At 45.1% G+C, this 64043-nt stretch overlaps 1 protein-coding gene across 1 annotated transcript; it reads left to right on the top strand.

Moving 5' to 3' along the window:
- Positions 1-7867: 7867 nt before the first annotated feature.
- Pdlim1 (PDZ and LIM domain 1) lies at positions 7868-48543 on the top strand. Its single transcript, XM_075974000.1, has 7 exons — positions 7868-8067; positions 23492-23643; positions 26008-26092; positions 30819-31018; positions 41253-41404; positions 47633-47750; positions 48018-48543. Exons 1-7 carry the CDS (start codon positions 7972-7974, stop codon positions 48202-48204), a joined length of 990 nt encoding a protein of 329 aa, XP_075830115.1. The 5' UTR covers positions 7868-7971; the 3' UTR covers positions 48205-48543.
- Positions 48544-64043: the final 15500 nt, after the last annotated feature.

The raw sequence follows: 64043 nt of genomic DNA, 5'->3' as shown, positions 1-64043 counted from the left end.
ATCTTCCCCCTTCTTCCTTGCCTCCCCCGCCTTTTTTTCAAGCTCTTCTAGCCCAGGCTGGCCTTTAAATCTTTTTGTTTCCACATTCCACGTGTTGGAATCACAAGCCTATGCCACGTGCATGGCCACGGCACAATTGTCTTTATTCTGTGTTCTCAGGGAGCTGATGTTTAGCCGGGACTATCTTCACAGTCCTTATCCCTTTTTTTTCTGTCCTCTTTACCTCCAGACCTCTGTCTGAGTCCTCTCTCCTTACCTGTGGTCTTCATAAATGCACTGGGTTAGCCAGTGGGTAAGTGTTAAAGGTTAAGTGGCTAGGACTGCGGGTGAGAGTAGACAACCTTAAGGGCACATTGCTCAGTAACAACGGTGAGCTTCTCTCCTTCCTGGATGTGGTTCACACGAGGGAAATAGGCCTCAGTACCTGGGATCAATATTGTCACTGCCAGCTGGCCTCTGGCTCTGATCTCCCTGAACGTGGCCAGGCACAAAGGAACCGAGTTTGGAAGGAACAGAAAAAAGGTAGACCCACAGAGTAGGTAGGTCACAGCAGACTGGAAACCACTCCCAGGAGCCCTGACCTCATGGAAACTGCCCCAGTGTCCTCTGTCTGTCCTCAAACTCTATAAATAGGTAGCTTCAGTATCAGCTACGGCCAGACCAGGCCAGCGGCAGAGGCCAACACTGAAAGGAAGTGGACTTGGCTGGGAAAAATGGATTCACAGAGAAGAGAATAAAGGAAAGCCATTGCGTGTTCCCACTGCATGGCCCATTGGCTCACTGGCGTTTGGAGCCCTCCTGCTGAAATATCTAGCCTGCTCCAGCAGTGCCATTTGAGAAGACCCTTCCGACCCCTCTTGTTTATGACCTCGCTTATTCTGTCTGTTCCCTAGAATGGCTTGTTTGCTTTTGCTTATACTTTAAGAGATTCAAATTTTTTAAATTTTAGATTTATTTTTATTTTATGTGTAAGTATGTTTGGCTTGCATGTATGTCTATGTGTGTTTAGTGTTGACAGAGTCCAGAAGAGGGTGCTGGATCTCCTGGATCTGGAGTTACAGATGGTTGTGAGCTGCCATGTGGGTGTTGGAAATCAAGCCATCTGGAAGAACAACAGGTGATCTTAACCACTGAGCCATCTCTCCCATTCCATACTTTTGCTCATACATATGTACATATGTATGTGTGTATGTATGTATGTGTGCATGTATGTATGTGTGTATGTGTGTTTGATATGGGTTTCTTTGTGTATCCCTGGCTGTCCTAGAATCAGGATGCTGGCTTTGAACTCACAGAGATATGCCTGCTTCTCCTTACCGAGTACCAGGACTAAAGGCATGCATCATCATTACCTGGTGCTTTTGCTTATATTTAAAACAAAATTATTATTTGGGGACTTCATCCATATACACAGTGTATTTTTGTCAAATCAGCCCAACACTCCAGCTCCTCCCACACACACCACATGCCACATCCCCTCCATCGCATGTCCTTTTTCTGCACCCATGGATTCAATCAGTGGGGCCCCAAAATGTAGGGTTGTTCACTGGAACACAGACAAGCTATCAGGGGACATGTCCCTGCCCTAGCAGCCTTCAAAAGCCAAAGTTCCTTAACAGCCGCTCCTGTGTTTCTGCCAGTGGCACAGGGAGATCTGGTCATTTCCCCCTCTGTTACAAGAGGGCTTGAGGGGTTATCTGGGACCCTGGGTGCTCTGAGTAACCTTTCGCCTCCTCTGGACTCTGTAGCTCCTCTGCCCCTCCATTCCTGGGTCCTAACCTTGGTGAAGTGTATTGGCATATGCCGAGCACCCAGCATCTGCTCCAGCTCAGGACACTGCTTTACAGCAGGAGGGCTGTTATTACCTGAGCATTAGACTAGAGCCTGAAGGGAAACCCGGACCCCAAGCATCTTCCCTTCCTTGGAGAGGCTGTCAGCATGTGGCTCCGTGTTTGATAAAGTCCCATGTTTAGAGTTCTGGAATTTCTCTAGATACAAAGAGATGCGAAGGATGTATGTATGTGTAGTTGGTTGTTTTATTTTGTTTTTTTTCTTTGATCTTTACTCTTTTGGTGGGGGGGATCACCCAGCTCCCAAATAAATACACTGGGGCTTATTCTTTCTTAAGAATGCCTGGCCTTAGCCTGGCTTGTTTCTAGACAGCTTTTCTTAACTTAAATTATTCTATCCACCTTTTGCCTCTGGGCTTTTGTCTCTCTCTATTCTATATTTCTTTCTTTACTTCTTCATGGTTTGCTATGTAACTGGGTCCTCCTCTCCTTTTTTTCTTGTTCTTCCTCCTAGATCTTTCTTCCCAGATTTCCCCTTCTGTTTATTCTTTCTGCCTGACAGCCCTGCCTATCTTTTCTCCTGCCTTGCCATTGGCTATTCAACTCTTTATTAGATCAATCTAAAAAATCTAAATAAAGATAGGCAAAGTAACACAGCTTCACAAAGTTAAACAAATGCAACACATCTTTGCATTATTAAACAAATATTCTACAGCATAAATGAATGTAACATGTCTTCAACTAATATTTCACAATAAATGTATGTGTGTATATTTGTCTGTGGCCACAGAAATACTTACACAAGATATGAAAAATGTGCTTTTGTTGTTTACTGTGGGATTTCTTTTTGCTTAATTTTTTGAGACAGGGTCTTATGTAGCGTAGGCTAGCCTAGAATTATGTATCGGAGACTGGTTTTGAACTTCTAATCCTCCTGCCTTCATCTCTCACCAGCTGGGATTACAGGCTTGTACCACCACATACTTGACTGAACAATAGTAATGTGATCTTTTCTTAAATTCCTTCCATTCTTTTCTTCCTTTTTTTCCTTCCTGCTTTCTTTTTGGCTCACGCCTTTCTCTCCCTCATGAAACAACTCTCTGGGTGTGATGATGGCCAAAAGACGGGCGGACAGCACACTCAGAGCCCTTGGGGCTGGCTGCTTAATTCTTCCTCTCCTAGGTATAAATGGCCACTGTCCTCTGACCTTCCAATTCACAGGCTCACACCCTCACCAGCCCGGAAGATGTGGCAGTCAGGTTTGGTTCGCAGGTATCCTTATGGTTAGAAGTGCCAGGAGCATGCTCTATGCAATTGAAATCTGAGAGGTGCCCAATCCTGAACGGCCACTTCAAGATTCCGTCCTAAGGAGAACAGGAAGCAAGTGAAAAGACAAATCTGGAGCTCGGTCTCCCGCGGAATCCGCACCCTTTTGTCTGTCAACTAAGCCTGTCAGCAGCGGGGCTGAAGGACAAGCGGCTGGTGGGGTACCAGCAAAAGCCACGTAAACCAAGGAGCAGTGTTGACTCGCGCGGGTTAGGACCAGTGGGCAAAGTTGTGTTGGTTTTGCAAGACTCGGAATTTATGTTTCAGTCCCTCAGATGTTATTTGACTGAGTCCCGTGACAGGTAGTGGCACTTGTATTGGGTCAGGGAGATATGGGCACCCGGCACCGTGCGTAGCCAAGTCCAGACTTTCCACGAGTTCTGTCGCTGCCCAGGTTGCTCTGGCCTCGCTAGTATCCGAGTTGACTCGCAGGTCCAGCCCGGACCATACGTTTCTCCCGCCTCTGGGCTGGAAGTGCTCATCCCGGCTGGAGGGGATCAAGCAACAGTCGCGGAGCTCCGGGGTCAATCCTGGTTTAGTCACAAAGCCTGACCTTAGCCAAGTTCCCTGGGCCAGTCCAGAACTTGTGGAGAGAAAGAGACTATGCGTAGACTGTAGCCAAGCACAGCCCTACACAACCTCTGTCTGTCTACCCGGAGACTTTTGACTCAGTGTTGTCCCACGCCCGAGTGTGGGCGTGGCCAGTTCGGCAGAGGCCAGGGCTGCAGAATGGACAACCTCTGCTAGCCGCCCAATCTGCTTGGGTGGGGAGATCCACTGTGCTCCCTTCCTCACTCGGGTTCCTGGGGCACAGTGTTTTGGCCCTCCTCTTCCCCCTCATTCCATTCCTCCCGCAGTCTCCTCTTGTCCCAATACCCAGATGCTTGTTGAAGGGTGTTTAGGACAACAAACTCTATGGAATGCTTTATATTAACAAGGCGGTTAAAGTTCGGAGGTTGTTTGAGGCCGTGTTGGGGGCAGGAGACAACGGTCTGAGGCAACTGTTTTTTTTTTAATTTATTTATTTATTAAGGATTTCTGCCTCCTCCCCGCAACCGCCTCCCATTTCCCTCCCCCTCCCCTGATCAAGTCACCCTCCCTCATCTGCTCGAAGAGCAATCAGGGTTCCCTGACCTGTGGGAAGTCCAAGGACCGCCCACCTCTATCCAGGTCTCCTAAGGTGAGCATCCAAACTGCCTAGGCTCCCCCAAAGCCAGTATGTGCAGTAGGATCAAAAACCCACTGCAATTGTTCTTGAGTTCTCAGTATTCCTCATTGTCCTCTATGTTCAGCTAGTCCGGATTTATCCCATGCTTTTTCAGACCCAGGCCAGCTGGCTTTGGTGGGTTCCCGATAGAACATCCCCATTGTCTCAGTGTGTGGGTGCACCCCTCGCGGTCCTGAGTTCCTTGCTCGTGCTCCGTCTCCTTCTGCTCCTGATTTGGACCTTGAGATTTCTGTCCCGTGCTCCTCTGTCTCTGTCTCCTTTCATCACCTGATGAAGGTTAATATTCATGAGGATGTGAGGCAACTGTTAATTGTGGATAAATAAGTAATGGCTTCCCAGGTAAGGCTCAAGTTTAGAGCTAGCCATGTTTTCTGATGTGTGCCTCTTGCTCAGCGGTGGATGCTTAGGGAGGGAAGGGGAGATCAAATTGTAAGTCCTCATCCTGAGGAAGACTAGCATTTGTCCTACATCCTGGGAGCTGGAGCCATTTGGTTGATCCTGAAAACTGCATCACCACTCCAGGGAACCAGCTTTGAAAATTCTCCCTAATGCAAAGTTTTCTTCTGGGTTTTCTCATAGTTTTTTTTTTTCCCAGCTAGATACAGGTTTGGTTTTTTTTTTTAACTCAGGGTATACAAATAATTTTATTCCATTCATTTCACATACTTTAAACTTTTTTTGAGGCGTGACTATGAGATCTCCTGTGCGCTGGGTAAGTGCTCTAGAACCACCACTCCCTAGAGTTTGAGGACACTTTCTTGGTAGTCTTCAGGGCTAGCATTTTCATGTTGCATACTATTTTATCATGTGGTCATAATACACAGTCTCATTTTTGTTATTCGCCGGCCCGAGCATTTTGCCATAAGTAGCTGTATGCATAGAACTTTTCTTCTTTTAAATCATGCCTTTGGAATCAGTGCCCCGAGAGGTTGAAAGCATTGGCGTTGTGTAGGCATTGTTCTGTAGACCTAGCCAACAACTGGGGACATACAATAACAAAGCAAACGGGGACAGCCCTCACAGATATCTCGCTAGTGCACCCACTCTATCTGCATACAAACAAAGCTGTGTGGAGTGAAAACATATCCTCGACACCTACTGTGCAGCAGATCCATGCTGGCAGGAAACCTGGGGTGAGTAAGAGGCTTGCCCTGCCCTTGGGGAGCACAGGAGCTGTGGCTTTTCAGCCTCCTCTCACTAGGTCACGGTATATTCAAGACTGCTAAATTGGTGACATTTGCTGATGCTACCACATTCTGCATAGAAATAAAGCACTAGCGCCTTACTGTTTGCTTGTTTTTTCAATATTGGGCATTGAATGCAGTTACTCTTACATAGAAACATGGTTATGCAGAGCCAGGTATGGTGACTTCTGCCTGTAATCTCAGTTCTTGAGGGGCAGAGGCAGGCAAATGTCTGCAAATTCAAGGCTAGCCATGATATACAGTGAGACCCTCTCTCCAAAAACGAAAACCAAGGGCCAGGAAGATGGATCCATTGGGTGGATTTAGGCTTTTGTCACCACACCTGACTACTGAGTTTGAACCCCAAAATCTACAAGGGGAAGGAGAGAACGGACTCCCATAAATTGTCTTATGATCTCCACAGACAGGCTGTGATATGTACATGATTACACACACACACACACACACACACACACACACACACAATATAAAATCATAATAAATTGCTGTTTGAGTGGTTGACTTGAGTTTCATAAAAAAATGTGCAATTAATGTTAGATTGGGATTAGGACAGAATCCTCAACAATTGCTTAAGTGTCCCAAGACACACATTCCTGTCATTTTGTCCAATGCCATGATGCAATGTGGCATTCTTGGCCCTGACAATTATAAAATCAAAATATCAATCAACTCTGGAAAATGATGAAGCTACCCTACATCCTATCATATCAGATGTTCGGCAGGGGTTTAATTCTTTATGTAAAAGTCAACAAGCACATCTGTCTCATAGGTAGCAGTTAAATTTGTTTTTGTCATTAATAAGTAGTAAAATTATGTGTATACCAAAGAATAGCTTTAAAAGATTTGTGTGTGTCTGTTCCTGTGTGGGGATATATATGCGTGGGTGCAGGATGTATGAGCATGCTCTTCCCGAACATAGGCGGTTGTGCTGGGTGAGAGACCAGATGATCCTTTCCTGTGTAAGTTTGTGGGCAGAGCTCCACGGAAGGATGGCCTGAGTGACAAGAACACGGGGAGCCGTTTATTTTACAAATTCATTCAGCCTGGGTCCAGCTTTCAGAAAGAATGGGAACCAGGAAAACTGTGGTGTCCAGAGGGACTCAGTGGTTCTGAGGTTGGCCGATCCATCAAGTGGTGGTTCTAGCCGGGGAACACAGCAGTTTGCACGCAGTTTCCGCGATAAAAACCCTTCCGGTCTTGAAACTAGTGCTTAGGAATGTGAGTGGAACAAACAAACAAGCAGATTAGACAGTGACAGGAAGAAAACTAAGGCAGGGAAGATAGAGGATGCCTAAATGGATCTCAGAAATGGCCTTATTAAGAAGATATCTGTACAAGAAAAGGGGGGGGGATCTCTGGGGGAAGGGTAGCCCTGCTGAAGGCCTGGTGGCAAGGCTTTGAGTCGGAGGCCTGTGTGACCAAGGTTGGAGGAAACAGATCACAACAGATTGACGTCATTCTGGAAGTTTGGGTTTTTACTTAGGGTGAACAAGCGCTCGGTGGACAACAGGAACTGTGGCTTAGTCTGAGAGTGTGCTTCTGGGATAGTTCACAGGAGAAATGGTTAGGAAGCCAAGAACCCAGGAGTGTTTACTCACCTCTTTCCAGGCATTGGCCCACCCAGGACTTCAGAATTAAACGGTTGGGAAGATCAGAACCTGCCTCCAATTCCACCCCCCCCCCTCAGGGGGAAAGGTTTCTGAGAAAGTTGTTGAGACTGATTATAACCCCCCTCTCCTGTTATAGTCTTATTAGCATTGGAAAACTTCCAGCGTGGCCTAAGGAGCCTGGAAGTGAGTCAGTAGCAACCCCAAACTGTTGTGTAGCCTTAGGGGTGTCTTTTTAACCTCAGCCAGCCTCAATTACTCTATCTCTAAAAAGACTAGAGAGCCTTCTTTATAACGTCACGTGAGGTCACCTGAAAACGCCTCTTAAACCTATCTACCGGTTCCCACCCCTCTACCTTTTCCCAAAAGCAAAAGTGAAAACGACTCTTGACTTAGCTCAGCACTTTTCGGATTTTGCAAAACACGCTGCGTGGTTTTGTAGGGTCCCCTGTGGGTAGGGACACGGTTCCCGTCTCACCATTGCGCCCTCTGGGCTGGGAGTGGCAGGGCGGTTGTGGGTAGGGCGGAGGAGGTGCGGGAGGAGACGCGGAGCTGCTGGGTGGAGCCGCAGAACCCGACCCACCGACCTGAGTCTGGCGAGGTACTGGGAGTGGAGGCGCAGGCCGGGCGGGGCTGCAGGCAGCGACAGCGACACGGCCAGGGGCGGATCTGTCCCCGCCCTCGCTCGCGTCCCGCCCGCCCCAGGATCTCCCAACCCGCGCCGCGCGCTCTTTCTCAGACAGCTGCTCTGGGAGCTCTGCGCGCCGTGCTGTTCCGTGCCTTGCCCGTCTGTCCCCCTTTGACTGTGCCTAGCCATGACCACCCAGCAGATTGTTCTCCAGGGCTCGGGACCCTGGGGTTTCCGCCTCGTGGGCGGCAAGGACTTCGAGCAACCTCTCGCCATTTCCCGGGTAAGAGTGTCTTGGGACGCGCGTGGGAACGAGGCGCTTCCGTAGGGTGGCGGCGCGCTGCGTACGGAGGGGAGTCGGGGTGGTTGGAGCCCCGCGGCGATCGCGGCGGTGCGTACAAGATGTGCTGTGCGCTGAGCGCTCGATGCCATCCACCGCCCCTTCCCCGCCACTTCGCTCAGGGACAAGCGGGTTCCGTGCGTGCCGTGCCAAGGCCAACGACAGTTTTCTTCCTGCGCCCCGGAAGCGTGGCGCTGCCGGCACGCAGACGCTCTTTGTGCCCGTGGAGACTTAGAGCTCGGCAGACCCCGCGCGCTGGGAGGTAGCACGCCCTGCTCTTCACCGTGGAAGAGTCAGGGAGAACTGATTGGAAACAGCAGAGAATCCTAGAAGGTGAATGGGAGTACAGAGGAGTTCTCAGGAAGGCGAGTGGGATTCTTGTAACTAAGAACTGAAACTATTTTACACTCTTAAGGTTTGATCCGTAGCTGGTTTTCAGCTCAGTAAAGCCTTCCATAGGAAACTGGAGTTTGGAAAGTAACCCCCGATAAATCTTCATAGACTCACCTTTCTGCCCTCCAGGTTATCTGTGATAAACCCATTTCCTTCTGCGATGAGTAATTCCAACCTTGTGCACGGTGGTCATGTTCAAAAACCTCTTAGCTCAGCCTCATCTCTGGGAGGGCCTGAGACCATCGCAGGCTGCTAGACCTGTGGCCCACAAATGAAATGAACCCCCTGTGAGACTGAGCTCCATATTTGAAGGTCCACACTTTGGACGTGTGATCTGGAACAAACAAGGACTATTTCCCACTACTAGTCAACATTTTTAGCCCCTTCAGATAGAAGGGGTGTGTGTGTGTGTGTGTGTGTGTGTGTGTGTGTGTGTGTGTGTGTGTGTTACTAAATATCTTCTGACTAAGGAGAGGGGGGAAAACTGCAGCTATAGCCTAGAGGGACCACATTCTGTTCTTTGGTACATTTGCTAGCTAAGACTGACCTTAAACTTGTTTTCTCAGTCTTGTAAATATCCCCCCTTTTCTTAGAGGGGTTCTGGGATGAAGACAGAAGAGAAAGATCCCGATGGCCCTGCTTCCAGCGGCCGAAGGAGTTAGATGGGGGTTGTGGAAGCATTCCTGCCTCCTCTTGGTTTTTCTGCCAGTGGCAGTGCGGCTCAGGCTTTCTCACAGGTGGCCTGGCCGAGCAACTGACTCTTTTGACTACCCTACTCCAAATGAGCAGGCAGCCTAGATTAAGGCTTTAAGGCTGAGTTTCCCACTTGACCATCTTGTCTTCCAGAGATTTCTTTGTTTTTGGAGATGTGAACTCTTTTTCCAGCCTCCAGCCAAAGTTCTCAAGTATGGGAACTGTGCCTTACCCAGTCTGGTGCTCCTACACCAAGCCTGGCCCAGGACTGCTCTTGACTGTGCCTAGTGTATCCTTGCAGACAGATTACAAATGCTTGCCCACCAAGGGCACTACCTCTGCGCATTCGGAGTTGGTTACCTCATAGTCCAGTTGTTCCCGCTCTTTGTGGCTATAATTAACCTGTCAGGCCTCTCCACTTCCAAGAAACTTTCTTTTTAAGTAGGGGAGACTATATGGGCAGTCTGTTGGAAGGGTAGTCTTGGCTTGGCAATTTGGCAGCTTCTAAAAGCCTTAACACCAGCTGGGAATATAGTACAGTGAAGCATTTGGCACATCGTAGAAATGAAGATGGCGTGGGGTGGGAAACACTCCGAATCCATTGCTTTGGACCTTCCCGCATTTATTAATCTTACTCCTTGTTTGAGATTGACTCTCATGTATCTCAGGGTGGTTTTGAACTCTGTGTAGCCAAGGATGACTTTGAACTTCTGATCCTGCTGCCTCCCACTTTCTGAGTGCCGGGATATGTGGCACGTGGTAGGTTTATGTAATTCAGGAATTGAGCCCAGACATCATGCATGCTAGGCAAGCCCTCTACCAACTGAGCTACATCCCTCACACCCGATTCATGTATTTTTTCACACTTCACACTCATGTTGATTGAGCACATGTCATATGCATATGCAAACTTCTCAGACCTGAAGGGAAGCTAATCTTTATTATGCCTTTGGCAAGTGCTTTCATTGAAAAGTGAAAATGACTCAGAGGCATTGTCATTGTGACAATGGCTATAAGTTACTTGTTTCTTCATCCTGTCATTGCCCCTGTTCAGCTCTTGGGAATGAGAAAGTGATTGTTATGACTTGAACGTGGCCTGGGTGGCCTGGGATCTGGCGCTGGTCTGGCGTCTAGTTCTTATCCAAGCGCTGCCTAAGGTGAGCACCCAGAGTTTATATTTATCACTGCAGTAGGGTAACAGCAGCCCTTGGCCACCAGTTGAAGAACGTAGAGTGCTCTGTAAACAGTGAATAATGGTGAGGTGTGAGCATTGGTAAGCTCTGCCCACCTTCTGGCTGGTGTGTGCTACATTTAGTATCCTGGGCAGATACAGTTTGCTAGCATGTTTTTGTGTAAGTAGACTTGAAGTCTCCACACCAAAGCAAACCATAAAATTAGGCAGGGAGAGGAGTGCCTCTTACTTAAATAACCATGTTTGCTTTCTCTTGCATGAATTATTCTGGTATTGGCTCCCGTCTTTTGCTAAAGCGATGAAGCCGGATAGAGCTCATACTTGTGTGCACTGGAGATACTTCTTTTTTCTAGCTGCATTCCCCTGACTATAGAATGAGCACCTGTACAGCCCCACCCTGATCAGGATCTCCAGTGTTGGTGGCACATAGGTTCTTGGTGATGTAGCCCTGCCTGACATCCGGTAATTCCTCTGTGCTCTTCTTCATATTTACTGACTAGGCATCCTAAACCCTAGATGCTGAATTTTGCCTATTTTTAAACAGACTTATATAGAGTATTTTATATTTTATATAAGTGTTTGTGTGTGTGTCTTCTATTATACCTTTATGCCTTCATCGATGTTTCTGTGAGGAATTTAATTATCACAGCCCAAATTTCTCACCATAAATGGCTATAAACTAGTTTTTTTTCTATCTAGTATCTCATTTAAGGCTCGCCTTCGACTCCCTGCTACTGAAGCCACATAGTATTTAACTGCTCTCTGAAATCTTTTTCTGTTGGTTCCTGTTCCAACCCTGTGGCTCCCTCACACCGTGCGTGTGTGCGTGTGTGTTCCCTCCTCTGTGTTATTTCATATTTCCTCCGGTAGCTTTCAAGGGAAACCTTCAGAGAATCCACACCCATGCTGAAATTACTTGCCACTGTGCTGACAACTGAAAAAACACAGGAAGGGGCGGGGCCAGTGATAAGGGGATGCTCTTAGTTGGAGTTGCCACTTATTTCCCCCTTGAGTACTGGGGAACCCTTTGCTGAGAGTCTGTGGTTTTATAGTACGTGCTTGTGTCCTTTGCCCAAGGACCCCAAGGGGGTGCTTAATAATGGTTACTCTGTAGCCAGAAGGTCTTTTCTGATTTTCAAGAGGGTTATTTCTAGATTCAAGTAGGGTTTTACGTTGTGTCATAAAGGTTGGAAGAGCAGGGCTCGTCAGTTAGGTGATAAAAAGGAAGACCAGCCTAACACTGTTCTGTGTGCTTAAAGGACCTTTGCTGCATGCCTGCATGCGTCGTATGCCCTAAATCACCCCAGAAGCATTGGCCGTTCCAGCTGATCGAGGTTGACCTGGGAAGAAGGGAGGCAGAGGAATCCGAGAAAATGACCTGAGGTGGAAACATGAGCCTCCCTTCCCAAACCTCTAGGATACTGACCACGGAGGCTAATTTTCTTTTCAAAATTAGGTTCTGTTTGCTCTTTAAATTTTAATGAATTAATTTTAATTTATTTTATGGTATAGTGTTTTGCCTATATGTGAACTATGTGTGTGCCTTGTACTTGTGAATGTCAGAAGAGGGTTTGGATCCCCTGGAACTGGAGTGACAGGTGGTTATGAGCGGCCATGTGGGTACTGGGAATCCAACCCAGGTCCTCTGCAAGAGCAATAGATGAGCCAATTCCCCAGCTCCACCCTGGTTAATTTGGATGAGGAATGAAGCAGGGAGAATAGCTTTCAGATACTGCATCTTGGGTGGTGCCTGCCTGGGCTGATCAGGACTGGGAAAGGCACTCAGTGGTTGCTGTGTCAGGGCCCAGCTAAGGCTGCCTCCCAAGCTGCCTTCTTTCCTCCAGGCCGTGACTTGCTGATGTTCTGTGGAGGACAGCAAGGTAGACATCTCTCATTGCCTACTAATTGAGTTACATGACCCAAAACCCCACAACAGGGCTGGCCAGATGGCTCAACAAGTAAGGGTTCAAAATTGACCTAGAGTCTTAGATGTCAGAATTAGGGCTAATCTCTGTCAAAAGGTTTGTGACAAATGTGGTTTGAAAATTCACGTTCAGTTTCTTTATGAGGTGCTGCGTCCGTCAGTACATTTTTTTGGGGGAGGGGAGAATTCACCAGGCATTAGGTGACAGTTTGTGTTCTTGTCCGTGTGTATATTACACTTAGTAGGTTTACATGTGGTTGTCATAAATGATGAAGAAGCCAGGCATGGAGGCTCAGGAAGCTGAGGCAAGATTGCTGCATGTCCAAAACCTTGAGCTACACAGTAAGCTCTAGTCCAGCCCAAGCTATAAGTGTGAAGTCCTGTCTAAAGAAAAACAAAGAAACACCCCAAATCCCTCACAACAGAAGGTCGAAGGGAAAAGTAAGGGAAGGCAAAGGAAAAAGCCCTTCCCAGCTGTACTCCACGGAGCAATCGCTGTTAAAGTCTGGTTCTAAGACTTTCCGGCCTGTTTTCTTCTAAGTTACATTTTCAGAGTCAGTTGCTGTATCATGGTGGATCATGTAGACGTCATTGTTCTGTATTTTCTGTCATAATTTTGTTACAACACATGAAGAATCAAAGGTAGCTCGGTATCCTGGGGAAATGCCTTTTTTGGCTTCAGCTGACTGTAGGTTTCAACCCTGTCTTGCCCAATTCTTACCTCTATGTCCAGGGGTGGTGGTGGCGGGCAGGTCAGTTCCTGAAAGCTCAGCAGCTGTTTGAGCAGTGGGAATAACAGTATTTACCTCCAAAGGTAATTGTGAAGGTGGGTGGTGCCTGCTGGGTGCCCAGTGCTCTGGGTAAGCCATAGCAGGCATTGAGATGCAGCTTACTGTTAAAGAAATGTTAATGGTAGCTACTTTTTTTTGTAATTAAAAGTTTTTTCTTTCAAAAATTATTTTTTTAATTTATGTGAATGGTGCTTTGCCTGCATGTGTATCTGTGCATTTTGTGTGTGTGTGTGTGTGTGTGTGGTGCCTCTGAATCCCCTGCAACTGGAGTTACAGATGCTTGTGAACTGCCATGTGGTTGCTGGGAATTGAACTCTGGTCCTCTGGAAGAGTACCCAGTGCTGTTAACCGCTGAACTATCTCTTCAGCCACAAAGATGTATTCTATTTTTAATTATGTGTACGTATGTGTGTATGGGGGGTGTAAGTATGGTGGGTGCAAGTAGCCACAGAGTCCAGAAGAGCGTGTGGGATCCCCATATTGCTGGAGCCAGAAGCAGTTGTGAGCTGTGTAACACGGGTGCTGGGAACCATATTCTGGTCCTCTGTAAGACCAATATCCGCTCTTAATCCATGAGTCATCTCTCCAGCCCTGATACTGTTTTGAACCCTTTAAGAACGCTTTTCCAACAAGCTAATGAGATTGATACCGTTGCCAATTTCATTTGATCAGTGAAGAAACAGAAACGGGCAGAATAGCCTGCAAAAGTGAATGTCAGATTTTGGTCATGGGTGGTGGTGGTTAGGGCGGCTTTAAAGCATGCACAGTCATTGTAGGCTTTTGGACGCTCTCAAATTGACGTCTCACTCTGAGAAGTTAGGGTATTCTCTCTATTGGCAGCGCCTTTTACTTCCTGTCTTCAGAGCGGTGATTGCTCAGACCAAGAAAGCAGCGAATCTCTCTGAACTCCCGCCTCTGCGGACTGACAACTCTATTTTGCATGGAGGAAGCTGGGTTAGGGCACAGCTCATCTACAAGTGCCCAGCCTACTTAATTGCCTCATTTCCTGGAGAAAGTGGTTATAGACTAACCAAGAACATTCTGAAGCTGCATTGTTTCAGGCCAACCTCTGTATCCTCGTGCAGCGTTTGAGACTTTGATGTGGCTTCAGGGTCTGGGTGGCAGCCTGGACCCACAACCTGCAAGCCAAGAGAGCCCCAGGGAGGAGTTCACATTCACCACTTAATGTGGCTGGCAGGCAGGCAGGCTGCTTCCGTGTTGTCCCACCCCCTGTTTAGACTGTCAAATTTATGCCTAAAACCCCTGATATGGCCCTTAGACCAAGAGTCTGTGCTTCAAGGTCTACACGCCATTGCAATGGAACTTGAATTTCATGTTTTGTTGGTACTACCAAGACATGTGTCATTATTTATGCTTCCGTTCTCACTTCGTTCTGCATGGACTTAAGGGAATTTACAACTCCAAAAGCACACAAAAATGATATTTAAAACACAAGGACATACTTAAGAGTTAACGAAATATTTGGAACACGGAAGCAGAAGCAGCAGAGTTTCAGGAATGTTAAATCAGTTGGTTTCTGTAATTGCACACTTAGTTTAGCTGTGAGTTTTCTGGCCAGGGCAAAATGGGAACCATGTTGAGTGTGTTGGACTTCTGGGCTGACATGCCTTTTATATACTCGACTTTAGTTCCTTCTCAGAGGTTAATCGGCATGGATAGGGCTGTTTTCTCTCTCCTTCCTGCCCTCTCTTCTTCTGTCCCTCCCTCCTTCCTTTCCTCCCTTCTGTTTTAATGAGAGAGAGAGAGAGAGAGAGAGAGAGAGAGAGAGAGGAAGAGGAGAGAGAGAGAGAGGAAGAGGAGAGAGAGAGAGAGAGGAAGAGGAGAGAGAGAGAGAAGAGAGAAAGTGAGTCTATTCTAACTGAAGTGTCTTCAGAGGGCCATTTATGTACAGGAGTGTAAGTCCTTCAGGATGTTTCTTAAGAAGCTGGACTTTTAGGTTTAAATGTTTATTGTTCAGTAATTTAACTTCATTCAAGAAGAAAGTATTGGGGAAAGAAATAGTCAACATCCCCCTTGAAGTTTCCAAACCCAGTGAATGTCAATTAGGCTTTGCTAGGAAGTGGAAAAAGCAGAGATTAGGGGCTGAGGGTGTAACGTAGTAGTAAGAATGTATGCTTAACATGCCCGAGGCCCTGGGTTTGGCCCCCAGGACAAAATAAAATAAAATGAATGAATGCATGAATCTTTCTGGATCATTCTGTATTAATTTGAGATGGAGTAGGGCTCTTTGTATAATTTACTCCCCCCCACCCCACCCCCCCACCACCAAGGGTATCTGGTAGCTAAGAAGTTGGAAATCAGTATCACATCCTTGCAAATACAGTTCTGAGCTGGGTTGATTTCTGGCCCCAGGTTTAGTAGCCAGCTCCAAGCAGCAAGGTGAGTGGTGTTCTGTAACACTGAGGAAAATGACTTGTAGTAACCAAAGGAAAAGTTAGAAAATCGTTTGAATAGAGAGGATTTTTTTTTTCTTCAAAGGGAAGAGGGGGAAAAAATCAACTTCTCAGAATATATAAAACAGCTGACAAATGCTTGCTTGGGACTCTGACACCTATCCCAGGGCAGCAGTTAGTTCATCATCCAGTAGGGAGCTCTCATTTTTCTTCCTTTCTTGTTACAAGGTCTTCCTTGGTGGCCTAGACTGGCCTTGAATTCCTGATGGAGCCCAGAATGGCTTTCAATTTTAATATGGTGTCATGAGTGTTGGAATTGTAGGTGTGCCCCGTCACTCCAGGGTGACTGGAACACTTGAGAACAGGATGGGGGCTGCTTTCCATGCTTAAGAGGAAATAGGTTACTGACCTGGGTAAACAAAGGTGTCTGCTAATCCTATATAGGAAGTATTTCTTTTCTTTGGTGCTGGGCATTGAACCCGGGGCTTCATCAGCATGGAGTCCCACCTCAAACTATTATAAAAAGGGCTTTGATGGGTAATTGTGCTTTGCACATCTTTCAGTCCCAAACTCATTTGTAGCAACCAGAGGCTGGCTGGAGCGTGAAGTGGTAAGATAAACCTCTGCAGGACTGATTACAACTGGTCCTGATAACTGGGTTTCTGTGCTGGGGCAGTTAGAGCACAATGGGGCTTGTGGCTGAGTGGGTGGTGTGTTTCACATTTAGAGGGACCAAGTTTCCTCAGTTGGTGCTGGTTGTGGCCTTAAGGAAATCTAAGCCCAGAATTGCCAGATTTTCCTCAAGCTTAGTTAGAATCTCTGGGCTTAGGTACATTTATCAGTATGTGATTTAAATTTTAAAACTAATATAAAGCAGTCTTGATTGTGGACCAGATTCCTTGACGGGCTCAGCTTCCAATTTCAATTGTAGAAAGTTAAAGCTGCTAGGTGAATGTGGGTTTTAGGTAGGACCTTCCAAAGATCCACTCAAGACAGTGGTTCTCAACCTTCCCAATGCTGAGACCCTTTGATACAGTTTCTCATGTTGTGGTGACCCCCAACCATAAAAGTACTTAGTTGCTACTCCATAACTATAATTGTACTACTGTTATGAGTTGTAATGTAAATATCTGATATGCAGGGTATCTGATCGGCAATTCCAGATGTGTTGCTACCCACAGGTTAAGAACCACTGCACTAAAGGAATGGCTGAGCTAGGGGTTGAGTGAGTGACCTCTGTAATGGGTCCAATTTGAATCGTCATTCTAAAGTATGCTGGCTACCTTTATGTCAACTTGACACAAGCTAAAGTCATCTGAGAAGAGAGAAGTTCAATTAAGAAAATGCCTCCATAAGATTGGGTTTCTAGCAAACCTGCAGGGCATTTTCTTAACTAGTGATTGATGGGAAGAAGGCCCAACCCACTGTGGGTGGTGCCATCTCAGGGATGGTAGTGCTGAGTTTATTAAGAAAGCAGACTGAGCAAACCATGGGGGGAAATCCAATACACCCTTCAATGGGCTCTGTATCAGCTCCTGCCTCCAGGTTTCTGCCCTGTCTGAGTTCCTGTCCTAGCTTCCTTCAGTGATGGACTACAATGGGGAAGTATAAGCCAAATAAAATCCTTTCCTCCCCAAGTTGCTTTTTTAGTCTTGGTGTTTTGTCGCAGCAATAGTAACCCTAACTAAATCAGAAAGTGTCCGTGCAGTGAGGTCATCTGACCCTCAGCACGGCTGATGGTGTCTGGTTGTCTCTTCGTAGTAACGGAGCACAGTGAATACTATGTGGGGATTTCATTGCTGCTTCCAGATAAAATACAGGGCTCTCATGGCCTGCTCTCCTTATCTCCAGTCTCATATCCTCTTCCCCTCCCTGTGCTCCCTGGGTTTTACCTGCGCAGTTCACAGAGCGCTCTTGAGACTTGGCTTGCTCTTTCACGTCCCCTTTTGTGGCTTCATGGTTTTAAACAGCACCACCTTTTGGGAGTCATTTCTGTATCTGTGTGTGTATGTGTGTGTGTAAGTACATGTGTGTGTGCACACATGGATGTGCAGGTACAGGGCAGAGGAAGGCATCCCGTATCTTCTAGTACTCCCAGCCTTATTCCTTTGAGGCACGGTCTCTCCCTGAACCTGGAGCTTACACCTACCCATCCCAGGGCGACAGCCAGCAAGCGCCAGCACTCTTTCTGCCTCTACACCCCTTCTCCTCCCCACAGTGCTGGGGTTGCAGGTTCGCAGCAAGACCATGTCAGTCTTGTCACACGGGTGCCGACATCCAAACTCCCATCTTCATGGCTGTTCAGTAAGCCCCCTTAACCACCGAGCCATCTCTCCGGCCCCCATTGTTAGCATTTGCGTTGCACTGTACCTCTGAGCACAACATTTATCTCTGGCCTGTCTCTCCAGGGACCGTGAGCTTCTTGGTGGCCCTTTTCATAGCATGTGGTTTCCGGAGTTCACCACGAAGAGCTCCACATTTTTTGAATTCTGGGCGCTTGCTCTGTTTTGAGTCATCTCATTAACCCTCACAGCGAGGCACTAAATCAAGTCCTGGCCTCCTGCCTCTCTAAGATGTATCTTAACCTACAAGCTGCGATGTTTTTCAGAATATTCATGGGGATGAACCATGAGTGAGTGAGTGAGAAAGGAAGCATGGGGGAGGATGAGGCGTGCCAAGGAGGGGGTTAACTCTTCCTTGAGGTCCGTGTTAAGCCCCTGCTGACTCTGTGAACATGCCCCATTGAAGGAGTAGGGAGAGCTACACCACAGTTCCCGTTTGCATTACTTAAACTGAAGTTAAGGTCTTAGCAGAGTTTGAAGGCCCCTTACGGACATAAAGAGTAAAGTCTGTGGGGAGTGGTGGCCTCCAGGTAAGGAGTGGCCATCTGGGGCTGGGGGCGGGCCCAAAGATGAGCTCACCTTGAGTGACTGCTACAGAAACCAGAAGAGCATTCTTTCCCTAATAGAAATTGCTGCACCTAAGCCACACTAGTTTTTATAGCAAGGGTTGTCTGCTCTAGGTGCATGATCTCTAGGGGAAAGACCTGACTGAGGGAACTGGGGACATGTCCACTTAACTAATGGGTCTGGGTTTTTGGAGGGAAGTATAGGGTTTCATTTTTTTTTTAGAAATTGAAGCTGACTCCATCATGAGCTGGTTCTGATGGAATTTGATGGCTGCTTCTAAAAAATTAGGCTAGACATTGTGGGGTAGCGGACCCTGGAGCCTGCCCTGGCTTGCTACTCACCTGCTGAGTCACCTTGAGCAAGCTGCTTAACCCTTGTTCCTCCATTTCCTCATCTTCAGTGGTGCAAGTGACTTTGCTTGCCTGATAGCACCACGAAAGGATCATAAGCCAAGCCTTACTAACCACTTGGATTGCACTTGGCATGTAATACGCACTCATTAATGGTGGCTGCTGTTAGAATTGAAGCTCACTGTGGTCGAGTAAGTGTGTGATAAAGCGTCCTCCATTCAGGACAGGAATCCTCCAGCAGCAGGATCCGGGTCTTCTCCCATGCAGCCCTGTTCTGTTCCGTCTTATAATTGGTATGTTTGATAATGGGTGGGGCTCTGGGCCCCAACTCGGTACAGAGCAGGGGAGCTGTTGTCTCATGCTTGGGAGGCACCTGGCCAACAGGGTTTTGTGGCACTCTCGTTCTTTGCACAGAAGGCCCTGGCAAATACACCTCCTTAAATTCTGGGCTTCTTTTCAGCTCTGACAGTGGGCTTACAGTCTCTGTTATGGTATTGCACTGAAGCAAAAAAGGGTAGAATTTACGAGGGTTTCTGTGTTAAAACCAGGTATAAGCCTTTAGCGATGTGAACTTGAACCACTCGCAGCTTCTCTCTGGTCCTGTTTCTAAAATGTTGTCTAATATATTCTTGCTCATCTCATCTATGTGAGCTCCTTATTTTTATTTTAAATGTGTGGTTTTAATAGGCTCTGTAAAGGTAAGTTCTGTGATTTATTTGATCTAACACCCTCCCATCTTTTTTTTTTTTTTGAGACATGGTCTCATGTAGCCTAAGTTGGCTTCAAACCCACTGTGTAGCCAACGATAACTTCGAATTTCTGATCTTCTTGCCTCCTCCTCCCAAGTGATAGTAAATTCAGTTTATGTGGTGTTGGGAATCAGTCCTAAGGGTTTTGTACTCGCCAGGTGAGCAGCCAACCTTTTGCGCTGTATCTATTCCCAGCCCCAACCCTTTAAAAAAAGAGAGATGGCTCATAAAAGAACAATATTCCATCAGAGTCAGAGCTGCTCATCTTTTCTTGTAATTTTCAAAACTTTCCTTTGGCAAAGAAAAGGAAATCAGATTGAAGGATAGGCAGGCTAGGTCCAAATTACTCACGTGTGGGGCTCCTAGGACTGGTTTTAGCTTGTCTGGGGCCTGTTGGGATGTTCTCTGCAGAAACGCCTCTCCTACTAAAGAGTTTGAACCAAATGCTGGAAATTCCATACTTCTTAGCAACTGAACATAAAGCATAAAAAAAAACTTTTATTTTCAGTTCAGGATAGTGATTTTAAGGGAAATGGTTACTTGATTTAAAAAAAAAATTGTTGATTATTTTGAAATATTCCTTTCAAATAGTAGTCTGTGGCCATGTGGGTACAGCGGTAGTCAGTGCCTTGCCCAGCCCTCTCCACCTCACCCCTTCAGACAGACTCTCTCTCTTCTTTTTAAATTTAAAATAAAGTTATTTTTTGTACAATATATTCTGATCACTGTTTCCCCTCTCTCCTCTCCTCCCAGACTCTTCAACTCCCCACCCTTCCTGTTCTACATCTTTCTCTCTCAAGAAAACAGACAAATAAAAAGACAAACAAAGACAATAAAAGAAAACAAACAAACAGAAAAGAAGCCAAGAGCAGGAGAAATGCGTGCGCGCGCGCGCGCGCGCACACACACACACACACACACACACACACACACACACACACACACACCGTAAAAACTCAAAACTGAAAACCATAATATACAAGCAAGAGGCCAGTAAGGTTAAGAAATAAATGCCCAAACAAAGTAATATGACACAAAAACAAACAAACAAACAAGCCAACAAGAAACAAAACAAAACACAAGTCCAAAAATACCTTTGAGTTCATTTTGAGTTGGCATCTGCTGTTGGACATGGGGTTGGCCTTTAAGTGTGATTTGTATACACAGTGACTCCCTTGGAGACGCTGACTTTTCTTTGTGAACTGTTGTTAATTGGAGATAGCTTCTGGTTAGGAACAGTTGGACTGTCTGGTTTGAACCTGTGCAGGTCTGATATCAGCTCTGTTGTGTCTGGAAGACACTGTTTCCTTGGTAGCGTCCATGCCCTTTGGTTCTTACGATCTTCCACCTCCTCTTCCACGTAGTTCCCTGAGCCCTGAGAGACAAGGTCTCTTACTGAACCTGGAGCTCACCAGTTCTGTTAGCTGGCTTCCTGAAAGCCTCAGCAATCCTCCTCTCTCTCCCACTATCTGAGCATTGGGTTCTGGGGGGCAGACACACCCAGCTTTTACATGAGTTTGGGGAACCTGAGTTCAAGTTCTCTCTCATGTTTATACCAAAAGACCTCTTAGCCCTTGGATAATCTTCCCAGCTCTTGATAACATCTTTAGCTGCAGTGGGTATTTTAATTCAAATCATTCATTGATTATTTATTTTGAACTCCTACTGTCATGTGATAGGTGCTATAGATTGGTGCTCAGTGAACACTCAGAAGGGTGACTTAAGTAGAGACTTAAAAGATGAGAAAAGTCAGTCAGGCAGAGTTAAGAGTGCCTAGGGAGGAGGAAGCCAGAACTTAGTCAGGGGTAGCTTTAGGGGAGGGCCTTGCTAGAGGGTTTGGGGTATTCTAAGGGAACTGCTCTGCTCTTTTATGCTGTTATATTATTATACATAAGTGGCTTTGGCTGGCATTATTCTCCTGGTTTTCCAGCTAGTGTGCTTGGAGATAGAATTTGCTGGGTTAGAGCATTACCAATCCTAAATAAAGGCATTCTTAGGTTAAAAAGTGAGCCAGCGGCTACAGAGAGAGTTTGAGGCCAGCCTGGGATACATCAGACATTCTCCCACAACACCAAACAAGCAAAACAAGAAAGCAAAACTCTGCATTGCCTTTTAGAAACAGTGGACTGTAGATGGTAGAACACCAGGCCAGCCGCACTGAGTCACTCAGAGTGAGTTTCCTCCTGCTGACAGGGAGGAAGGCCGGCGTCAGACATCTCACTCCCTGGTTGCCTGGAGCACAGCTCTTGTTTGGTGAGAGAGATCTCTGTAAACACATGATGGGAGAGTGGGAGAGGAAGGTTAGAGGTCAGGATCTCTGTACTGGTTCCACGTCTTCACATTCCAAGTTTTTTTTTTTTTTCCTGGTGAAGCCAGAACATCCTCAAGCCAGAAGGGACCTCAAAGGGCTAACTCAACCCCTCATTTTGTGGGGTCAGAGTACCAGCGACGGGTGGACCATGGCAGGGCCCCCACACCAGCAGCCCTATGAGGGCTGTGTTTTCTGTTTGGTGAGGGCTATTTGGGAACATGGCTGTGGAAAACTGAGGCTTAAGCCTCAGTAGTCTTGTATCCTGATTTGACACTTTGAAGAACCAGCTTCTGGAGACCACCTGTGGTTTCCAACATCTACTAGCTCCCAGGAGCCCCCGGGTTCCCATCCAGAATGGCCTGTTAATATCATACAGTCATGGACTGGCCCTGGTGTGATGATAGTAGTGTTTTGGTTTATCCTGCCTGAGAAAATATCCAACAGCAGTCCGTCTGAGGCCAGCGCTGTTTCAGAGTGGGTGCTGTTCGTCACGCCAGCATCTGTGTCCACTCGCAAAGCAGGCAGGTCTGTGTGGGGCACATTTACTCTGTCCACAGGGAATCTGCAGTGGGCAGATGGACTTAAGGACCCGTGACAGTGACTAACTGGCCTCCTCAGGCCTCTGAGGTCTACACATTTGAAACTATTGGCTTGGAAGCATCAGCTTGTAGAAAACCAGCCACCTGTGGGGAGGAACCCTAACCATAGCTGATTTCCTGGTGCCAACCCACGCTACCATATTTAAAAATTATCTGTATTGCTTGCTTTTTTATTGTACAAGTAGCTCAAGCTAACTGTAAAGAAGCTAACATGCTGTTGAAATGTGTGACTTTGAGAAATTCCAGTTTTGTCTGTGCTCATAGTTCATGACATATGTTGAGACCGTACAGAAATAGAAGTTACTGTACACAGTATTTTCTAAATGCATGAGCTTAAAAAATGTGTTGTGCAGGAGAGCGGGCCCTGCGCCCTGTCTGGGCCGCACCCTAGAGCTGACCTTGTTGGCAGGGACACGGGTGAGATCAGGATAGCTGACCCCCTTCCCTCGCATGCCCCCACAGCAATCAGGAGAGTGGGCCCCGCACCTCACCTGGGCAGAACAGTAGAGCTGGCTCTGGTGGTGTGAGTGTGGGTGAGTCAGACCTGGGGACCCGAGAGCTGGAGAACTGGTCCCAATCTTTGCTGCAGGCTGCCTGGGGTGAGCTAGCTGGGGCAGAGCAGGAGAGCTTGCCTGGGTCGCACAAGGTTGTTCTTGTAATAGGACAACGAGGTCACACACAGGAAAGGACTTGGTAAATGGTAACAGATCGTACAAACATGAAGGATTGCTGCTGGCTAAATTATGATCTTAGCACACTTTCTTGAGCGCTTCTCTCCCTGCTCTTTCTCTTTCTTTCATCCTTGCAGGGTCTTGTTATGTATCCCAGATGGTCTTCAAACTCACTACATAGCTCAGGCTAACCTCCGATTTTCTCCTGCTTCAAGTTCCCCGGAGCTGGGATTATAGGTGTGTGCCACCGTGCCAAGCCTTCCTTTTTCCATGTTTTGATCTTTATTAGTGACTACTTAACCTGACGGTATTTACTCATCGGTTTTCCTGAAGACGAATAGTAACTAATGTGCCCTCCCCTCTGTTGTCAGGTCACTCCCGGAAGCAAGGCTGCTATAGCTAACTTATGTATCGGCGATTTAATCACAGCCATCGATGGCGAAGATACCAGCAATATGACACACTTGGAAGCTCAGAACAAAATCAAGGGCTGCACAGACAACATGACCCTCACAGTATCCAGGTGAGCCTGTGGAAGTGTCAGTTCATGCTTGATAGACTGGAAGCTATTTGTGGACAGCATCTATCTCTCCATCTCAGAAGCCCTGACGCTTTCCACAGCTCTGTACTATTCGTGATGAAAGCACTCCGGAAGGCTTCTGACTTTGAGTTTGCTTGTTTAATCATTTTTCACGGGATGTCTCATCAGCTAGGTCTCTTTCTCTTAAGTTACCACATTTCCACTTGATCTAATACAACTAACGAAAATCCTGAGGAGGTAAAGTGAGCTAAAACACCGTTAAGGTAGAATGAACTGAAATGTCTTCCTGGGGACCGCTGAGTTTCAGTGTAGGATGCTGTCGGACCTTGAATCGTGGGTGCTGTGTCGTGAGATCACAGCAGCAGGGAAGGACCTGAGCCTGTTAGACAGAGTGCCCAGTGTAACTTCAGGTGCACCGCAAGAAAGGAGCACAGGCATTGAACAGGCAGGCGAGGAAAGCACCTTGGAAGCTGTAATTAGGGTAGAATTTCCATTCTTCTTTCTCTTGGTCTTGGAAGTGGCTGTATGAAGCCAAGATGTCAGGGGTGATTGGTTCAGCTTTTAATGGCTTCCTAGTTCCTGTTGGATCAGGTTCAGGTTCTTGTTGCTGTGTGAACCTGTTTTATTGAATGGCTTACTAACCTTGGCTTGTATAGTTCTGCCTAAGGTTCTCATCTGTGAGGTACGTTTTGTGACCTTCCCCCTCCTACTTGTGCTATGCGGTTGGTAGACAGATCAAGAGCCCATGAGAAATGCCGGACCATTTTCCTCCTTTTGGAGCTCTACTTCCTTGGTGGGAGGTGAACCGTTTCACTCTAACTCTTTCAAAAAGCACATTGACGCTTTGTTCTTGTCTCTTGTTCTATCTCAGCCCATGTCTGTCTGCTTCAGATTCATGTTCAGGTCATTCATGCGTTTATTAGCAGGTTTTTTTTTCTCTCGTTCACTTGCCAACAAATTGTGTAGGTGAGTCTGATAGTTGTCTGTCACTGGTTACTGTGATGAATACGAAGAAGGTTTAAATACTCTTCACCGGGAAGAGAGAAAAAAAAAAAACCCAGTACTGATGAAGAAACTGGACTAAGACTGTTGTTGTGTGATTGGCAGGAAGAAAGAAAGAGATCCTCGATTCATAATGATGATATGGTTCAGGCTCAGAACATTGAGCCAAGATACAGTAGAAGTCTGTCCTACCCTGAGTGGAGGTGGCAGGATGAGGCAGATGGAGCAACTCAGAGGGGTCTGGTGGCCGTGTCAGTTCCCCAGACTGTACCGAGGGAGGCTGAGACTAGATTGGAAGGCAGCTCTGGAAATCCCTTGAGACTGTATGTAGGAGCCGTCCAATGACTCTCATCTAACTGACAGACAGAGGCTAGGTCTGATGGCGGGGTACAAGTTCAGAGGGGAAAAGTCAAGGAAAAGGGGGAAGTTTTACTAATTTGCTTTTAGCATGTAAAGTTGTTTCTTGGTATCCATGGGGGGTCAGTGCCCAGAATTGTTGTGGATATCAAAATTCGTGAGTACTCCTGTCTCTTCTGTACAAAGCAGTTTAATATTATGCATACTCTATGTGTGTCTTCCTGCATTCTGTAAGTCATCTCTGGGTTACCTATGATATCTAATACAAAGTAAGTGCTACACACATGATTGCTATACCGTATTATTTAGAGAATAACGGCAAGGGGAAAATCTATATATGCTGCAGAGTTGTCTCTCTACATCTGACTGAATCTAAGCAGAACCTGTAGACACAGAGGTCGAAATGGATTTTTTAAAAATTTATTTATTATTTATTTATTTATTAAAGATTTCTGCCTCCTCCCCGCCACCGCCTCCCATTTCCCTCCCCCTCCCCAGATAAAGTCCCCCTCCCTCATCAGCTCGAAGAGCAATCAGGGTTCCCTGACCTGTGGGAAGTCCAAGGACCACCCACCTCCATCCAGGTCTAGTAAGTAAGCCAGACCCAAAAAGAGGAACATGGGATGTACTCACTCATATTTGGTTTCTAGCCATAAATAAAGGACATTGAGCCTATAATTCGCCATCCTAGAGAAGCTAAATAAGAAGGAGAACTCAAAGAAAAACATATAGGCATCCTCCTGAATATTAACCTTCATCAGGCAATGAAAGGAGACAGAGACAGAGACCCACATTGGAGCACCAGACCGAAATGGATTCTTTATTTAACATGAATGAGACAGCAAGCAGCTTCGGGCTGGGGAGGGTGCTCAGTGCTGGAGTCCTTGTTTGACATGTGTGAGATGTTGAGTTTGATCAGCAGCATCGCAAAACAGAATGAAATAAAACAAAACAGAAGGGAACAACAGCTTTGTTCATTTCTCGCAGGTCTGAACAGAAAATTTGGTCTCCTCTAGTGAGCGAGGAGGGGAAACGGCATCCATACAAGATGAATTTAGCGTCGGAACCCCAAGTAAGTGCTTATCTTTGCCCCTCCTCTGCCAGCGGCTTTCCTGCCTGGGCATTGTTCAGCTAGTCTCTTGTTTTTCCTGCACTGGAGGTCTGGGGATCAAGTGGCAGGGAGAGCCTTCCACTGTCTTTGCTGGGATCTGGCTCAAGTTCAGTTCTTCCCGTAAGGGAACTGCGGGAGGAAAGGACTGGAAAACCCCAGGGCAGGGGCCTGGCCTGGGCTGGCCTGGGCTGGAAGCTAGGAGCCGGAAGACAGGCAATGAGAGAAGAGGGCAGAGTCATTCTGCATGTAGGGTTGGTAGGACGCTAGCAGGGTTGGTAGGACACTGGGGTATCTGAGTACTAACTCTGCTCATAAAGATTTTAGATACAAAAGAATCATCCAGTGGTGAGGATGGTTAGGCCTGAAGTAGAGTGAATAAGAAACACTAAGCCGGGCGGTGGTGGCGCATGCCTTTAATCCCAGCACTCGGGAGGCAGAGGCAGGCGGATCTCTGTGAGTTCGAGGCCAGCCTGGTCTACAAGAGCTAGTTCCAGGACAGGAACCAAAAGCTACGGAGAAACCCTGTCTCGAAAAATCAAAAAAAAAAAAAAAAAACAACAACAAAAAAGAAACACTAGCATTTACTAGTAACCTTTCTTTCCCTGTGAGTCTGGAGGTGGAAATCTGTTGTTATTCACTTGTTACAGTGAAACTTGAAGAAAGACATTAAAATTAGTTGAAATAGATTGTGGCTAATATTGAAAAAAAATGTAATAAGGAGTCATTGCTTTGTTTGTTGGTCAAGGTGAATTTTCTGGAACAGTAGATTGTTCTGAGACCCCCCTTTTTAAATCTCTCAGCAGATAACTGCTTCTAGGTGTTTTAATTTTTCTCTTAGTTGCATCTTCTACAATATCTACACTGTGTGGGTATGTTTTGAAATAGAGAAATATTTAGAACATCTTCGTAAAATTCCCCATATTGCTCATAACAAAGTATAGTCTCTCTTGGATAAATGAATGGATTATTGATAAGTGAGGGGCCTCAGGAAGCAGTTTTTGGGTTAAGTGCTTTCGCACAAGCCCAGGGACTGGAGTTTGAATTCCCAGCACCCGTGTATCAAAGCTGAGCACGACGGTGTCCAACTGCAGCTCGATCCCTGCGAGCTGGTCCACCAGTTTCACCAGACGGCCACGTTTCCAGTTCACTGTGTCTGAAACGCGGAGATGTGATTGAGGGAGACATCACACGTCAATCTCTAGCCTCCTCATCCACTTGCAGGCGTGAGTGTGCCTGCGTGTGCCTGTGCCTCCATGCACATGTGCGTCCACCCCACATGCAAAGACAAACAAAACCCCACCAACTGATAGATATGTTTTAATTTTTAAAACAGTCTTGTTATTATTAAATATTTAATAATTGAAGTTTTGAAATTGAAATTTTCTTTTCTAAGTTTGAGACACAAGTTTTTATATAGTAATAAAAAATTAACATAATCAACTATCTTATGTATAGTATAGAAATTGGATGAAATTGAATTCTATACCTTGGTGTGTATAAATTGAGTGGTTGATTATAAGTCTTTCCTCCTCCTCCTCCTCCTCTTCTTCCTCCTCCTCCTCCTCCTTCTCCTCCTCCTCCTTCTCCTCCTCCTCCTTCTTCCTTCTCCTTTTTCTTCTTTTCTTCTTCTTTTTGGTTTTTCAAGACAGAGTTTCCCTGTAGCTTTGGAGCCTGTCCTGGAACTCACTCTGTAGACCAGGCTGGCCTCAAACTCACAGAGATCCGTCTGCCTCGGCCTCCCTCCTTAGTGCTGGGATTAAAGGCGTGCATCACCACCACCTGGCAAGCCTTTATTTCTTAAAAGTTATTCCATTAAAATTTCAGAAATGTAGTTATAATTTTTCTCTGTTATGCAATAGCAATCAAACTTTTGAGGATCGTTTTGCATCTGCTGTGTCGAAACTGACGCAAGCTTATTATTCTGTATAAGCCCTATAAGGAACTTCATAAAATGTTGTTTTGCAAACTGGCAGTTGTATACACAAACTTAAATCATGCCAGTGTTAATTTCAGTTTTTCTGGTAGTCTAGTGACTTATTAACTTTTGATGTGTTAAGTTTTCATATGTTTCATAACAAGAGGGATATTTTGGTTTAACTTGGTCCAAAATGCTCACTTTTCATACCTTGTTTATACTTTTTCTTTAATGCTGATATGTTGAAGATCATTTTCAGACTAAAAAATAATCATTCAAGCTACTCTAAAGGTTAGCTTGAGTGTATTTTTCTCTCTATTTGTACAGAAATCTTCCCACCTCCCATTTTCCCAGATCTTCCATTTCTAAGCCTTCTTAGCTAGAGGACAAATTAGTGAGAACAGAGTTCATGGATATTGTAAAGATCTGCTAGCTCACATAAAGCTAACCAACACCCCAGCTTATCTGAGGTCAACACAGTTACATACCTAGTTTGTATTTCCTCATTATTGAGTTTCCTTGGAGACTGATAAATACAAAGCCCAAACAATGACATCATTCGTTCCAAAAGGCAAGCCCTAAATCCGCCTGCCTTCTGGAAAGACTAGAATCCACATGGGGGTAGAGATGTTTCTTTTATGTACAAACCAGATGCATTCTTGAAAGATGCTTTAGAAAGCCAGACTCAAGAATTAAAAAAAAAAAAGCCACCCCAAAGAAAAAACTCCACCATTCCCACCAAAGAAAACAGGGCGGGGGTGGGGCGGGGAGGTTGGGGAGATAGCGCCTGCTGCCAGGCTGCCTGAGGACCCGAGTTTGACACCTGGGACCTGTAAAATGGAAGGTGAGAACTGACTCTCCTAAGTTGTCCTCTGATCTGTAAATGCGGGCAGTGAATAAATAAATATGAATTTGCGACACGACTCTCGATGAACTTCTCTTCTCACCAGGATTATTTTTGTTTTTACGGGAGAAAAGGCACTGTGCTTTTTGGCAAGTCACGCACGTGTCCTTCCGAGGAAGCTTAGAGAAATGGGCTCTGAGAGGCATAACTTGCCCACAGCCAAACACTAAGTGTCAGGGAAACTTTGAGCCAAGGCTAAAGAATAAGCATCCTGTGCTGCTCCCAGAATCGCCGTGGAGACAGAAGAATGCTTGCTGGATGCTGTCATGTTGCCCACGCTGCCCTACGATGGGGTGAGAGCACAGGCCTCTTCTGTAAGCCAGCTGCTGCCTTCACAGCCAGTGATTTCAGAATTCCTTTGAGTTGGCGTACATAAGACTACTTAACTGTTCCTTGATGATGGCCATTTTTTTCTTTACCATCTTCTTTTGTGATTCTTTGTAGCTAGGCTTGGTGACAGAAACAGGTGGATCTCTGTGAGTTTTGAAGTCAGCCTGGTCTATACAGTGAGTTCCAGGATAGGCCAGGGCTGTGTAGAAAGACCCTGTCTTGAAACAAAATAAAAAACCAAAAACATACAAGCTTCTTTTGGTTATATGTGCAGACACAGACAAAGTCAACTAACCTTACTAAACCATCTAAATCTTGAAGAGAAAATTTACTGGAATGACGAAAAAGAAATTTTTATCATAAAAATATGTCTATGCCGCCTTTTACTTTAAATTAGCTTTATAATGAATTAGGCAGTTAGTTTTCATTCATAATGTTTTCCAATTAAACACCGAGTTTTTTTTTTTTAAAGGAGGAAAAGAGAGCAATAGAGGGCTTGGGATTCTTTCCAGTTATTTGGGTTTTTAAGAAAGAAACCGGGGGTTATCAGAATTTCCTTGGGAACTAAGAAAACGCGTTGAGTTCAGTAGGCTACACAATGCTTGTGGCACTGGAAGCCAGAATTGATTTTGAGCATTGGAGCAGGGAGAACCTTGCTGATTCATCAGGTAACCTGTGATTAGTTTGTAAAGGAATGTTAGTTTAAAAAGTACAGCGGGGTGGTGATGGCGCATGTCTTTAAACCGAGCATTTGGGGGGCAGAGGCAGGCAAATTTCTGAGTTCGAGGCCAGCCTAGTCTACAGAACAAATTCTAGAACAGTCAGGGCTACACAGAGAAACCCTGTCTTGACTCCCCCCCCCCCAAGGGCTTTGGTGTGTTTGTACAGATGTCTCAAGAGGTTGTATGTGGACATAGAAACTCAAAAGTTCTCCCTCCACAGGGTCTGCCTTAACCTGGCTTCTAGAACCTTCCACCTTGTGTTTCACCCACAGGGAACAATAGGCCCTCAGCCCCTCTGCCTTCTTTGTAAGGACTGAGACTATGTAGTCAGCAGCTGCTTCTCCCGTGTTCCTATTACCTACTTTCCTTGATGATCCAACCTGGGGAATTTATCCACACCTTTTGGCGTTGAGAGCTCTGGGATGACCTAAGCCAGCTCTCCTCCTCTTCCTAATGCCTCTGGAATGTGTCCTGAAAGGATGCTTCCTCGGCCCTGACTTGGGTTCTGGTAGCCTAAGGCATGAAGTGTTATCCTCCCAGAGGTACCCAGAGATCAGATCTGCCGGGCCTCGTGAAGAACTAGAGACGGGGCTGACTGAGCGTGTGTGGGATGTGCAGTGTGCGTCTGTGGACGCTCAGGTCATGGCTCACTGTCTTGTTGCGTTTGTCTGAACCCCTCTGTCCCCAGCTGAAGTTAGCTGTGAACCAGGGCTGCTATAGTTTAGCTGCAAATTCTCCCTGGCCTTTGGCCTGTACCACACGATAGGGGTACAGTGTGGACACCTCCTTGATTTCTCCTCTGCTCCCTGCCTTCAGGAGGTCCTGCACATAGGAAGTGCCCACAACCGAAGTGCGATGCCATTTACTGCCTCACCTGCTCCCAGCACTGCCCCCCGGATCATCACAAACCAGTACAACAACCCTACCGGTCTCTATTCGGCTGAGAACATCTCTAGCTTCAACAGCGCTGTGGAGAAGCAGACTGCAGGCAGTGGAGAGGAGGCGAAGAGCCGACAGTAAGTAGATGCCCACCCCTCTCCACTCCAAGCCTCCAGGCAGGTCCTGGGAGAGGCCTTTTCCACTAGTTTCTTCTAACAAATCGAACCACTCATCCTGGGAGGGAATTTTTGGCACTTAAATTCTTCCCTCTTTGTAGGGTTGTAGTAAAAATAAGAAAATGAGGACTACTGAGAACTCAAGAACAATGGCAATGGGTTTTTGATCCTACTGCACGTACTGGCTTTGTGGGAGCCTAGGCAGTTTGGATGCTCACCTTACTAGACCTGGAGGGAGGTGGGTGGTCCTTGGACTTCCCACAGGGCAGGGAACCCTGATCGCTCTTCGGGCTGATGAGGGAGGGGGACTTGATAGGGGGTGGAAATGGGAGGCGGTGGCGGGGAGGAGGCAGAAATCTTTAATAAATAAATAAATAAATAAATAAATAAATAAATAAATAAATAAAAGAAGAAAAAAAAAGAAAAGAAAATGTGTTGCTGGAGCAGGGGCTGCTGCTCAAGAGTGAGGATCAGGGTTCAAGTCCTAGAGCATACAGAAATGCTAGGTGGTCTTTCTTGGAGGCCTTTCTGTGACTCCAGCACTTCAGAGATACAGTCGGGGGATCTGGAGCAGGCAGGCTGGCCAGACTAGCCACTTGAGTGAGCTCTGGGTTGGAGGGATAAGGTGGGGAACCATAGAGGAAGATTCCTGATGGCACCCTCCAGTCTCCACATGCGTGTGAGCGCCCTCCACACTTCGCACACATGTATGCCCACACACTCAGGGGAGAGAGGAATAAAAGAAAACATAATATAAAATGCGCCGCCCTGTGTCGGACACACAGATCTTGTAATGATTGAGCTTCGTACTTGTCCTGAATGCTGTGGTCACTCACAGCCACTAGTCATGGTCTTTCACAGGACTGTTGTGTCCTGAGAGTCCTCACTGTAGAGTCCTTGAGAGGATGGTCTCGTTTGTGTTGATGACTCCCACACAGTCTGAGCAGGGTGTGTGTGTGTGTGTGTGTGTGTGTGTGTGTGTGGTGTGTGTGTGTGTGTGTGTGTGTGTGTGTGGTGTGTGTGTGTGTATGTGTGTGTGTATGTGTGTGTGTGTGTGTATGTGTGTGTGTGTGTGTATGTGTGTATGTGTGTGTGTGTGTATGTGTGTGTGTGTGTGTCTGTGTGTGTGTGTCTGTGTGTGTGTGTGTATGTGTGTATGTGTGTATGTGTGGTGTGTGTGTGTGTGTATGGTGTATGTGTGTATGTGTGTGTGTGTACCCCAGTGTGTACAGAGGTGGGGCAGTGCCTGCTTTCTCACCAGAGCAGACCAGAAATGATAGAGAGAATCCTTGAGGCTGCAAGAACTTGTTCCTGTGATTGGGCTCTGGCCTGTGCTGGGAAGAGAGGGCACTGTAGGGGGAATCAGGCAGGCACCTTCCTCTGTCGCAGGCCTGTTGGCTCTACCTGCCTTTATCTCTGTATTGGGTCTCCTGCATCTTCCAGCAGAGGGACCTACTATCTGCTCTGTCCCCAACTCTTTGGGGACAGATTTAGAGATGACTTCCGCCTATGGCAAAGGAACTGGGTGTGAGGGTGTCAAGTTAGGAGGGTGGGGAGTAGATTAGAAGTTGCCAGCTCGTGCAGATGATGTGTCTGCAGGGTAAGGAGCGCAGGGCAGGGCTACCGGATCAAACAGAACTGAATTGCACTTGTGGCGCCCCATACTCGTGCCCTGCCCACAGGGATAAGAGTCCTTAGTTCCAGACAAAAGTGCCTGCGGGCCTGGGATCCCCACCTCTGCTGGTTACTTTAACTGGAACACGAGTTGGAATTTTTCTTTTTTAATCCTGAAATTGCTGACTTTTAAATGTTGGTGACATTCAAATTTTGTTGGAAAACAGTACATTCCAAAGTTGTTTGGTCTCTCAGGATCTTTGCTAACTCGGATTTTGTGTTACCTCCAAAAGCCCATTTTGGTATTCAGTTTCTTCCCTTTTCACCTTTATAATCTGTCCAGATTGTTTAGTTGTAAACTAAGAGTTTCCAATGCAAGTCAGGAGAAACTGCAGTCCTAGCCTCCTTAACTGTTTGGAGGACTGTTCCAGGAACCCCGTTGTCTTCAGGGGACATGAAGGAGGGGTGGGACAGGGAGGGAGGGAGAGACGGAGGGAAACAAACACAGAAAGACCAGAAAGACTGCTGGGCGTCCACTGCATGCAAGTCTCCGTTCCTCACACTGAGAAGAGGACAGGTCAGGACAGATCCCGTATGTTTCTTAGAGTCTAGTGAGGTTTTGGTCTCAGAAGATGCTGAAGATCACTGCCATTAATGGGAGTGACCAGGACCACTGCTTCTTATTCCAAATCATGGTTCCTGTGAGGCCTCACCTGCTTGATACATTGCTGCCCCCCAACATGGTCGTGGGGATGCTGGGGACCCATGAAAAATTTACCCAGAGGTCCCCTAAACATCGCTCCCTGAAGGGAAGCTTGCATGTAGCTCAGCGAGGAGTGGTTTGATATCATGGGCCACCATTCCTGTGTTTTGAGTGCTTGAAGAGGCTGGGACCATGACCCTTCTTTTCCTGCCCCAGAGTGGGGAATGTTCCATGATCTGGATTTAATAGCCCAGGAAATGACACATCCTTAATTGAGAACTGCGCAGCACTGGGAGAAGTATGTGCCTGGAAAGGATTTTTAGTGTGGCTGCGTTAGATATTTTTCCTTATTAATGTCTTCTTCTCTTCTCTCAAGCTTTCTGATTGTACTCCCCCCTCCCCTACTGTCTGCTCCTGTCACAGTCTCCTTAGCTGAAGCAGCCTCAGGGTCTTCACCAATCTCCTGCAGATTCTCTCAGCAAAGGGGGCCTGCTATCTACTTCAGTCCAACCTCCTTGAGGACTAACTGCAAGCAGCAGCAGCGGAAATCCCTGAAGCCAGAGGCCAAGGGGCTGCTTAGGCCGCCATGTTTCTTGCACAGGGATCTCTGCCTGCTGGTTTGTTTCTAGCATGTCCACAGAAAGGAGTGATAGAGAATTCTGCCAACCCAGCAGCCAGCCTGTAACCCTCCCTGCTCAGCACAAGGCCCAGAGCTGGCTCACCCCCACTGTTTAGTCTGAATTCGCTGAGGTTCCAGAACTGCCTCACTACATACTTTGTATCTGAGGTCATCATCCATTCCCTGGGGCTCACCCTGTTTCTGTTTTTTTTTTCCCAAGCACTTCAGAGCATTCTAGTGTGTGTGTGTGTGTGTGTGTGTGTGTGTGTGTGTGTGTGTGTGTGTGTGACTGTCTCTGCCTAGTAGGTCTTGGTACAGCTGCATCCCAGGCAAGCCAGGATGTCAACAGCAGCCTTGCCATCTGGGAAGGCAGGTGGGGTCTCCTCAGTAGACCTTCTTGAACACAGCAGAGCGGGAAGGGAGCATCTGCAGACTTTCCCATCTAGGCGACATTAGCTGAGCGGTCCTTTCCTGAGTTCTTTTGTGTGCCATTCCAGGGAAAGAAGTGTGGCTAGCACCTTTTCTCTCAGCTCTCCTGCTGTGTGTGGAAAGGACCCTTAAAGCTTGGGTCTGCAGAGACTGGATTGCATAATTTATGTGATGTCTGTTACTTTCTATGGGCTTGTAGATTAGCATCCTAGAACCTGACTCTGGCCCTGCCAGCTGAGTGACCTTAGGCAAACCTTGTAAATCCTCAGAAACCTTGTAAGGTGGGTCCTTAACCACATGCCTTTCTGCCAGCTTGTCGAGGGAATGCAGTACCCTTGCTGGAAGGTACGAGTGAATTCTTGTTGCTGCTGACTTCATTGCTGTGGGAGAACTCTGCCTCAGCACTTTTGAGTTGGGGGTTGGGGTTTAGAGTGAAAGACTGGAAGCCTTTAAGCACGTTCCAGAACTTCTTTCTCCCCTGGAGCCATTGCCTAAGTTCAGCCATGGGCACTATTAGCCAGCATCCTGCTGGTGTGATGGTCTCTTCATGGTACAAGTGGGTGAGCTCCCATAACCAGCATAGACATTCCAGAGCAGGAGGTCTTCCAAACTGTATTATTCAGTGTGCCCCCCAAACACTCAGGAGGCTGATTTCTAAGCAAGTGCAGTGGAGATGAAGGAGTCATTGTTGCCTGTTCAAAAGGTAGCAAGGGATTATGTTAGCTCCGCCTAACTGGGAGCAGGATCAGAAGGCTCCCAACACGCAGGCTGCTTGTCTCTGTAGCTAACGTGCTTGCACACCACAACGTCTGGGGTCTGAGGGTTCTTCCCTTTTCTCCTGATATCCAGTGTTATTCCTTGCTTCTTATCATAGGAGACAAAAATACAGGGAACATTCAGACCAGACATTCCCTTTAGAACTCAATGCATAAACTTCCCCAGAATTGCTTTTTAAAATTCATTTTTTTTAGTTTTATTATCAGATAATAATCTAGTGCAACTGAAACCCAAACTCTTATTTTCTAGGACATCATGAAACATGAAGGATTTTTCTGCTTCAGCTCACTCCTCTGTGTGTGTGTGTGTGTGTGTATGTGTGTGTGTGTGTGTGTGTGTGTGTGTGTAGACAGGGTCTCATTTCTTGGATGCCTTGGAACTTACTGTGTAGATCAGGCTAGCCTTGAACTCTCTGTAAGTCCAAGGCCAGCCTGATCTACACAGTAAGTTCCAGGCTAGCCAGGTCTACTTGTCTCAAAAGAAAAAGAAAAAAGCATTTGGGTCTGCACCAGGATTCCAGTCCTCTTGCATTCACCCCAGCCAGCCACATCCACCATCCCACATCCCCCACTGCACAGCCTCCAGCCCACCAATCTCCCATCATTACAGCTTTGTTAGTTCAAGAATGTTTTATTAACAGACCCATGAAGTATGTAACCTTCTGGGGTTTCCGCAGCATAATTCCTTGGAAAGCCATCCAGGTTTTCTTTATATACGAAGAGTGTCCCCCCTTTTTGTCCCTTTTAAAGTGTGGTTAAAAACCACATGACATAAAAATTTACTATTGTAACTACATGTTTAAAGTTATGCAACAAATCTGTTGAATTTGTTCAGCTTGGAAAGCTATACCCATTGAACAACTTCTGCCTCTCCCCAAGCTCCTGGAAGCCACCGCTGAACTTTCTGTTGCGGGCTCCTCTTGCAAGTGGAGTCATGCAGTAATGTCTTTGCTGGCTGGTACAGTCATATTCCTCTTCGTATGCTGCTCCAAAGCTTCACCCTGGAAGTGTGTGTCAAGATTTTCTTCTTTTTACAGACTAAATCCATTCTTTATCACATGAGAAAAAATAATGCATCTGTCTACTGATGGATGTTTAGGCTTCTTTCCATCTTTTTAAAGATGCCATTTAATGATAAACACTAAAGGCTTTCCTACAAAGGTGGAGAATGAGCTAAGACCGTGCACACTGGTTACTCTTCTGTATAGTGCTGTGGATTGTAGCCAGCCTGGCAAGGCAAGGGACGAACCTGGAGCTAATTGCTACATCCAGCAAGAATGTATCAGAAAAAAAAAAACCCACACAGGCTAAGAGATAGACATAGAATCAGGTGTTGTTTCTTCATGCTAGCAGTAAACATGTGAACACTGACATTAAAATATACCATGTATAGTTACTTCTCAATAGGGTAGACCCGAGTTTGCCAGAGGAGTGGGGAGAATAGCAGGAAGGGAGGAGAGGCCAACCAGTTTGTACAGTGCTATTGTTTGAGAGCTGCGGCTAATTCCAGTGCCATGTATCACCATAGGGTGAATAGTGAACAGAAATACATTGTATGCCTCCAAATAATGATGCAAGAGAATCGCCAATAAAATCATCATAAATGAATGATCAAGTTAGAAAAAAAAACCCACATCATTTCTCAGGTGCATGTGGAATAGTCTGCTAAAAGAGGCAGACGTGAGACACTTTAAATACATCTTATGAACTTAAAACTGATATGACAGCAAGTACCCTTTCCAGCCACAATGGACTGAAACTAGAATTTAGCAAAAAGAGAACTGGAAAAGTGACAAATCTGTGGCCACTGAACAACACAACTGAACAAACAATGGAAGAATCACAGAGGGAAATTAGGAGCTATTCTGACAAATGGGAACAGACAAACATTCCCAGCATTTAGTAGGGTCGAAGGTGGTGGTAAGTGTCTGGCATCCCGTGTCTGGCATCCCGGCAAGCGGGAGGCTGAGCCAGGAGGATCAGGATTTCACCGCCAGCCATTGGTTCAACAGAAACTTAACAGCAGACAGGAAAAGCAGAACCTAGAGGAACGCAGAGGGAAGTGCCTCAGCAAAGCCAATCTGACTTTGTCCTTTCACCAGGCGCTCTTTTGGCATCTTAATTCTGCCTAAACCTAGAGGCTAAAAATTCCTTCTTAAGTTTTTCCTTTTTTATGTTTCAGTCTTAGGCATTTGAGCTAATCAAGTCGGTGTGAGATAAACAATGGGGGACTGGCCACAATAGCGGTGAAAGGAGCCTTGAAATCCTGGGGACCAGTTCCTCCCATTTTATTCTCTTTTGAAATGGTTCTTAACTTTGCCTTTTCATTGCCTCTTCATATGAACTGTAGAATCCAGTTCGCCCGTTTGGCTCTCTGTAGATTCTTCTTTCTTTCCCCTTTTTTGAGGGATGGTACGGGACAGGGTCTCCACTATAGTCCAGGCTAGCATTGGAGCCCACCATGTAAGACAGGCTGGTCTTCGAACTGGTGGCAATCTTCCTGCCTTAGTGCTAGGAATAGAGGTGCCTGTCCTCAGCTTTTTCATCAGCTGTTCTGCAGTGCCAAGGTTTGGCCCAGGGCCTTCTGCGTGCTAAGAAAGTGCTCCCCACTGAACTACATCCCTAGCCCTCTTCTACGTTTTATTTTGAGGCAGGGTCTCACAAGGCAGTCTGGCCTTGACTCACTTTGGAGACTAGACATGGCTTGAACTTTTGATCCTCCTGTCTCAGCCTCCCATGTAGTCAATTGTTTTTTTTTGTTGTTGTTGTTGTTGTTTTTTTCTTGTGCATCTGCTGATGTGGTCAAATGATTAACACCTTGACTGATTTTTGTATAGTAAACCAAGTACACACTACTTGGCTGTAACAAATAATTCTTTTTATATATTGTTGAATTTTATTTGCTATGAAATTTATATGTTTATGAGGAATACTCACCTGTTTTCTTTTTTAATACTGTCATCTGGTTTTATTTTAGTATGATAATTACTTCATTATGTAAGTCAGGAAATAATTTCCTCTATTATAGGGAAGAGGCTATGTAGAATTAATTTGATCTCTGTCTCTCTCTGAAACATGTGCCTTCGTTGTGTCTCTCAGCCTAACCTCGAACTCTTGAGTCTCCTGTCTCAGCCTCCTGACTGTCGAGAGCATAGACCTGGCTCGCTGTAGAATCCTTATTTACTTACTTTTAATTTTTTTTGTATATACAAATAAGAATATTTTTTCTCCATTTCGTATGCATGCTTTTATCCTAATTACTTTTTTCAGATATTGTGTTAATATCTTATAGCCTAATGTCCAAGACTTATAATTTCTGAGTCTTGTGCTGTTTTTTGAATTAGGTTGACGGTGATTTGGTGAGGGTAACGGATATTGAAAATACTGCATAAAATGCCCAGCATATAAAGATGTTATCAGTTGTTTGGAAATAAATGGTAAATTGGTTTGCCTCTTTGTCTCTGTCTCTCTCTATCTCTGTCTGTCTCTTTCTTCTTTCCTTCCTTGGAAGGATTCCCATGGCTGTTTGCTGGAAGAATGAATATATGATGACCTTGTGGTTTAGTTCTGTTATTTTTAGTGTTCCCTTGGTGGCTTCCAGACATAACATGCAACAAATAAGAGAAAAAAATTCTTCCTCCAAACATTCCATGGCCCGATCTTGATTTTAAAATAGTCCTAAGAGTAATAGGAAAAAGATTAATAAAGAATAATGTAATATGCTTATTATAGGCCAGGTTCCAAGCTCAAAACTCAAAGAATCAAGTAACTAACTCAAAAAAAAAAAAGCAAATTGAGCTGGTAGAAGACCCTGACTCAAAACTACTTTACCAAGTATTCACTTAACCTACAGGGAGAGGGAGAGAGCTAGGCAAGGGTCGATAGAAACCAGCTGCTGCGGGCAGGCCAGGCAAGGGTGGCTGCTTCCACTCTGTCATTGCAAACCAAAGGTGGCAGGAACAGCCTGCGTCAACCTTGCGCAACAGTAGCAGAGCTTATGTCTCCCTTATGGGCCTTGTCTTTGTTGTCAGAATATGGTTGGAGTCCAAGGGAAACACCTGGGCTTTCTCCCTGTGCTCGAGTCTTTCAGCTGGGGCCTGAGTCTGTAAGTGTCCCAGGAGGCTGTCCTGGCTGTCCCTACAGCTTGTCTCAGAGGAGAGAAAAAAGAGAGACAGAAAGGGAGAGAGGAGCAGGGAGGGGTAGTACCTTAGAGGAAATTCCCCGTGGAAAACATACTTTTTCTTTTAAAGACGTGAACCAGTTGTACAGTGGTGGGTGGGAAATGAGTTAATGAACGCAATTGCTGCAATTCCTTTGCTCTTGCCTGTGTCCTCCAGTGCGGTGGAGGCTGAGAGCGCATCCCTCGCAGCTGCAGCTGTGTGTTTGTGCATGAGTAAATCTGTCTGTATGCATTGCTCATAGCCCCTCCCGGTAGTTGATCTGGTCTTTGTGCTTTGCTCCTCATGGGCACAGTGTCCCTCAGGCAGCTTCTGAATGAGCTATGGAAGTGAGAGGAAAGAGTGCATGTGGGCTCGGGGGATGGGTCCCCCCAACCCTAGATAGTTTCAGGGTGATCTCCCAGGATGAGGGACAGCATAGCAAGGAGGAAGTGTCATCTCTGCTTACACACTTACTTACCTGATGCCAAGCTTTGAGCCTGGGCTCTGCGCCGAGCCCGACCTGGGCATTTACAGAGAGCAAGGAATATGCTTGGTTACATTCCAGGGGAAGCCAGAATTACAGAAGTAAGTGCAAGCAGAGTCCGTGGTAGGAGAGTGAGTTAGAGGGCAGCAAGGGGTGGGGATGTGTGGGACTCTCATAAGTCAAGGTCAATAAATCTTCTCTGAGGGGTGCATCCTGTGTGAAACGGGGCCCTGGACATACATGAGGGTAACAGTGTAGGCAGGAGAGTGAGCGCAATGCCTGGAAGAAGGCTGCCTGGTTCGGTCACACTCTTCTGAGGAAAGGCTACTGCTGAAGGGTCTTTACTCCTTAATGTAAAGGAGTTGAACTTGCTTAGACTTGTGTTATCAAAACTGTAAGTATTTGGTTCTAAGTCAGGTGAGATTACATTGATCCGCACCGTGGAACCGTCTGGATTCATGTGTTGGAAATCCGTCTCTGGTCTCTGGTTGAAAATGTAACCGTTCCAAGGCCGAGCAGGGCAGCAGAGGGCCAGGTTACACAGCTGGTGGGTCTTGCTGGTAAGCCACAGCTTGGCTTAGTCATGCGGGGAGCTGGGAGTACGTGAGGAGTCAGGCTCAAGACAGCTACGGTTGAAGGGTTGCCTTCCTTCCACGGCTCTGCTGCAGCCAGACAGCACAAGCCTTGGCTCAGTGAAAACCAGTCTCACAGTAGTGCCTGCCTCAGCTCGTCCTGGGGCATGCAGAGTGACAGGAGGAAGGGGGAGGCAAGGTCTGGCTTGCCTGCTCCCGGGGGTCTGAACCTTTACACAGAAAAGCACGCCAATGCTTCCTTCTCGCTGCAGTGCCTGTGGACGGGGCAGATCACGACTACTGCCTCCAGCTAGGGACACAGAGGCCTGAGCTCCATTCTGAATGACGAGGAGCGTCAGGAGGCATGAGAAGCCCTTTGACAGGGGGAATGAGAAAGACGAGGCTTCTGCTGGTTCAAGGACCCCAACACACACACACACACACACACACACACACACACACACACACACACACACGGACCCAGCCGAGCTTTAGTGGTCAGATTGTGGTTGGAATTTTTCCTCTTCAAAATTTTCTCTTGACATAATGTTGATTATGTAATTTAAAAAGAAGGGACAAATTCCCCATCTGTCCGAGTTTGCCAAAATGTAATTGAATTACAGAGACGATTTGGGAAAATAGCCTCTTACTGTATTAAAGTGGCAGCCAGCTCTGCCGACCAGGACCCATTATAACATTGTCCAGAGGGTTGGGGACATGGGATAATCGCTATCCGCTCTTTTCATAAGTGTGGGTTTGTCTGGGAGGGAGTGCCGGGTGGAGTTCTGAGCCTAACTTTCGACCCTTGTCCTAATGGGTTTCCAAACATTCTTCTTAGCTTGGATCAGCCTCATCCTTCAGGCAGCCTCATCATCGACAAGGAATCTGAGGTTTACAAGATGCTCCAGGAGAAGCAGGAGTTAAACGAGCCCCCCAAACAGTCCACCTCCTTCCTGCTTCTGCAGGAGATCCTGGAGACAGATGGAAAAGGTAAGGGGCCCTGTGGGAGTCTCGCTGCTAGAACACAGGTGAGCACAGCCCAGAGAGAGAGCAAGTGCAGCTTGCTGTGAAAAACTGGGGCTCTCTGTACAGACCTTATCTTCTTCCCGAGTCTGCTGTTATATGAGCACACACCACCACTTCTGCCCTGGCATTGATTTTGTTGTTGTTGTTCTTTGGGGGGGGAGGGAGGGTTTGAGACAGGATTTTTCTGTAGTTTTTGTAGCCTGTTCTGGAACTAGCTCTTGTAGACCAGGCTGACCTAGAACTCATAGAGATCCGCCTCATGAGTGTTGGGATTAAAGGTGTGAACCACCACTGCCCAGCTGGCATTGACTTTTTTAGATGACAAAGCATGTATTGAAAAGCGGAGGGAGAGAGGACTCGGATGCAGATCAGCTGTGGAATGCTTAAGGTAGAATCTATGTAATATACATAAAACCCTGGGTTCTGTTTTCAGCAGTTGGGGTGAACGGTTACAGGGTTAGGAGTGGATGTGAGTCTTGGCAGTAGGGGATGGTACAAGAGCGCCCCCTCTGGATTATACTTTCTGGCTCAGTCGTTACTTACAAGTATTTATTTAATTTTATTTTACAAGTGTGATTGCTTTGCCCACACATATGTCTGTTTACTATATGCACGAATTACCTCCAGAGGCGGGGAGAAAGCTGTAGTTGAGAACAGTAGTGAGTCACCATGTGGTCCTCTGCATGAGCAACAATTGCTTCTAAGTAACGAACCATCTCCCATCTCTCTACCCTAGCCAGTTGCCCAGTCTTTTCAGAGTTTGAAAAAATGTAGCTCTGGCTGTCCTGGGACTCGCTTTGTAGACCAGGCTGGTCTTGAGCTCTGTGAGGTCCACCTGGGTCTGTCCCCCAAGTGCTGAGATTAAAGGGGTGTGCCACCACCACCTGGCAAATGATTTAATTTTTAAAAAGAGATTTAGTTTGCTTTTATTTCTCTGTGTGTGTATGTGTATGTGGGAGATTGTGGAGGCAAAACTTGGTATCAGATCTCCTGGAACTAGAATTAATTTACAGGAAGTTGCTTTGATTCACCATAGGGGTGCCAAGAACTGAACTCGGTCCTCTGCAAAAGTAGCCAGAGCTCTTTGGCCCTGAGCCATATTTCCAGCCCTTATTTTACGTTGTTATAGATTCATTGTGCAAAATTATGGGTTTTATCACATACTTTGACCTTACTAAGCTCTCCTGCCCTTCCATACTCTAGTCAGTCATGTGTATCATATCTTCTTTACCTAGCATGGACATTTAGGTTGACTTTATAAGTTGGTTATTGATTGAACAGAGTGTTACAAAATAAACATGGATTACCAGTTGTCTGTTGTGCTGACTTAGGTTCTTTAGGGTTTATTACCACAAGTGGTATAGCTGGATCATATGTCCTATTTTTAATTTTTTGAGGGAACGCTTTACTGATTTTCCTAGCGGTTGCCTCAGTTTACATTCCCACAAGCAGAATATAAGGGTGCCTTTGTACCCCACATCCTTGCTAGCGTTGGTTGCTGCCTACTTTAATACAGACAGCCAGTCTGACAGGGGTGGGATGCAATCTCAGTGCAGCTTTAATTTTCATTTCCCCGATGACCAAGGATGCTGAGCACTGTTTTATGCCCTATTGGCCATCTCTACTTTGGCTTATTTATTGATTGGATGGTGGGTTTTTGGTTTTGGTGTTTTTATTTTTAGTTTATTGTATATTCTAAATATCAATCCCTTGTGGCATGCAGGCTTTATTTAAGCAGCTTTGTGTCCTGCACCCATGCGGTCGGTAGAGAGCTGAGGCTGTAGTGACCGTGACCTTTGTGAGATTCTGCCGATCTGTCCCTTGGCTGCTTTAATTTACATACCTTGCTCCCAAGATGGCAGGTGAGGAAGAGTACGTGGAGGCCACAGAATGAAGACTGTACCTGTAGGCCAATGAATCTGGGAGTCCTCCTTCGCCACGGGGACCCCCCAGGTTTGCTCTGGCTTTAGGGAAGATGGCCTTTCCTCATCGTGGAGGCCTTAGGGTAGCCACATCCTCAACCCTAGGCTAGTGTCTGAACTGCTCTAGGCTCAGAAATCACAAAGCGTACGAAACAGCCATCACTGTCCACAGAGTCAGCATTCCGTGGTTGTTATAGATGCTGGCACTTCATCAGGAGGCTCCAGGTCAGCTTCGCTTGGCCATGCATGACTTCTGATGCCTCTGCGGGTCTCCAGAGACAGCCCTCCTTGGAGACATTGCATAATAATAAATTCTAGACAAACCTTCATTACGTGGAACAGGCTCTCTGAGCCTGGATCACTGGCCAATGTTAACAAGGCACTCAGATGTGTGTTGCTGTGTTGGGCAGAGACCCATGGTTCAGAGAAGTCTATGGGTGGAAACACTGGCGTCTCGGGCCCACCTGTGACCTGCAGGACACCTAGAGCAGGCTGCTGGTCCCTCTGTGCTCTGGTGTTTGTACGTAACCCATGTAAGAGGGCCGCCCACTGCATCAGGGCTGTTTGAAGGGTTAAGTGAAAGTTTGTGAACTGCTCAGTGCAGCTAGGTGCCCAAACGGTCTGAGCAGTGTTGGTGATAGACCCCAGAAAATCCCACCAGAGCTGCTTGTTCTGAGTGCGGCTCATCCTCTGCTTTTTTCATGCTTCATCTTGCTGTGGGCAAATCATAACATTTGCGACAGAAGAGGCATGCACACTGTTTGAGCTGGGAAATACACATCCCATAAAGTTTCCCACTGTGTTCACTTTTCAGTGTTCAGTTACACCACATACATGTGTGAGGCACGGCCATTGCCACCATCCACCCTCAGAACTCTCTGTATGGTAGAACGGGAACTCTGATCCCATTAAACCCCACCTCCCTGTTCTCTGCTCCGGCCTCTGGCCACCACAGCACTACTGTCTACTCCATATACCTGTAAGAGCAGAATTGTGATTTCCCTTTTTGTGATGGACTCATTCCCTCAGTACAGCATCTATACATGTTGTAGCACACGCCAGAATTCCTTTCCTTAAAGTTTTAAAATCAGATTTGTTTATGTATATATTTATTGTGTGTGCGCACGCACACACATACACATGCATGCACGTATGCGTGCTTATGTGCCAATGGGCATATGGACAACTGAGTGTTGGTTTCCCCTTCCACCGTGTGGGTTCTGGGGATTGTTCTCAGGCTTATCCCCTGAACCATCATGATGGCCCCTTCTTGTCCTTTTAAAGTAGAATCATATTCCATTGTCTGTAAATATCTCGTTTTGCTTGTTCATTCATCTGTTAGTAGAAGGATATGGTGAAGGAGCCGAGGTTTGGAAGGAGACGATAAATGCAGAGGCAGCAGTGTTGGCTGCGGGCTCCCTCAGATGAAGAAGCTGGAGATGCAGTCAGCAAACTCCTAGGTCCATGCTGGCTGCTGTCAGGGGTTCCGGGGCCGCAGATGACCTGGAGACAGGTTCTAGAGAACTGCTGTTGTTAGGATCATGGGCTTTGTTCTGTAGGGATGGTGGAACCATGGAAGGTTAATCCGTGAAATGAGGCGAGAAACAGCTGTACTTTATTTGCCTGATTTCCCTTCCTCTTCAGAAACAACACACGACAAGCAAACAAATGGCACTTGGATGGCGGGTTTCCTGGAAGCAGAGACACTCGGGAATGTTTGTAGTTGTATGGAGTCGCCAAAAAAGAGAGAGAGAGGTCCCACGTCCAGGGCTGGCTCTCTAAGTGAGAGAAAACAATAGGCAGCCAGCAGGTGGCGCTGCAGGGCTGGGAATGAGGACTGCTGCAGCACACAGCTCCTCCAGGGCTCCCAACTCTAGTCTCTTTCAGTCTAGTTTCTACCATTTGCACTGTCTCTTATTTCCTGGTGGTTTTCCTGTTGACCGAGTGAGCTATGGGAGGAGGGTATCTTATATTTGAGACCCCAGCCTTTGCCGTGTTGGTCCCTTCTGTGGTCAGTTAGCCTCTCCACCCTGTCCATGAGTGCAGAGATGCTGCTCTTTCCTTGCAGACAACTCCCTTCAGTCAGGAAGTGAGGGAGTCTGTTTGCTATGCTTGGGGCAGAATGCCTGGAGCAGCTGCTCACTCTGGCCCTTCTGAGATGCCTTCAAGTAGGGCTGAGGTTGGGTGAGGTGAAGAGATTGATTGCCTTTGATAGAAAGCTAAAGGGGCCAGTGTGGTGGCACACACTTTTAATCCCAGCGCTTGGGAGGCAGAGGCAGGTGGAATTCTGAGAGTTCTACATAGTGAGTTCTGGGACAGGTAGGGCTACACACAGAGAGAGACCTTGTCTCAAAAAAAAAATCAGTCAATCAATCAATCAATCAATCAATCAATCAATCAATCATCAATCAGGGCTACATAGACCTTGTCTCAAAAATCAGTCAATCAATCAACCAAACAAACAAACAAAAACAACCCAAACCAAACTAAAGGGACCATCAATACACTCAGTTATAGGCTGGAAATTTAGCTCAGCTGTAGAGCTCTTTCCTAGCATGTGTGAGGTCTTGAGTTCAGTTCCAAACATTTTAGGGCTGGTGAAATGGCTCATCAGGCAAAAAAGCGTGCTGCTAAACCTGAGTTTGAACCCCATAACCCACATGGTAGAAGAAGAAAACCAAGTCCTACAAGTTGTCCCTTGAACTTCCTTCCCTCAGCATAGCACAGCATGCACACACCTGTACATACATGGGTGCACACACACACACACACACACACATACACACACACACACACACACATACACACACACATACACACACATACACACACATACACACACATACATACACCACACATACACACACACACTATACTAAATACATGTAACTTCTAAAATTAGATTTAAAGAATTATGTGTATGGGTGTTTTGCCTGCATTTATGTCTATGGCTATGTGTGTGCTTGGTGCCCACGGAAATTAGAAGAAGGCATCAGATCCCCTAGAACTGGATTCACAGAGAGTTGTGGGCCACTGTGGGGATGCTAGGAATTGAACCCGAGTCATTTTGAAGAGTAGCCAGTGCTCTTAAATACTGAGCCATCAAAAATTTTAAGCATAAAAACATTTTAATACCTAAGCAAATTAATATAAAAGTCTGCAATTACAGAATCTTGGACTGTGGACTTCTTCCAAAAGAAAGGAAGACTGTCCCCTGTGCTTTGGGGTATGGGATCATCAAGGTGAGGGCACGCTGAGCCTTCCCCAAGCTCACCTATAGATGATGTCTAAATCTTGCTCCTTCTTATGGGTTGTCAGATGGATATCTGGTCCCAATGTGAGAGGACCCAGTATTAATGAGAGAAACCCGAGAGTGTCATGTGTAGCCATGGAGGACAGATGAAAGTACAGGGTGCTTAGAAATACTCTCGTTGTTGTCCACAAGCCACCAAAGCCCTTCAAACTCACCCTCCAGTTGTGTAGCATCAGTGACTCATGCTGTAGGGGAGACACTGGTTAGTGGTGACTCAGCTTGCTGTGGCACCTCAAATCTTCTCATTCCAGATGCCTGAACAAAGTAGAGACCCCACTGAGGCTTGCTGTCCTCACGGTACAGGACAGAAACTCTATGGGGACAGGGCCAAGCCACACACATAAATTTCGGACTCATGTTTGCTCACGTTCACTAGACGAGGTCTTCAGCAAGAGCAGGATTTTGGCGCCTGGGAGCTGGTGACATTCCTGGCCGATGTCAGTATTTGCACATGTATGGGTTGTATGTTAGCGATTTATGTTGTGAGGGCTGATCATATGCTAGGCAATGTAGGAGGGCTTTCTGTATTGGGTTTTTAAAAAATGGTTTCTTTATAACAATGAAGGGGAAGCCGGGTGGTGGTGGCACACGCCTTTCATCTGAGCACTCAGGAGGCAGAGGCAGGTGGATCTCTGTAAGTTCGAGGCCAGCCTGGTCTACAAGAGCTAGTTCCAAGACAGGCACCAAACCTACAAAGAAACCTTGTCTCAAAAAAAAACAAAAACAAAAAATAACAATGAAGGGGGAAATGATTTATTATTTTTTTTTATAACATGGAAACTGAGAGATCACCAAAGATTAAACAACTGCCCCATAATTCACAGAGCCACCGACTGTCTGGTCCCAGGGGCTGCAACTTTGCTTGAGTATGCAGATACACAGGTGGTTCTGAGAGAACTCAGTGATACATACTGGCTTTTCACTTCCTGGTTAATGTGGATGTTTTCCTCCCTTCAGGGGATCCCAACAAGCCCTCAGGATTCAGAAGTGTTAAAGCTCCGGTCACCAAAGTAGCTGCATCAGTTGGAAACGCTCAGAAGCTGCCCATGTGTGACAAGTGTGGTACTGGCATTGTGTGAGTACTGACTGCGCCTGCTCTTAGAGGTTGGCCAAACCATGGACGTGTGGGAGTCTCCGGGTGTTGCATAGCTTGGGAGTAAAGTCAACAGATCAACCAGACCATGCAGAGCTGTTGTGTTGACATGGGAGACGCTTCTAGAATGATGAGCCCCATTCGCAGCCAGAGGCCTGTGGTGGGGCTTCTCCGGAAGCCTCAGCTCAGGAAGGACAATACAGGGCCCTCAGGTCACTAATGCAGCCCCATTTTCCCTCCCTCTTGCAGAGGAGTGTTTGTGAAGCTGAGGGACCATCACCGCCACCCTGAATGTTATGTGTGTACCGACTGTGGCACCAACTTGAAACAGAAGGGCCATTTCTTCGTAGAGGATCAGATTTACTGTGAAAAGCATGCCCGGGAACGTGTCACACCCCCTGAGGGCTATGATGTGGTTACCGTGTTCCCCAAGTGATTGAGAGGACCTGCCCTGTCTGCTGCCCTCCAGCCAGCCTGCTGTACCTGGTTCTCTGAATGTTCTGGCTTCTCCTCCCTGACAGTCCCGTGCTTACCTAGTGTTAGTCCTGCTCAGGGGACAGTGAGTTCCACCTGTGCTGACTCCGCCCAGCAGTGTGATGCCTGCTTTTACATTACTGGAGATGGTTTTGTCCCTTGTCCCCTCACCAGCACCACCATGCACTTCACTTGGGGTCTTCTCTGCTGCAAACGGACTTTGGTCACATTGAAATGAAGCCAAATGTAGCATCTCTCATGTTGATTTTGTTTTACTTAATAAATTTAGACTTTAAAGCGGTGTGTGGCCTCTTAGTTGTCCCTGCCTGTGTTCTGTACACTGTCTCATGAAGCCCTGGGTCTCTCTTTTGGTTTTGGTTTCTGCAGGCCTTTCCCCTGGACATGGAAAGATGCTGTGAATGTACTGTCTTCCTTTACATCTTTGAGGCTTGCTCTAAGCATCATTGGATAATGTTAATTATCTTCTTTGCTTTTCTGTCGCTGCAGTAAAGCTGATGAAGGCAGCTTATAGAAGAACACGTTCATTTGGGTTTATGGTCTTGGCAGGCAGGCACGACAGCTAGAGATGTGGCAGCTGGAGCAGAAAGCTGAGAGCTCATATTCTTAACGATAAGCAGAGACAGTGAACTAGAAACGGTGTGGACTCATTACATTCTCAAAGCCCACATCCAGTGACATACCTTCTCCAACAAGGCCATTCCCCTAAATCTCCCCCAAACAGCACCACCAACCGGAGACCAAGTTTCAGGGCCTTGGATGCCATTCTCAGTCAAGTAACTTCACTAATATATTATATTTGGTTCTGTTTTAGTGAAGTTGTTCTGGAGTTTGAGGGACTATAACTTCCTGTCCTAGTAACTTCTCTATTGCTGTGATAGAACTCCATGACTAAAGCAACTTATAGAAGAAATCTTTAATTTAACTTACAGTTGCCGGGCTTAGAATCTGTGATGGCAGAGCAAAGGAACAAGCCAGAGCTTACATCTTAGTCCACATGCATGAGGAAGAAAGATAGATGTACCAATGATGGTGTGAGTCTTTTGAAACCTCAAAGCCTGACCCCAGTGATACACTTCCTCCAAGACCACATCTCCTAATCCTTCCCCCAACAGTGCCACATCCTGGGAATAAGGTAGTCACACATATGAGCCTGTGGGGGCCATTCTCGGTTTTGAAGTATGCTTCAATAATCTATTTTCAGACTGTGTGAAGGTGTGATAACTCAGCAGTGTGCTCACCAGCCTCAGAGAGCTCAGAGCTGGGTAATAGGTGATTAGTATGTTCTTCAGCCTTTCTCCTCCGTGTGCTAATCAGATGTTTGCCATTAATCTAGTCCGGCTAGATGCTTGTGTATCCAGCTCTTTGACATTGTGACACGGTCTTGGCTTCTAAAGAATTCATGATTGAAATCATCGCAATCACATTACAACAATCACAGACAAATGGGCTAACTTGGTGCTTAGTCTAATAGTATTTCAGGGATGTTTAGGTCCCCACCTCCTAGTTAACTAGTCTTAACTTTAAACCTGATCTTTGTTAAAGTGTGTAAAAGGTGAGGTAGTTTAAATGTTGCAGTCCTAGAAAACCAAACAAGAACTGAAACCCAACTCCCAGGGATAGACTAGGTTTTTTGTTTTTGTTTTTGTCTCGCTATGCTATCTGTAATGACATTTGGCGCCCTCTTCTGGCCTGCAGGCATACATGCAGACAGAACACTATACATAATAAATAAGAGAATAAATCTTTAAAAGTTCTCCCACATCTGTAAGGACCACAACTCCCAAACAAACAAACAGACAAACAAACAAATAAATAAATAAACTTTTACATTTCATCGAAGAGGGTGTGGTTGGAACGGCACAATCATTGTCACTCTTAGAAACTCAAGGCTGCAGAAGTAACAGTCTGCAGTAATGTGCTTATTTTGTAGTGCTGGGTTTAAGCCTTGTGCTTGTTAGGCAAGTGTTCCGTCACTCATCTCTACTCCCCTTCTGGCCCTTGTGCAGATTAAGATGTAGAACTCTCAGTTCCTTCCCCAGCACTACGTCTGTCTGCATGTTACCATGTTCCACCATGATGATCATGGACTAAACCTCTGAACTGAAAACTAGCTCCAATTAAATGTTTTCCTTTATAAGAGTTGCCTTGGTCATGGTGTCTCTTCCCAGCCATGGACACCCTAACTGAAACAATCAATAAAGGGGAAAATGATTGCATCTTGTAATTATTGCATCTTATTATAGAGGAGGCTGTAAACATTGGAGCTCAGATGAAACGGTATCCTAGCAGTCAGGAGCCAAGGAAGACCACAGAGTCCCTGTAAGCATTGCAGCTTACAGCTCTGCTCCAGGGAAAGGTTTCCCCAGTGCAAGTGGGAAAACTGGGCTCCGGGAGTAGAGGGCTTCCCCTGCGAAGTTGTTTCAGCTCGGCTCTGCTGAAGAGTTACAGCTGTGCTCCACTAGGGGAAAGCTTCCCCAGTGTTGGTGTTACAATGCTGCTCTGCTCCTGCTCCAGCAAAAGCTGCTACAGCTGGGTTCCTCTCTTAGTTAGGGTTTACTATTGCTGGGAAGAGGCACCATGACCATGGCAATTTTTCTTTTGGGAGGGGGTTGTCCCAACAGAAAATCATTTTATTTCTTGGTGAATGTGTCTTAATAAGGCCTCAAAGTAAATAAAGCCAGGATTCCACTCACTGGAGCTCCAACCCCCACCCCACCCCAAACCTACCACCCTTCCTCATCATTTTTGTCTTGTCCTGAGGAAATTGCTTGTGAAGTAATTGTTGCCTGTTGTAGGAAGGCCGCTTGTTTGTTCCTGGCTGCCCAGACCTGAAATAATAACACAGAAACTATGTTATTTGCAACACTGCTTGGCCTATTAGCTTATGTGTATTTTTGGCTAACTCATATCTTAAATTAACCCATCTCCATTAATCTGTGTATCGCCATGAGGCTGTGGCTAACCAGGTAAAGTTCTGGCGTCTGCCACTGGTGGGGCTATGAGGCTTCTCCCTGACTCCGCCTTCTTTCTCCTAGCATTCAGTTTAGTTTTCCCTGCCTAGCCAAGTTCTGCCTTGCTATAGGCCAAAACAATTTCTTTATAACCAATAAAAGCAACACATAGAGAGAAGGACCTCCCAAGGAAAGCAACAAGTTGACTGGTAGACTATTGTTTGTTTTAGTTATTAAAGAAAGATGTTGCTATTCCCAGAATTCCCTACTGTCCAACCCCATCCTATGTGTGTACTGAAGATGGAACAAAGGACCCTGTGCCTATTAGACAAGGGCTCTACCTCCTTCAGCTCCCCAAGCCCCATCCCAAGCTATTTCTATGTGCTTCTGTCTGATCTGGAACTCATAGAGACACACTCCCCCTCTGCTTTCCAAGTGCATATGACCATGACAACTTTTATATAAAAAACATTTAATTGAGGTGATGGCTTGTAGTTTCAGAAGTTCAATCCATCAACATCATGATGGGGAACATGGCAGCGTGCAGGCAGATGTGGTGCTGGCTACATCTTGGCCAGAAGGCAACAAGAAGCCAACTAACTGTCACACTGCACAACAAACCTCTTTCAAGAAAGATATTGGGAAGGAGATGTCCAGGAAGGTCACTGCCTCTAGGGTGAGAAGCAGCAACAAACTGAACATTGAGAGCTTATATAGGGTTTCTTGTTGGGAGGGGGGATTGGGTAGTTTTTCCAGGGTGGTTTGGGATTGGTGGGATTTTGTAGCATGATTCTGGGGCAAGCTCAAGGATTGATGGAATTCTATGCTCAGGGATTGGTGGGATTTCATGCCCAGGAACAAAGGCCGCATTGGATTGTTGACATAGAATATTCCTCCCTTGGAACGCTGCCTTAACCCACACACTGGGCTGGCACTCAGCCTGCCAGCTTGGACATAGCTCACTGGGGGAAAGGCTGATGAAACAGGTTCAGGCTGTTTGTGCCACGGCCCAGCTCTTTGTGTCACATGATCTCACATACCCTCTGACCCCAGAGTTTTGATGATAGGATGTCAGTGGGAGAATCAAAAGGCAGCTACCGTGGGTTCCTGACCAAGGAGATTCAAAGAATTTTCCACTTTTCATAAAATACCCCCTGACATGCCATTACACAGTGTCAGGGGGCATACACCTTGACTGAGATACAACAAATGTCAGGATGATCAATTATGACCTGGATTCTGTTATCTCATCAGTCAAGTCAGGCATCTACAAGATCAATCGTTCATGAGGTGGAGGGGCTGAGGATATATACAAGCTACCTTAGCCTGAGCCCTTCTGTCACTACCGGATCTGTGCCTCCTCCTTGGCTCTTTCCTGCGACTGCTAAGCATCCCTTGTGTCCTTATGGAGGTGGAGGAAGCAGACCAAACTTGACTCATGGATGAGTTAATTTGGTATTTGGTAGTGCTTACAACTCAGTTGGGTTGACCCTATAAGGTCATAAATCCACTGGGCAGAGCTTCCAGTGGTGCATAGTGTGAATGTTCTACCTTGTGTGGGTGGAGAAACAGTTCAAGTTTATTGTGCATGGACTTGTAGGCATGGTAAATACATTGCCTATTAAGTGTCTAAAATCTTCAAGGTAATAAAAGACGTGTGGGGTAGAGGAATAGGAATAGACATTTGGTAACACTCATTTGTGAGGGACTTTTTGTGGTGGACAAGGGGTTGAATGACCAGGTTGACCAGATGAACCCAGGTTTATCTGTTATGACAAATAATCTGCAATGTTGAAATCCTGTTTTTTTTTTTAATGATCTCTGGAATATAAACTGGAAATCACAATGTTGGAAGGTTTAAATCTCAAATGTTGAAATTCTGAAAGTCCACATGTCCCAACAAGAATTTGCAGGTGGATCAAAAGCTATCAGAATGGGATGGGAAGCTGAGTTTTGAAGAATAGATTAGCCATGCTACACAGCTGCAAATTTCAGTTACAGGCGGCTGGAGAGATGGCCCAGTGGCTAAGAACATTTTATATACTTCCAGAAGACCTGGGTTCAGTTACTGGCACCCTGATGGCAGCTAATAACAATCTATGAGTTCCAGTTCCAGATGATCTGGTGTCCCCTTTGGATCGCATGGGCATTGCATGTATGTAGTACAGATACATGCATGCATGCAAAACACATGTGCATCAATAAAGTAAATGTTTTTAAAAAGGAAAAAAACCACCTTAGTTTCAAAATGTATTATTTGTCTTAACATTTATTCTAACTGATGAAATTCGGTAAGTTAAATGTGTGTTTGTGTGACGGAGCCAGCAGGGTTACTGATTGCTTTAAAAGTAATTATGGGACGGACATAGCAGGATGAGCCAGCATGTGAAGGTGTTGCTGTGAAGTCGGCAGTATTGTGTCTGTCATCTCTGCTGCAAGTATAGATCAAGGACATGCAGAATGGGTTCCCACATGTCCCAAACCCCTTTTTGTTTTGTTTTATGGCTTCTTTTTGCAATTTTCACCTTGTGTTTACTATTCATAACTATTTAGCTCTGGTTGCAGCACTAATGATCCAGCTGGCATTTCCCTGGGCAAGGGCCAAGATTCATACAATGATCTGATTGTTACCTTGTTTTCCAAACCATCTTTTCATATTAGTTTATGCTTGTTTTTTTAAGCCCAAGTAAATGGGTAAATAGGTTGAAAAATTGATTGTTAGTCTAATTCCTATAGCAATATAAAGAAGCACCTAACTGAAAAAGAAATTCTTTTTCATTTTTAAAATTCAAGGATTGAGTAAATTATGGTCAGATTGGAAAATGTAGGCGAACTCATACCTCTGGAGTAGCAATGTCCCAGTATTCCACAAGATGGTATGTGTTTCCTATTGCACCAGAGCTTGGAGGCTGAATGGACGTGGCCTTTTAGAAATCACATCTGCTTTGTGCTCCACTGAAGCAGGGAAACAAGACCTCTTCCCTGTTTTGTTTTTTCCCCCTGTTCGTAGTTTGGGGTTAAAATCTTATTTTATTTCTCATGTATAAAAGTGTAGCAAGGAGGCCCACTTGTTTATCCTGGCTGTCCGGCTAGTTTAGCCCCAAAATAACCACACAGAAATTGTATTAATTAAACCACTGCTTGGCCCATTAGCTCTAGCTTCTTTGGAGCCTGTCCTGGAACTAGCTCTTGTAGACCAGGCTGGCCTCGAACTCCCAGAGATCCACCTGCTTCTGCCTCCCGAGTGCTGGGATTAAAGTTGTGTGCCACCACTGTAGTAATATGGGCGACGGCGGGGCTGCGTCCCCAAACACCCCAGCCGCCTGGCTCGGCTAGCTTATGCCCCGAAATAATTACACAGATACTGTATTCTTTTAAACACTGCTTTGGCCCATTTCTAATCATCTGTGTAGCGCCCCTAGGTGCGCTTACCGGGAAGATTCTAGCCTAAGTCCATCCTGGGTCGGAGCTTCATAGCGTGCGTCTTCCCTGGAGCAGGTAGCATGGCGTCTCTCTGAAGGCGTCTGCTCTGGAGAGAAGAGCTGTGGAGTCTGAGCTCACTTCCTCTTCCTCCCGGCATTCTGTTCTGTTTACTCCACCCACCTAAGGGTGGGCCTATCCAATGGGCCTAGGAGTTTCTTTATTGCTTAGCCAATGAAATCAACAGATTGATATATGACACTCCCACATCACACCACCGCCCGGCTTAGCTCTAGCTTCTTATTGGCTAACTCTTACATCTTAATTTAACCCATCCCCATTAATCTGTGCATCACCATGAAGTTGTGACCTACCAGCAAAGTTTCAGCACATCTCTTTATGGTGGCTCCATGGTGTCTCTCTGACTCTAACTTCTTCCTCCCAGCATTCAGTCCAGTTTTCCCCACCTACCTAAGTTCTGCCCTATCAATAGGCCAAGCAGTTCCTTTATTCATTAATGGTAATCACGGCACACAGAGGGGACTCCCACATTATAAAAGTGAAAGAAAAATCTAACTTACTTTAAGTAACTTCTATTACTCATCTAACCTAGTTTTCTTCTGATACAACATAGAAATATCTTTTTTACAATTAACTTACAAAATTAAAATTTATGTTTCATTTGTATTCACTTTTGGCAATCAGGTTAATCTTTCAAATATCACAGTATCTTATCTCTTGGGCCTATATTTAGTTATTTAATAATTTTAGTAAATAAAAGTTTTATGATTTTAAAAAACCATTACAATATAACATGCCTCATTTATAGGGCTGATAATAACAATATATATTTTTCTCCTGGCCACCTGCCTTCTCATCTCCCCCAAGGAACAGATACCTGAGGTTTCCAGGATGGCAGTAAACATGATGCCTCTCCAACCACATCTCTCACTGAGTATGAGTCTACCAACACCCAACTCTCCCCTCTCCCAAGTTGCCCCATGCCTGCAGGAGGTAGCCAGATTTGAGCCAGCACCCCCTTTATCCAAAGAATCTGGAATGTTTGTTGAAAATATTGTTTGGGCCTTTGAGATGGGATTCTTCTCCTCTTCTATTCCTATTATTCTTAGGTTTTGTTTTTTCATAGTGTCTGGATTTTCTGAATGCTTTGTGTCAGGAATTCTTTTAGATTTAGCATTTTCTTTGGTAGATGTATCTATTTCTTCTCAATTTTTAATGCCTGAGATTCTGTCTTCTTTCTGTTGTATTGTATTGGTGATGCTCACGTCTTTAGTTCCTGTTCAAGTACTTAGATTTTCCATCTCCAGGATTCCCTCAATTTGTGTTTTCTTTATGATTTCTATTTCTTTCCATGTCTTGAATAGTTTTATTTCTTTCTTCTAACTATCTGTATGTTTTTTCCTTTGACTTTCCTTAAGGAATTTATTTTCTCCAATTGCATGTTTGTCTTTTCCTTGATTCTTTAAGGGATTTATTTACTGTAGCTCTGTAATAGAGTTTGAAGTCAGGGATGGTAATGCCTCCAGAAGATCCTTTATTGTATAGGATTGTTTTGGCTATCCTGGGTTTTTTGTTTTTCCATATAAAGTTGATTAATGTCCTCTCAAGATCTGTGAAGAATTTTGATGGGACCTTGATGGGGATTGCATTGAATCTATAAATTGCCTTTGGTAGAATTGCCATTTTTACTATGTTGATCCTCCCAATCCAAGAGCAAGGGAGGTCCTTCCATTTTCTGGTATCCTCCTCAATTTCTTTCTTCAATGCCTTAAAGTTCTTGTCAAATAGATCTTTCACTTCCTTGGTTAGAGTTACCCCAAGATATTTTATGCTATTTGTGGCTATCGTGAAAGGTGATGCTTCTCTGATTTCCCTCTCTGCTTCCATATCCTTTGTGTATAAGAGGGTGACTGATTTTTTTGGAGTTGATCTTGTATCCTGCCACATTACTAAAGGTGTTTATCAGCTGTAAAAGTTCTTTGGTGGAGTTTTTTGGGTCGCTTATGTACACTATCATATCATCTGCAAATAACGAAAGTTTAACTTCTTCCTTTCCAATTCGAATCCCCTTGATCCCCTTATGCTGCCTTATTGCTATTGCTAGAACTTCAAGCACTATATTGAAGAGGTATGGCGAGAGTGGGCAGCCTTGTCGTGTTCCTGAGTTCAGTGGGATGGCTTTGAGTTTCTCTCCGTTTAATTTGATGTTAGCTGTCGGCTTGCTGTATATAGCTTTTATTATATTTAGGTATGACCCTTGTATCCCTAATCTTGCCAATACTTTTATCATAAAGGGGTGTTGAACTTTGTCAAATGCTTTTTCAGCATCTAATGAAATGATCATATGGTTTTTTTCTTTCAGTTTATTTATATGGTGGATTACATTGATAGATTTTCGTATGTTGAACCAGCCCTGCATCTCTGGGGTGAAGCCTACTTGATCATAATGGATAATTTTTCCAATGTGTTCTTGGATTCAGTTTGCCAGTATTTTGTTGAGGATTTTTACGTCGATGTTCATGAGTGAGATTGGCCTATAATTCTCTTTCTTGGTTGAGTCTTTGTTCGGTTTTGGTATCAGAGTAACTGTAGCTTCATAAAAGGAATTTGGCAATGACTCTTCTGTTTCTATATTGTGAAATACATTAAGGAGTATAGGTATTAGGTCCTCTTGGAAGTTCTGGTAGAATTCCGCATTGAAACCATCTGGTCTTGGGCTTTTTTTGGTAGGGAGGTTTTTGATAACCGTTTCTAATTCTTCATGACTAACAGGTCTATTTAGATTGTTCACCTGGTCCTGGTTTAACTTTGGTATATGGTATTTATCTAAAAAAGTGTCCATTTCTTTTACATTTTCCAGTTTTGTGGCATACAGGCTTTTTTAGTAAGATCTAATGATTCTCTGAATTTCTTCTGTGTCTGTGGTTATGTCCCCTTTTCATTTCTGATCTTATTAATTTGCAAATTCTCTCTCTGCCCTTTGATTAGTTTGGATAGGGGTTTATCAATCTTGTTGATTTTCTCCAGGAACCAGCTTTTTGTTTCATTGATTCTTTGGATTGTTTTCTGTGTTTCTATTTTGTTGATTTCAGCCCTCAGTTTGATTATTTCCAGTCTTCTACTCCTCTGAGGTGAGTCTGCTTCTTTTTTTTCTAGAGCTTTCAGGTGGGCTGTTAGGTTTCCAATGTGAGCTTTCTCTGTTTTCTTTAAGTGGGCACTTAGTGCTATGAACTTTCCTCTTAGCACTGCTTTCATAGTATCCCATAAGTTTGAGTATGTTATTTCTTTATTTTCATTGAATTCCAGGAAGACTTTAATTTCTTTCTTTATTTCTTCCTTAATCCAGGTATGGTTCAGTAGTTGACTGTTCAGTTTCCATGAGTTTGTAGGCTTTCTGGGGGTAGCATTTTTGTTGAATTCTAACTTTAATCCATGGTGATCTGATAAGACAGAAGTGGTTACTAATATTATTTTGTAACTGTGGATGTTTGTTTTGTTACCGACTATGTGGTCGATTTTCGAGAAGGTTCCATGAGCTGCAGAGAAGAAGGTATATTCTTTCCTATTTGGGTGGAATGTTCTATAGATGTCTGTTAAGTCCATTTGCTTCATTACCTCCATTAATTCTCTTATTTCTCTGTTAGGTTTCTGTCTGAATGACCTGTCCATTGGTGAGAGAGGAGTGTTGAAGTCTCCTACTATTAGTGTGTGCGGTTTGATGGTTGCCTTGAGTTTTAGCAATGTTTCTTTTATGTACGTGGGTGCTTTTATATTAGGGGCATAGATGTTCAGGATTGAGACTTAATCCTGATGAACTGTTCCTGTTATGAGTATAAAATGCCCCTCTCCATCTCTTCTGATTGATTTAAGTTTGAAGTCAACTTTGTTAGAAATTAGTATGGCCACACATGCTTGTTTCTTAGGTCCATTTGCTTGATAAGCCTTTTCCCAGCCCTTTACTCTGAGTAGGTGCCTGTCTTTGTGGTTGAGGTGTGTTTCTTGTAAATAGCAGAATGTTGGATCCTGCTTTCTTATCCAATCTCTTAGCCTGTGCCTTTTTATAGGTGAGTTGAGTCCATTGACATTAAGTGATATTAATGACCAGTGGTTGTTAACTCCGGTCACTTTTTTAGTCGTAGAGTTTGTGTGTTTCCATTCTTTGAGTTGTGTTGGTGAAGGGTCTCTAGATGTCTGAGTTATTGTGGTCATTGTTGGACTCCTTGGATAGTGATTTTCCTTCTATTACTTTCTGTAAAGCTGGATTTGTGGCTGCGTATTGTTTAAATTTGTTTTTATCCTGGAAAATTTTATTTTCTCCATTTATAGTGAACGAAAGCTTGGCTGGGTATAGTAGTCTGGGCTTGCATCCATGGTCTCTCAGTTTCTGCAGTACATCTATCCAGAACCTTCTGGCTTTCATGGTTTCCTTGGAGAAGTCAGGTGTAAGTCTGATGGGTTTACCTTTATAAGTAATCACTTATTTCCTTTGCAGCTCTTAAAATTCTTTCCTTATTCCGTATGCTTTGTGTCTTGATTATTATATGGCGAGGGGATGTTTTTTTTGATCCAGCCTATTCGGTGTTCTGTATGCTTCTTGAACCTTCGTAGGTATATCTTTCTTTAGGTTGGGAAAGTTTTCTTCTATAATTTTATTAAATATGTTTTCTGGACCATTCAGCTGCACTTCTTCTTTTTCTTCTTCTCCTATTATTCTTAGGTTTGGTCTTTTTATTGTGTCCCAGATTTCCTGAATGTTTTGTGATGAGAGTTTGTTGGACTTGCTGTTTTCTTTGATCATTGTGTTTATTTTCTCTATGGTATCTTCAAAATCTGAGATTCTTTCTTCTATCTCTTGTATTCTGTTGGTTATACTTGTTTCTGTAGACTCTGTTTGTTTATTTAAATTTTCCATGTCCAGCCGGCCCTCTGTTTGTGTTTTCTTCTTTGCCTCCATTTCAGTTTTCAAGTCTTGAACTGTTCCCATTATCTGGTTGATTGTTTTTCCTTGGTTTTCTAGGGTATCATTCACTGATTTATTCAATTCTTCAAACTTTCTGTTATATTTCTCATCCATTTCTATAAGGGTGTTCTTTACATGCTGTTTAAGGGCATCAATCACTTTCATGAAGTCAATCTTTTCTACTTCTTCTTGATTAAGGTGTTCATGTCCTCCCGTTGTGAGGCCGCTGGTTTCTGGTGGCTTCATGTTGCTTTTCAGATTGTTGGGTGAATTCTTGCATTGGCGTCTGCCTGAGTTATTGTAGGCAGTGTTAGCTATGTTGGATTCCATGGGTTGTTATTTTCCTTCTATTACTTTCTGTAGTGCTGGGTTTGTGGCTACGTATTGTTTAAATTTGTTCTTAATCTGGAATGTCTTGTTTTCGTCATTGATAGTGAACGATAGCTTGGCTGGGTATAGTAGTTTGGGTTTGCATCCTTGGTCTCTTAGTTTCTAAAGTACCTCTATCCAGGACCTTCTGGCTTTCATGGTTTCCATAGAGAAGTCAGGTGTAAGTCTGATTGGTTTACCTTTATAAGTTACTTGCCCTTTTTCCTTTGCAGCTCTTAATATTCTTTCTTTAATCTGTATATTTTGTGTTTTGATTATTATATGGTGAGGGGATGTTTTTTTTTTGATCCAGTCTGTTTGGTGTTCTGTATGCTTCTTGAACCTTCAAAGGAATATCTTTCTTTAGGTTGGGAAAGTTTTCTTCCCTAATTTTGTTAAAAATATTTTCTGGGCCTTTGAGCTGTGCCTCTTCTCCTTCTTCTATCCCTATTAGTCTTAGGTTTGGTCTTTTTATTATATGTGAATATTCATTCTTAAGTCTATGATAACAAAACTATAATACCTATAACCATAGAAGGTAAGTATAAAGTAAGGTACTAGAGCATACGAATAGACCTCACTAAGAAAGGGAAATAGAATAGATAATTATGGAGGGATGGTGGGTGCTGTAACAGAGGATAAAATGGGGGAGGAGTATAGGGTTGAAGGAGAGAATATGGAGATAAATAGTTAAACTTTAAGGACAATTGAGAGGTAGTATAGAAACCTAATACAGTAGAAACTTCCACAAACATATACATTTATGATCGCGATCTAAATGATGTCACCAAATAGTGGGGGAGTCAGAGTACAAACTAGCCATCTCTTGTCACCAAATGAAGTTTCTAGTACCTGGATTGGGTTGTTGACCAAAGGAGTAGAGAGAGATAAATGGACATAGTTGTTGAGAAAGGTCAAATTCTGCAGACTAGTTTTCACGCAATTGCTAGTATTTTATACTAATCTATCCCTCAATATCTTTCTTTAATTCTGATACTTATTCACAACTGATTCACTTCTTGAAAGTTATGAATTTTATTATTTTTTCTCTTAGATGTTTCTAAATTCCAGTTAAAAGAGGTTTAACAATGACCCTTTTGTTATCATTTGCTTTATTCTATAGGACTTCCAGGCTTGCACACAAAAGTATCAATTTTGGAGCATCAAATATATTCCCTAAAGAGGGAACTGTAAGTCTTGGTTAAAGCTCTCTATTTTTTTTTTTTACAAACTTGTAAGAAGAAAATCCATAGTCACGATACATACCACAGGTTGGAGTTCCTGATGGTGAATATATGTGAATACTTCCTCCTTCTTCAAATATGTGTCTCCCATTTCCTCCTATAAAACTGTAGCTTTTTCTATGCCAGGTATGGAATGTGCTTTATGGCTCAGGCTTATGGGATTGGCCTTTGGGACTAACTATCTCAGGTATCATCTTAGTATCATTCCCTCCTGTAGTGTCATTGGTAAACCTACGTGTTTTACAGGGACATGAGCATGACCAAACTCTTCTGTATATTCTGGGACAAGACATTGAAGTTCTTTCTAGGCTGAGAACACTACTGTGTTTTGTTGGATTCACTGTGGGGATTTGTATATATAAAGATTCTGTATATTTCATGTTCGTCTAGCAGCCACTCACCACCCTGTTGGATTGGTCCCTCATATTTTTAAGGATGTTTCTCATCAGATGCTTAAGAAATTCCTAAGTGGAAGGGAACCTGGTGTCAAGAAGAAGTCATGGGCAGGAATGCAGAAATAGATATTTGAAGAGTATCAGGAGACAAAGGGCAATGAGCAAATCAAACACTGAACACACGAAATCAAGACAAACCAAACAGAAACTAGAATGCCTTCAAAGTTCTAAGAACCAATGAAACCGAAAACAAAATGCTCCGGAAGCACACAAAGCAGAAACTTGAAACAATTGCTTTGTAAGCAAAACAAGCATCCCAAAGAATAGGATCCTACAAAAATCACAGCTCAAAGTACAACATTGGGCTAATGACCAAATCTAAGGTGTAACCAGCTCCCAGAAAGGACTCACATACTTTTAAACAAGAAGATAAGACTACATAGCTGGCAACAAGGGATCTCTTGTAATGGTGTCTGGTGCCAGTGCAGTTGAGTCCTTTGGGGAAGAGCAGGCCATTCTTTTGAGGCCCCACATTGGTCATCAGGAAAGACACAACTCATTACTCTTAATTTTCAAAGGGAAAAGAGACATTATTCTAGGGCCAAATATGAGTGACAGTGGCCTGAGAAAAGACTTAAATTTGTCAAATGGCAAGTCTCTGTGTGGTTCTACTTCCATGAATTTTTACAGTAACAGAACAAAGAAAATCATAAATCAAGACATTTTTCTTTTTCTTTTTTGTTTTTAAATCTTTTTTTATTGAGAAAATGAAAAAAAAAAACAAGTTTCCACCTCCTCCCAGCCTCCCATTTCCCTCCCCCTCCTCCCACCCTTCTCCCCCTCCTCCCTCCCTTCTCCCCCTCCCCCCACTCCTTTCCCCCTCCCTCTCCAGTCCAAAGAGCTGTCAGGGTTCCCTGCCCTGTGGTAAGTCCTAGGTCCTCCCCCCTCCGTCCATATCTAGGAAGGTGAACATCCAAACTGGGTAGGCTCCCACAAAGCCAGCACATTACGTAGGATCAAAACCCCTTGCCATTGTCCTTGGCGTCTCATCATCTCTCATTGTTCGCAATGTTCAGAGAGTCCAGTTTTATCCCATGCTTTTTGGGCAGCTGGGGATAGGGAACCTGAAATGACCCTATCCTATAGCAATACTGACGAATATCTTGAATATCATCATAGAACCTTCATCTGGTGATGGATGGAGATAGAGACAGAGACCCACACTGGAGCACTGGACTGAGCTCCCAAGGTCCCAATGAGGAGCAGAAGGAGGGAGAACAAGAGCAAAGAAGTCGGGACCACGAGGGGTGCACCCACCCACTGAGACAGCGGAGCTGATCTATTGGGAGCTCACCAAGGCCAGCTGGACTGTGACTGAAAGACATTTTTCAAGTACATTGATGAGTGCCTCAAATAGATGGGCTACAAAAAAATGGGAAATTCTTAACCTACATAGGCCTCAGACACAGTCTGATGACATTCTTGGTGTAATGACTGATAGAAGTTAGAGTATATGCTTTTACATCCAAAGGATTTATCTATTAGTCACAAATTTGTTAGGTCTCAGACAGAATGAGGCAGTAATTGTCTATTAAAGGGATTAAAAGTATTCTAAAGTAATTTGGCTCTGATTTGCAGCATCCTTATATCCTTACACCATTGAAGTTCTAATCAGTCAATTAGCTTTCTAAGTTCAATGATCTTTCTAAGAGTTCTTATTCATAAAGACAAGCTCTTGGAATGCAAAGGTGATACCCAGGACTTTATATTTTCCCTTCTAGACTGAAGTTCCTTGTGATATTCTAATACTTTGCAGATCATAGTTTTAATGGTCTGTTGATTAAATGGAGGGCCACATACATCTCTGTTTAGAGTATCTTCACTCTTGCCAGGAAAGTAACAAATAGTGTTTAAATTTATTGTTAAAATACAGCCATCCATGGGATTAGGTGGGGGATGGAATGATAGAGGGAGAGAGCATGGGGAGATATGACTGGAATTGGGGGTCATATGAGTGTTGAGTGGAAACTTCCTGAAACCTATGAGGTGACTATAGCAAGGATTCCTAGTAGTGGAGGCTATGGACCAGCCATCTTCAAGGTAAGGCTTCAAGTGGTGGGATTGGAACATTAACTCACAGTCTTTGACCTACAATATGTCCTGCCTGCAAGATATCCTGAAGCAATGGTGGCTCAGAGTTTGTGGGAGTGGCCAATCAATGGCTAATCTCATTGAATACCCACCCCAGGAGAGGGAGCCCTTGCCTGACACTACTTAAGTGATCAGGAACTAGAAGCTGGACAGCTGAGAGACCTAGAGAAGAAACAAACATGAAATGATTTTTAATGTTACTCATAGATCAGTGCCTAGCCCAATAATCATCAGAGAGACTTCCTCAGCTACTACTAGGAGCGGATGTG

Source organism: Microtus pennsylvanicus, chromosome 5 (genome assembly GCF_037038515.1).
Source record: "Microtus pennsylvanicus isolate mMicPen1 chromosome 5, mMicPen1.hap1, whole genome shotgun sequence".
NCBI lineage: Eukaryota > Metazoa > Chordata > Mammalia > Rodentia > Cricetidae > Microtus > Microtus pennsylvanicus.
Note: the sequence above shows the minus strand (reverse complement) of the source record. Positions and strands in the feature narration are given on the sequence as shown.

Coding starts and splice junctions, on each gene's coding strand:
- Pdlim1 (XM_075974000.1), top strand. CDS start 7,972: ATGACCACCCAGCAGATTGTTCTCCAGGGCTCGGGACCCTGGGGTTTC. Junction 8,068..23,491: donor AACCTCTCGCCATTTCCCGG/GTAAGAGTGTCT, acceptor CTCTGTTGTCAG/GTCACTCCCGGAAGCAAGGC. Junction 41,405..47,632: donor CCTGGAGACAGATGGAAAAG/GTAAGGGGCCCT, acceptor TCCTCCCTTCAG/GGGATCCCAACAAGCCCTCA.